Raw genomic sequence first — 69,883 nt, 5'->3', positions numbered from 1 at the left:
AGAAGTATTATTTTAAGTTAAATTATAAAATACCTATTTGGGGGGATTCCTGGACAAGCAATTCAAGGGGTTTCTAATGGGGTGAATTTTGATAATATTTCGTATAAAGAATTACTTATTTGGTCGGGGGGGCGGGCGGCGGGGGGAGCATGGGTTGAAGGTTAAATAGCTCAGATAAGTAGAAATAGTTTTATTGTATATAATATAGATGTTTTCATTTGGAGAGAGGAATTGCTCGGGCATTTCCCCTGGACTGCATCCAGAGTGAGAAGACAGGAGGAAGGGGAGAAGTAAGTAGGAAGGTTGAAGAGAAGGAGGAGAGGGGGAGAGTGAGGAAGAAGAGGGAAAGAGGGAAGTGAGAGAAGAGGTTAGAGAGTGGATGCGGTTTGGGGGGAAATGGATGAACAATATCGAAAGTTGTGTGTATAAATTTATTTTACTCTTTATCTGAAGTATTTTTTATGAATGTAATGTAAAATTGAAAATAAAAAAATTGTTGTGCAAAAAAAAAAAAACTTGGCTCTTTTATGACTTGTGGACTTCAACTCCCAGAATTCATGAACCAGCTAAGCTGGCTCAGGAATTCTGGGAATTGAAGTCCACGAGTCATAAAAGAGCCAAGGTTGACTACCCCTGCTATAGAGGGTCCCTTTGCTGACTGCGGAATTCTGGGAGTTGAAGTCCACACTTCTTAAAATTGTTAAGGACGCTAAGCAAGGCGATCTGGGGAATTCTGGGAGTTGAAATCCGCACATCTTAAAGTTGCCTAGGTTGAGAAACATGGCCCCAGACCATTGGCTATCCAACCTTTGCTTGAAAACTCCCAATGATGGATCTACCCAAACTCCAGGAGATAGGTTATCCAACTGCTTCATAACAGTCAGAAGAATCTACCTTACCAAGTTTGAATATCCCTCTACATAGCTTCAACCTGTGACTTCTTGTCTGATTTTTGAATGCTAGAGAGAAACAAAATCTACACCCTCTTCCCTGTGGCAGCCCTTCAAGAATTGGAAGACTGCTATATTTTATGATGAACCTAAAGATTCAATAAATGCTAGGCTGCATTAACAGAGGGATAGAATCAAGATCACGTGAAGTGTTAATACCACTTTACAATGCCTTGGTAAGGCCACACTTGGAATACTGCATCCAGTTTTGGTCACCACGATGTAAAAAAGATGTTGAGATTCTAGAAAGAGTACAGAGAAAAGCAACAAAGATGATTAGGGGACTGGAGGCTAAATCATATAAGGAACGGTTGCTGGGATTGGGTATGTCTAGTTTAATGAAGAGAAGGACAGGGGGAGGCATGATAGCAGTGTTCCAATATCTCAGGGGCTGCCACAAAGAAGAGGGAGTCAAGCAATTCTCCAAGGCACCTGAAGACAGGACAAGAAGTAACGGGTGGAAACTAAGCAAGGAGAGAAGCAACCTAGAACTAAGGAGAAATTTCCTGACAGTGAGAACAATTAACCAGTGGAACAACCTGCCTCCAGAAGCGGTGAATGCTCCAACACTGGAAGTTTTTAAGAAGAGACTGGACAGCCATTTGTCCGAAATGGTATCGGGTTGCCTGCCTGAGCAGGGGGTTGGACTAGATGACCTCCAAGGTCCCTTCCAACTTTACTACTATTACTACTACTACTACTACTACTACTACTACTACTACTACTATTATTATTATTATTATTATTATTATTATTATTATTATAAATGTTATATCACCATCAATAATATTGTGTATATCTTTCTTGTTGGTTTTTTTTTTTACCCACCTACCCACTTTCACCGTATAACTGCCATTTATCAATATTTTTTTCTATTGGTGTTGCAATTTTTAAAACCTTGCTATTAATAGTTTCAAACAAATTTTTAAAGACCCCAATAAGAGGCAAAACGGATTATGTTTAACTTCTTGCATCTTCCTTCAACTCCAGTTTAGAGTAGAGGTAGAGATAATAACCTTGCATTTTGTTATAAAAAAAACTATTTTGTGCCATTATGAATTATTCAAATAGTGTCACGTTTAGTTTTAATTCTTCTCTTTAAAGTCTGGACTTTTTTTTGCACAAACATGTATATATCAGGCCCAGTGCTGGTTTTTATTTTTTATTTTTCACATAAAGCAGCAGCTGATGATCTTTTAAACAATTAACAGGCTCAGTAAGACATGTTGTTTCAGGATATCTTTAACTAGAACAAACACTCTGTGCTTTAAATGTCCACAACATGCAAATGACAAACAATACATCACAGCTAGCAGGAAGCAATTAGAATGAGCGCTAAGGTAGTAGCTGTGCCTACAGGTTGAAAAAGAGTGATGACTTTGAGGATATTAGAGATAGCTCTTTTTTCCCTGTGCAGGTGTGCCTTTTTTCCCTATGTAAATTAAAGAAAGATATGAGAGCAACAGCTGCAAGTATTATACAACTTCATGTAACATCCCAGTAGCTTCCTTCCCAAAAATGCAGAAATCTCACAAAATGGAGAAACCTTATGAGATAAATACACGAAGGAGTAAGTAAACCTGCAAATGCTTATTTCATTGCAGGGGACAAATAAAACATGCCACCTTGGGTGAGTCCACAGCTTCTGCAATCCTTCCTCAAAGAAGTCCATGGGGAAGGATGGGAAGCCCCTACTAGAAGAAAGTCAAGCTCTCTAGATACCTTCAAAATTTCCATCGGTCCCTACCAGGGCATTATCAAGTTGCTAACCTTTCCTATTTCCTGGCATCATCCATAATGGTTCCAAGAGCCAAGAATACTCAGGCCAAGGTAACAAAGAACAGAAACTGTGTTTCTCTCACCTCCCAAGAAAATCACCAAACTGTGTCTACACAACAAAGAACAGCCAAATCAAATAATTTACCTTCATAAGCATAGCGCCAATCAAAAAAATCACAGGTACAAACGGAAAAGGTTTAACACCATACATATATACAGTATATATTCCACTCTTACCTATTTGCCTTTCTCTCTGGCTCCTTGAAGACTTTCGATACGATGCTTATAGGCAAAACAAGGGCACTGTGGTTCTGGTGCCTCTTTATATTTGGATGGGCGGAGCGGATATGAGATTAAAATAAACAAGGTAACATACTGGGCAAACAAGTGATTCATTTTGAGATGTATGTCTGTTTAGCAAGCTGGCCTGGGAAATTGTTTCTTAAAAGCCAGATATAGATGACCCCAAAGGCACAGACATTGGTGAACGCACTAGCTTTTTAAGTATTAGGTAAGGCAGTTAGACACCTTATGAGGTAGATCAGGGGTCTTCAAATTTGGCCCTTTTATGACTCACGACTCCAACTCCCAGAATTCCTCAGCCAGCATACTCCTGAGGTAGATGGATTAAGGCAGTGTTTCTCAACCTTGACAATTTTAAGGTATGTGGACTTCAACTCCCAGAATTCCACAGCCAGCATTGCTGGCTGTGGAATTCTGGGAGTTGAAGTCCACATGCCTTAAAATTGTCAAGGTTGAGAAACACTGGATTAAGGTGTCAGTAGGCAATTCATCAGCGCATTGGTAGACTTCTGTCTTTCCAGGAAAAGGAAAGAGTGGAGGCAAGCTTTGCCTAGATCCCATCTTGTGACAAATGCCCTGAAGATACTTTTTAACCTGGAGACTAGAGATTAAAACATATAAATAATGATGGCAGGAAGTGGGTATTGTTAAGTTCTCCATTTGTGTGCGAATGATGAAGACACATGGTGACAAGTAACAACGCTTTATTCTCCTACTCCTACTACCAAGCAAACAATAAAGGGCACGCAGGCCTTTTTATAGGGCTTTGAACCCAAACAAAGTTAATCAATAAATGCTGGCTGTTTTTGCGCCTTGCGCACGCGCACAAGGCTGGCGACAGCCAGTCTGGTCCCGGGCAGCTTTTGGTCTGCCTGGGACCAATTGCAACATTTCTGAGCCTGCTGAATGCTTCAGCAGGCTCAGGACACAACACCCCTCCCCCTAGATAAAACAATATTTATGACCTAGAGATTTCCAGGCCCATAGTTCCTTGCCCAAACTGGATCACCCACCTGAAGTTTCCTAGGTGCCCGCGGTTGTGATACCTGTGAAGCCACCCGGTCTGGGTGCAACCTGTCCAGTTTAGTAACGAGGTGGCAACCCCAGCGGAGTTCTGCAGGGCTCTTCCCTGTGGCTGTGCATGGTGTGGTGCAATGTGCAAGAAGGAAATCTGCTAAACTGTGATGCCAGTTACCATAAGTCAGTTTCTTGAGAGCATCTTTGGTAGTGCGCACCATTCTCTCTGCCAGTCCGTTGGAGGATGGATGGAAGGGAGCAGGAGTGGCATGCTGGATCAAGTTGGCCTGAAGAAAACCCTGAAACTCTGAAGAGGTAAATTGAGGGCCATTATCTGAAACCAGGACATCAGGAATCCCGTGCGATGCAAAAATACTTCTCAACACCTGGATGGTCCTGGCAGTAGTAGTGGAGGAAACAGAAACATCTTGAACCTCGGGCTCCAGTACAGATCTTACATCGATGGTATCAGTGCTGTCAGGAAGTGGAAAAATATGGCTCAGATGCTTCAGAAGGGCAGCCCCCCCTCCTGATTATAACAAAGTAAAACTTATTCCTCCTAAAGCATCTTTAATTGGATTTCCAGCTCCTTCTGAAGAGGCTAATTCTTTTGCTTCTTCCCAGACCTCATACACCCCCACAAGGAAAATATTAGAGGAACTATCTTGAAGTAGAAAAAATAATAAGGGGAATGTCAGAGTAATTTAAAGACATAAATTAACTCAAAATGTACTCCTCTGCAATGTGTTTTGAACAATTGGAATGTTTTGAAACTTCAATTGGCTGTTAAGTTTAACCCTGTCAGACAATGTCTGGTGGTGCTTTGTGTTGATGTGTAGTGTTTTTTTTTGTGTGTGTGTGTGTGTCCACCCAGAACATTATGCTTGGGCTTGGAATGGTGAGAAAAATAGGAGATGGTTAAAGGGCCCTATAAAAACCACATTTGGTTGGAATCACCTTATGATTTTTCTCGCCTCTTGCAAGACAAGCCATATGTTTAAATAAATGTTGGTTTAATAGCATTTGTGTATATATGTTTGTCTGTGTTGTTCTGTGTTATTTCCAAGACTTGGAAGAGGGTCAAAACCCTCTCTGATAACAACATACCAAAAGGTCTTATTAAAAATAAATGAAATATTTGTATGTGGAATTGTTTATGCAAGCAGTTAGAATGGAAGTGAATGAGTTCATTTGTTGATACCTAAGTGTGTGTTAGCCCTCAAACCCCCCCCCCACTCTCTCCCAGGTTGTAAAAGAAATAGTAAATTGCAGATTTTATTGTTGTAAAAGTAAATTGAAAAGTAATAGTAAGTGTTTGCATGAGAAGAGTTTCATGGAGGATGTGTGAGAGAATTAATGGAAAATACATATGAAGGAGAGAAAACTATTTTTTTGGTGGTGAGATTTTTTTTTCCTGTCTCTTTCGTCTCTCTGCTGGCTGTGTTGCTTTAAGAGCGAGAGAGACAGAAAGAAGGGGGAGCTGTTTGTTTTAAACTTTTTTTTTCTCTGCTTAGAATTTCAATTTGAGAAGGGTGGAGTGGATGCCCACTCTTGCAATTTCGGCTTGCAAATTTTTTACTCAAAAGAGGAAACAGTAATTTTTGGACAATATTTTTTTGGGGGGGAATTGTTGAGTTTAAATTGTTTAGTTTGACCTATATATCCATCAACCAAAAGAACTGATTCTGAATTGTTTTGCTTAGATTTGTAAATGTTTCACCTATTTACTGGAAATTTGTTTCCATCGGAATGGAATTTGATTAAATTGAACACCTCTGTTTTTGTCATAAAAAAGAAAAGTGATAAATGGTGTTTCCTTCATGACCTTAGAGCTGTTAATACCTGTATTCAACCTATGGGCCCTTTGCAATGTGGAATGCCTAACCCTAATTTGATTCCTCAAGATCATGAAGTAATGGTAATTGACTTAAAGGATTGTTATTTCTCCATTCCTCTATGCCCCCCTGATCAGGAAAAGTTTGCATTTACTGTGCCTGCAATGAATCATTCAGAACCTAATAAATGTTATCACTGGACAGTTTTGCCACAAGGAATGCTAAACAGTCCCACATTATGTCAGCTTTATGTTGCTGCAGCATTGGCTCCTTTTTGCAAACTTCATCCATTGGCTTTGATATATCATTATATGGATGATATTTTAATTGGAGCACCAAAGATACAATCTAATTCGGTTTCAGAAATACAAAATGATTTAGCTCTTTATGGATTGCAAACTGCCCCAGCTTTTCCTCGTTTGAGCCTACCCAAAATTATTTCATTGGTCATTCATTTACAGCAATTGTCAGGCACCCTTAATTGGGTTTACCCATATTTTTCTTTGCCTACAAATTTGCTCAGTCCATTATTTAATTTATTAACCAAAGGAAAACAACCTGGAGATCTCATTGTAGTTCCCCTGCAGCACTTACCATGGTTGAACAAATTAATGACATCTTGAATACTCAATTTGTGGACAGAATTCCATATAAAAATTGTCAGTTAACACTTTTGATATTTACTTACCCCACACCCCATCCCAAAATGTTTTATTTTTTATCCAGGTGGTTGCTGAAATAAAAACCTTAGGACGCTTGCCGTTGAAATGGAACTGATTTAATTAATATTGTTCTTCCTATCCCACAATCTTATTTTCAATTTTGTTTTCAGATAACTTATCTCTTCAGTGTGCTTTAACTAACTATATAGGCTGTATTTCATATCATCTGCCTAAAGATCCTTGATTTGCTTGTCTAATGACATTTTCCTTTTCTGTCCGCCCACTGCTTTCTCCTTCTCCCTTGCCACAAGCTCCTACTATTTTTTCTGATGGAGGGAGAACAAGAGGAGCAATTGCTTACAAAGATCCTCATGATGATACCTGGAAAGTGTCCTACACTGCAATACAGTCCTCACCACAATGCTCAGAATTATCTGCTGCTATTTTAGCTTTCCACACCTTTTCTCAACAGCCTTTTAACTTAATCTCTGACTCTCATTATGTGTGCCAACTTATTTTTAATCTTCCAGGTGCTTACATCACGTCCAGGATCGACCCCAATCTTATGACTTTGTTTTTCCCTTTACAGCAGCTGTGACAAGACTGAAAGCATTTATATTTTATTTCTCATATACGCAGTCACTCCTCCCTTCCTGGACCTAACTTTTTTTATGTCTTCCTAATCCCCGTGGTTTTGCCTCTAATCAACTATGGCAAATGGATGTTACCCATGTTCTCTTTTTGGCTTCCTGGAAATATATTCATTTATCTATTGATACCTATTCAGGAACAATTTGGGCCACGTTTCAATGAGGAGAAACAGCTGCACATGTTATTTTTCATCTTTTTTCGGCCATTACAGCCCTGAGTAAACCCTCTTTCTTAAAAACTGATAATGGGCCAGCCTATTCTTCAGTGGCCTTTTTGCAATTTTGTCCAATCTGGATTTTTGTTTTTACTCATGATCTTCCCTATAATTCCATGGGTCAAGCCATTGTGGAACGTGTAATCGGTCCTTTAAGGACTGCCTTCACAAACAAATAAAAAAAGACAGATCTAGGGTACCCAATTTGTCATGGGTAACACAACAGGTTAAAAAAGTATTATTTACATTACACCAATTGAATGTTTCCATTCAAAATTCCACCACTTATCAGAGACACTTTCCACAGAAAACAAGCTTGCCTCCGCTTCTGGTATATTATTGAGCATTACCAGACAAAGCATGGTTGGGACCGGTCCCTCTGATCACTTGGGGGCAAGGCTATGCTGATGTGCTTATTCCTATAGGACCTTTGTGGATTCCAGCACATTATGTTCACCCAGCCAAGGATGTCATGGCAAGGGTGAGTCTACAGATGGCACAGCAACCAATCCGATCCCAACATGCCAGTTGGCCAGTGATGTGGGGAGATGTAAAGAACTTGACTGCCAAAGCACAGGCAGTGCTGCAGCAGCAGCAAGTAGAGCAAACCACCGAGAACCTGTGCGCTGCCATTTTGCAGTTTTAATTGCAAATTCCTTAGCCATCATTTGTTTGTGTCTAATCATTAATATCTGCCCTTTGACAACAGCAGCTGTCATCCCACCCAAACAATCATTCGAGCAACGAATGAAGCAAGATCTATGGGTGCAGCTGGCTAACATCACACAAAATGATGTCTTTTCCTTATCTGAAACATATGACATGGAAAATTTGCTTTCTACATGTTTAGTCCCTGTTTGCACCCCTTCTGCAGTAATTCAAAACTTCACTGGCTTGAGCAAGTTTTATTCAATGGGAATTTTAACTATAAGGTTATATCTAGATGGGAGGTTACTGCTTATTATCCACCCCCTGACGCTATTGCTTTGCACATCCCTGTGGTAGCAATCCCTGCAAATATAGCATGTGCAAAAATAGTTAATTATACTTCTTCAAGTAAAAAACTTCACTGTCATCGCATTAGCTCACCTGTTTTAAACTGCACAGCTTTTGAAGAGACTTCCTTTCATTTTGGACATCTTTGGCTATCACAAATATGGTTTTTTACATGTGGTCAAGAAACTTTTAATTATATTCCTACTAATATTAGTGAAACGCAGTGTTGCCTCAGCCGGCTGATTCCTGTTTTGCTTTCCAAACAACAAGTTCACTCAAACCGTTCTTGACGTGGGGTCACACTAGACAGCACTTGTGACTCTGAGACAACCTTACTTAATAAGGCAGAATATGTAGCATTGGCTATGTCTCTAGTGGGTGTGCCAGGACTTGCTTTTCATGCTCACCTTAACATTAATGCTATTGCATGTAATTTAGCAAAAACAATTAATGCTACTTCTTCAGCTATCTCAGCAATCAATCATGAGCTGCAAGATTTGAGAAAAGCTATTTTGCAAAATCGCGCTGCTATCGATTATTTGCTTCTGCGTCAGCATTTGGGTTGTGAAAGTTTTGAGGAAATGTGTTGTTTCAATATTTCTGATAATTCACAAACCATCCAGCACCAGATTAATATTTTACACAATTTGGCCTCTGATTTGAAAATTGATACTTTAGGATCTTGCTGGGTACTGTTTTGCGCAAAGTATTCCTTCCTTTTGCAATATATGTATCAGAGCTTTTAACCCCAAATTCTCTCCCACATTGCCTCAGGGTCAAGTTTTTGCCCTGTATAAACAACTGCAAGGATGTTCCTCTCCTGATTATGATCCTTTTACTAGACCAGAGGTTCTCAACCTTTGTGTGACGGCGACCCCGTCACACGGATGCGCCACCGCCCCATGCGCGCTGCCGCCCCATGCGCGCCGCCACCCCATGCGTGCCGCCACCCCATGCGCGGTGCTGCCCCATGCACGGCACCCATGCGTGCCGCTGCACCCATGCGCACCACCCATGCGCGCCGCCGCCCATGTGCGGTGGCGTGCATGCAAGTCGGTGCCCCCATGCACGGTGCGCATGCGTGGCGGCGCCCCCTGAGGGAGAAAAATGGCGGATTGCATTGTTTGGCGACCCCCGTAAAATGGTCATTCGACCCCAAATGGGGTTGCGACCCATAGGTTGAGAACCGCTGTACTAGACGATGTTTCATCTAACAAAACAAAAAAGAGTGAGATGTAGAATAGGGGCCAGGTAGAAGTCGTGAGCAGCAAACTGCCCTTCCAATGCCTGCATGCCTCTTCTCTCTACATGATCTCATCCATTCACATCATTATGGCAATGTGGGAAACTACCCCAGACTGGTACATGATATCACCTGGTTCACATGATATCATCTAGGTTACATCAACAGGATGTGGTAGAAACTGGTTCCTGGCTGGGGCCTCTTAAGGATTGGCAAGGGGTTTCACCAATAGAACTGCTGTTGCTATGCTGCTGCCATCTTACTTTATGCTATTTGAATACTTGTATATAAGGCAATAAACACTGCAAAAGCAGTCAGCCATATTTGTATCCTGCAATAACTGAGCACAGATCCCTACAGGTGAATGCCTTGGGCATCAATCCTGAAACCTAAGAAGTCAGTGGAAGTGACTCCTATCTTGCATTTATCCAACTTTAATTTAAGGCCTGCTTTTCGAAAATGAAGCAAGACAGCCCTTAGCCTTTCTGCTAAATTTTGAGATGACTCCCCAGCAATGAGAACGTCATCGAAGTAGGGACAGACCCCAGGAATACCTCGAAGTGTGCTCTCCATGACACTTTGGAATATGCCAGGGGCTACATTTACCCCAAATTGCAGCCTTTTGACCTTGAAGGCCTCCCTGTGAGTTACAATAGTCTGAGCCTCTGCAGATGCCTCATCAACAGGTAGTTGTTGATAGGCCTGTGCCGGGTCAAGTTATGCAAAAATGCGCCCCCCCCTTGAGGGAGGCCAGAATGTGGCTTACAACAGGCACTGGATAAGCGTGCTGTTGCAATGCTTTATTCAGTGTGCACTTATAGTCTGCACATATACGGATTTCCCCATTAGCCTTTAAAGGCATTACTATGGGGGTTTCTCATGGATTAGAATCCACAGGTTCTAAAATGCCCTGCTGGAGCAATTTGTCCAGCTCAGCATCTATCTTTCCCTTGAGAGCAAAAGGTACCCTCCTAGGCTTGACCCAGATGGGCGTGATGGTTGGGTCTAACCATAGCGCAATGGGAGGCCCCTTGTAGGATCCTAGCTCTGAACTAAACACATCTGCAAACTCCTTGCAAACCTCTGCAAGGCCCAGCGTTTGCAAGTTGTGCAGCCCAGTTACTTGGATTCCCAGGGCCTCGAACCAATTGAGTCCAATAAGACTAGTACATTCACCCCCAACGACCACCACATCCAGGAAACCTTCAAAATCCTTACGCTGTATCTTGAGGGTGGCCTCCCCCTTCACACAGACCTTAGAATTTTGAAAATCAGTGAGTATTAAGTTCGATGGCCTGAGTTTAACTCGAAGGCCACTACTGCTGCAAATCCTTTTGAAGGTGTTAATTGAAATAATTGAAAGAGCGGACCCTGTGTCCAACTCCATCAATAAGGGAATCCCTTGCAACCTCACGTTAATGTGAAGTTTCTTCTTAAGGGGCTTGTGTGTCCCTGTTCTTAGAATACTCCTGCGCGATGCGCAGAAGCCCACCCTGTTTTGGCTGGGTACCCTGGTACCTTTCTGAAGCAATTCTTCCCGAGGTTGGACCTTCTGGCGACCCAAACAGATGGAGGCAATGTGGCCTTGCCTTCCACACGCCCTGCAAATGGTGGAGCAGAACCTGCAGTCAGCTCGCTTGTGGCATCCTCCACACCTGAAGCACTGAAGACCTGCTGGGGCCTTGTCTGGATGCTCCTTTGGCCTCCTCTCAGCTGACTGGTGAAGTCTGTCCACCTCCTCTTCAGGATCTGCTTCTGATTCTTCATGAGTGTCCTCTTGATGGATGGTAGCTGTGGCTGGAGGGTTCCTGGTGAGCCGCAAAGCCTTCACAGCCCCGCCTGCTGCTTCCTCAGCTGCCACCTCTTGTAACGTGTCTTGGAAGGAGACATCTTCTTTTGCAAAGATCTTCTGTTGTAAGTCTCTGCTTCTTAAGCCACATATGAAGCAATCTTGCAGCCTCTCTTCCAGATCCTTGAACTCACAAGGCCTGGCCACTTGCCTTAAGGCAGCAATAAAGTCCGCAGCAGATTCACCCGGCCTCTGGTCTCTCTGCTCGAACGCGTGCTCCAAGTAATGATGGATAACTTCAGCTGGAAGTGTTCTTTCAACATCTTTTTCAAGTCAGCATATGTTACTGACTCCAGAGGTGCAGGGGCCACCAGATTTTCTGTGATGTCAAAAGCTTCTTGTCCACAGGCACACAAAAGAGTTGCTGCATTCAGGCCGTCTTCTCTTATCTGATTTACTCTAAAGTAGTTCTCCACCTGTGCTACATAGGAATTCCATCTCTCTGGATGGGAGACATTAAAATTAGTCAAGCAGCCAATCTTCGACATTGTAAAGTTTACAATCTTCACCAATCACCTCTTCTGCAAGCTGATGTTTGGGAAAGGGTCCTTTAGCTGAGCTCACCCCCCAGCGATGCTGTACTGGCAGGCTGAGATGCTGATGCAGATGCCGTTTTCCCCCTCGTCAGGACTTCTTGAGTGAGTCCTTAAATCTTTTTCTTAAGCTTGCAGAAGATCCCACCTTCGTCACCAGTGTTAAGTTCTCCGTTCGCAGGCGAATGATGAAGACACATGGTGACAAGTAACGCTTTATTCTCCTACTCCTACTACCAAGCAAACAATAAAGGGCATGCAGGCCTTTTTATAGGGTTTTAACCCAACAAAGTTAACCAATAAATGCTGGCTGTTTTCGTGCCTTGCGCACGCGCACAAGGCTGGCGATAGCCGGTCTGGTCCCGGGCAGCTTTTGGTCTGCCCGGGACCAATTGCAACATTTCTGAGCCTGCTGAATGCTTCAGCAGGCTCAGGACACAACAGGTATGTCTAGTTTAATGAAAACTATTTGAGGGGTTACCACAAAGAAGAGGGGGTCCACCTATTCTCCAAAGCACCTGAAAGCTGGAGAAGAAACAATGGATGGAGACTAATCAAGGAGAGAAGCAACCTTGAACTAAGGAGAAACTTCCTGACAGTTAGAACAATTAACCAGTGGAACAACCTGCCTCCAGAAATTGAGGTTGCTCAAACACTGGAAGCTTTTAAGACGAGATTGGGCCACCTTTTGTCTGAAATGGTATAGGGTTTCCTGCTTGAGCAGGGGCTTGGACTAGATGACTTCCAAGGTCCCTTCCAAGTCCATTATTCTGATCAGGGTGTCAGTAGCCAATTCATCAGCCGCTTTGATGGCATGCTGGCTTTCCAGGAAAGGGGAAGCTGGGAGGCAAGCTTTGGTCAGATCGCCCATCTTGTGACAAATGCCCTGAAGATATTTGTTTCATCTCTGCATGTGTAGCAGGAGAGCTCTTTTAGTAAACTCCCTTAGACACGTACATGAGTTCATGGGTAAAATGCATCACCAGACAGGAAGAGACATGGCAAGAAAAAAAATCACCATCTTCCTTAACTTCTTTTCCTCCCCTCTTTAAGTATCAAAGCTTGCTAACTATTTCCTTATTTTATTTTCTAGCAGTAGTTAGGACTCCTTTTGTTATGCCCGCAGGCATAAGGAAGTAAAAAAATCCTTTTGCTCTCTAATGTCTCATGTTTTTTTTCCCACGATTAACTACCCCAGACATGAACTGAAGTGTCACACTAAAGCTCACAAAATCCTTCACTAAAATCTTCTCTGAAGAGTAGTATTGTGTATTGGGTGCCTTATACACACAGGACCCTGGTCCTCACCCAAGTGGGAAATGAGAAGAGGCATATGGTTGGTCCTTAATTTTAACCAGTTCCCAAATTTGGAAGGCAGCCTTGCCCACTGCTGAGGATTCTGGGAGCTGAGGTCCACACATCACAAGAGACCCAGAGGAGACAAAGCTATGTTGGATCGATTTAGAAGGAAAAGATCCTCAGCCATTTCTCGCTCTGTGGATACAAATCCAGGAAGCCACAGACCAGGGCGTGGTGGTGCCTTGTGGCAAGAGTTACGATTGCGTTTCTAGAAGATAGTGCCATATGTGATGATGGTTATGTGGGAAGTCAGCCCCCCAGAGAAGGAAATACTAAAAGGGCAGGAAAATATATTTTCTCAAAGGATCTTGAAGAGGCAGGAAAGCATGCCCAGTTTTCTTAATAGCCCCAGGTCTCCCTTCCCTAAGCAGAAACCAGCTCTATAGATGTAAATCCAGGGAGCTAGGAGATTAAGAAGACAAAGACCTAAAATCTACATACCCCATCCAAACTCTTAAGAATCATCAGCCCCAGGGAAGCAGGATATGACCTTTGTACATAATAAGATTGACCCATCACCATCAGAATACCAGAAAGGCACACTCAGACTCAGGTCAAAGTTCATGCCACAGGAACAACTCCAAACAAAAGGCTCCAGAGGGTATAAAAACCCACTCCCTACATGTGTTCACCCCTTTTTTCCTCTTTCCTGCCAGAACTATCTTTCTGTCTGGCAATCCTCTTCAATAAATTGCAACCTTCTTTCTAAAGCAGTCACCATGTTGTTTATCCCCAGCTTGGATTGAACCACGATGAAGACTTTTCTTCCAACAGTTACAAGGGAAAATTAAACATTGTTTCTCACCTGGATTATTTCAGCATTTGGACCCAGCCTGGGGTTGTTGCTCTTTTTGATATGGGCAACAACAGAACTTCTCAGAACTGCTATCAATAAGAAATTCTTCACCTGCTCTGCAGTTTCCTCCTTTCTTGTCTGCAGTCTATTCAATATTGGGTGAAGAGGATGGGTTTTTTTGCCCCTAGAGGGATATTTTTAAAGTTGTGGTAGAAACCCAAGATTAAGCATCATTTCCATCTTTCCACTACAGTTAGTGCTCGACTTATGACCACAACTGGACCCAAAGGTTCTGTTGTTAAGTGAGACAGTTGTTAAGTGAGTTTTGCCCCTTTTTATGACTTTTCTTGCCACAGCTGTTAAGCGAATCACTACAGTTGTTTAGCTAATAACATGGTTGTTAAGTGAATCTGGCTGGGTGAACGGTTATAAGCTGAGGACTATCTGTATGTGTGTTAAATGGTTGCATTGAGCCATTTTGGAGGGTTTGATAGCAGCTCCGTAGGATTTCAGAGCGGAACAATGTTCCTTTCACTTGGCTATGCTAGATGTTCTGAGTTGGGAGACTTTTCTATATGATTTGCTTTGTAATTACCTTATTTCTGGAGTCAGAGGTGCACTAACCGATCCTTCCCCACTGTGAGAGATCTGTTGGGTCTTTGCTATTCTCTGAGTTCAGTTGATTTCTTGCAGATGTTTTATTACTAAGCTTCGTAACATCAGCAGTGCATGGGAGAAAGAATTTCACTGGCCATTTATATATAAAATCACTTTCTCTGCCAGTCTTAGCCGACCAAGAACCAATAGCCATAGCAATAGCACTTAGACTTATATATCGCTTCACAGTACTTTAAAGCCCTCTCTAAGCGGTTTACAGAGTCAGCCTATTGCCCCTCAGCCAACAATCTGGGTCCTCATTTTACTGACCTCAGAAGGATGTAAGGCTGAATCCATCTTGAGCGGGTGAGAATCAAACTGCTGAATCGATGGCAGTCAGCAGTACTGCCTTCTAACTACTAGCCCACTAATAACTTAATTAAAGAGCCAGAAATGGAGGTAGTGACAGATTTTATTTTCCTGGGCTCCGAGATCACCACAGATGGGGACTGCAGCCAAGAAATTAAAAGACGCTTGCTCCTGGGAAGGAAAGCTATGGCAAATCTAGACAGCATACTGAAAAGCAGAGACATTACCCTGCCAACAAAAGTGCATATAGTCAAGGCCATGGTTTTCCCAGTTGCAATGTATGGCTGTGAAAGTTGGACCATAAGAAAGGCTGAGCGACAAAGAATGGAGGCCTTTGAACTATGGTGCTGGAGAAGACTCCTGCGAGTCCCTTGGACTGCAAGGCGTTCAAACTGGTCAGTCCTAGAAGAGATCAACCCCGACTGCTCTTTAGACGGCCAGATCCTGAAGTTGAAACTCAAGTACTTTGGCCACCTAATGAGAAGGAAGGACTCACTGGAGAAGAGCCTAATGCTGGGAAAGATTGAGGGCAAGAGAAGAAGGGGACGACAGAGAATGAGGTGGCTGGATGGAGTCCCTGAAGCAGTAGGCGTGAGCTTCAATGTACTCCAGAAGATGGTAGAGGACAGAAAGGCCTGGAGGAACATTGTCCATGGGGTTGCGATGGGTCGGACACAACTTCGCAATTAACAACAACAACAACAATAACAAGGAAGAACATAAGCCCCAACAAAGACTTCATATAGCTTTGGCCTTTCCCACTCTGAAGATGGGGCTACAAATCAAACTTCTCAATTTTTATTCTATCATTGGAAAAACAAGGCCGCTTCAGCAGAAAGCTTGAATTGCCCACTAGTCAAAGAGGCTATAAGGAACTGTAAAAACAAAAACAAAAAAACACTTTTCTCCTTGTCCATTATGATCAATTAGTTATCACTTGTAATTCCTCATTGTTTGGAGTCTGTGTTGTTTTTAGCCATCCAGTGTCTGATAGTAGGGATACACCCAATATCTTTTATTTTCGAACAATGAACTATGTACATTACAGCTTGAAGCATTGGTCATAGTCTCAGGGATTAAGAAGTTTCATAGCTAAGCATATAATTAATTGTTCTTTCAAAATCTGGGTAAACCAAGCCTCTCCTAGTAATTTTCATCACAAATAAACCAAGCTGGTTCTCTCTAAAGCAGGGGTGTCAAACTCAATTTCATTGAGGGCCGCATCAGCATTGCGGTTGCCCTCAGGGGGCTGGGTGGGTGTGGCCTACTGGGTGGGCGTGGATGGAGTGGGTGTGGCCTACTGGGTGTGGCCAGCTCTATATCGTTCGCGTCAAGGGTGCCTGTGGGGGCCTGGGCAGGAGTGGGACAGATCTGAGGGTCTCTGCAGAAGGGGGTGGAACCGGGGCAAGCGCCAACGCGTGGTCCATTTCTTCAGTCCTCACAAAGGGTGACCTCTCCCCAGCATGCACCCAGGAGGCAGGGATGACGTGGCAGGGGCTGGTTCCTCGCTGTTTCCAGATGGCCTTGTGGAGCTAAGACTGAATGCGTTTCAGCACAGATGGCCACTGTTGTGTCCTGAGCCTGCAAAGGCAGGCTCAGGACGTTACAATGGTCCCGGGCAGTTGCAAGCTGCCCGGGACCAGACTGGTTGGTGCCAGTGCTCGCGCGCATGCGCGAGGCATGCAGCGCGCCTAAATGTTTCTTTTTGGCCCGGGGATCGTCTTTAAGAGAGGCTGGGAGGTTTGTTCTGCTCAGAGGGGGCTACTGAAGACCAATAAAGAGTTCCTGAAACCACAGAATGTCTCGCGCCGTCATTGCCATTAACCGAGGACTCAACAGCCACCACAAAATTGTACATTGGCTCCCAGCCAGCCTGAGCTGGGGCCAAGGCAGCGGGGGCTGTTCCCTCACTGTTTCCAGGATGGCTTTGTGGGCCACATGAAACCACTTTGTGGGCCACATTCAGCTCCCGGGCCTTGTGTTTGACATGTCTGCTCTAAAGTCTAACAATCCTTTCTATAGCAATCAACCAGTGCAGACTGCTTTGCCTTCCCAAAACAGACTGCTTTTCCTTCCCAAAACAGTATCCTATTACATTAGGATACTTTAATATAATTTCCTTTTGGGATTCATTGGTACCGCCTTCAAAATGATCCATTCCACCCTTTAAAAATTGTCATCTGTGATTAGGATAATCTGTTTTTAAAAACAACCATGATGTTTTAAAGCAGGGGTCCCCCACCCCACGGGCTGTGGCCCATTCAGAAGTGGGGCACACAAGCAGCGGGGGAGTGGGTGCACATGCCCGCAGCTCCACTTGTACGAGCTGCGTGTGAGCATGTGTGAAGTTCCATTTGTGTGAGCAGCATGTGTGCATGCATGCCCCTTGCACAAATGGAGCTGTATGTGTGCTCACCCACCACTTGTATGGACCCATCTTGTCTCCCCCACGCCGCTGGTCCGCAAAGTCGGAAAGGTTGGGGACCACTGTTTTAAACCATAAACTTTGGTTTTTATGCATCTGACAGAGAGAAACAGAAGACCCGATGATGGGCATTTGCTGTAAAAATGCAAGGCTTTGGCATGAACTCAAAAGGAAGGAAGGAGTTGTGTATTTGCAAGGCCCACATAACCAAAAATAAAGGAAAAGGGAGTGTGGACAGGTGGGGCCCCTTTCAATGTAGAAAACAAGAGCTGACTTTCAGGCACACCATACAAGCCATATTGCTAAGATAAGGAATAGGGCTAAGACAGAGCCAATAGTATGGGTACCACCTGTGGTACATTGGCATCTGGCAGGTGGTATGCGACCATCCTAGAAAAGTGGTAGTGGGGAAGGGGAATGAGCTGAACCGGTGGCAGCACTGCACAAGCCTGAGTGAGAGATGGCTGGAGCTGCAGGGCTGTCAGGGCTCAGCGGAAGCGCCAGGATCAGTGCTTCTTCAGGGCTGTCGGGGCTCAGTGGAAGCACCAGGATCAGCGCCAGATTCCAGCTAGAGCTCAGCGCTGATCCTGGCGCTTCCGCTGAGCCCAGAAGGCTCAGCTGGAATGTTGCAGCCTCTCCAGGGTCTTGTGATTTACATTCAGATGCTTGGCAACTGATTCATATTTATGATGGTCACAGTGTCCCAGGATCATGTGAAGTGGCCAAAACCTGCTCCAACCACCCAGCAGATGGGGGGAATAAAAACCAAACACCCCCCCATCCCACCCCTGCTGTCAATCCTCAACAGAAATGCTCACAACAATGGAAACCTTGGACCGGAGGAAGAGCACCGCCAGGCAGGCAGGCAGGTGTCTTGCTTAGCTGTGGCTTGAAGAGCACTTTTTTCAGTGCCATTGTAACTTTGAACAGTCACTAAGCGAACTGTTGTAAGTCAAGGACTACCTGTACTTTATCACTTTTTTCCTTTTTTTTTTTTTTGGTCATCAAGTTTTTGACACTTTGCTAGGCGACTGGTGGTACTCGGATATTGCCATATCATAAAGGGGTACAATGGGTGAAAAGGTTGAAAAGCCCTGTTCTAGGATGCCTATCAGTTAACTTTTAGGAATAGGGTTGAAAGAGAGCCAATAGAATACTTGTTAGACAACTTTTGAAGTGTTTATTACTTAAGACTTAGAAATACGGATGGCGTGGAGCCAATAGAGGACCCTTTAGATCAGTGGTTCTCAACCTTTTTAATGCCGTGACCCCCAACCGGTCGTAAGTTGAGGACTACTCAACCGGTCGTAAGTCGAGGACTACTAAACTGGTGCAGCACCGTTTGCAGACTGGGACTTTTGGCGGGCTCAGCAGGGCAGAGACAGCCTGGACAATTCCTATTGGCTTTTGAAAGCCAATAGAATTAAACTCTATTCAAGAGAGTCTATTCTGTTGGCTTTCAAAAGCCAATAGAATAAAAGGGAGTAGCACAGCTAAGGAAAAGGGGGGGAAAATGGTAGACTGCGTTGTTTGGCAACCCCCGTGAAATCGTCGTTCGACCCCAAATGGGGTCCCGACCCACAGGTTGAGAACCACTGCTTTAGATAACTTTCAAAAAGCTTATTAGACCATTTTTCTTTATGCCACCTTGAAAAACTGTATAAAATCTTATTGAATCCTTTGTTCTGAGTCCTGGCATTTTGTTGGCTGGGACCCCAATAAAAATGAAAACAATCCTGCATCTAGTGTCTGGTGTTCTTCATTGGCTTCGGCACGAGGCTCAGACCCGAATTGGGGACGACACCGGTTTGGAGCGGTGTGTAAGGGACAAGTCCTGAAAATGGGACAGATGAGTTGTTCTCCCGTCTTAGGCATGAAGCCAGCTGGGTGATTTGAGCCAGTCACTTTTTCTTAGCCCTTAGAAAGACGGCAAGGGCAAACCATTTCTCAAATGTCTGAGGTGGAGTTCTTGTTTTGTCTCCCACAGTTGCGGCGCCTCATGCATTTGCGAGACCGCCTACTACCTCATAGTTCCCTACGTCCGGTTAGATCCCACAGGCTGGGCCTCTTTCAGGCCCCGTCGGCCAAGCAGTGCCATTTGGCGGGGCCGCGGAAGAGGGCCTTCTCTCTGATGGCACCCACGCTTTGGAATCAGCTCCCCCCCCCCGGAGATTAGGACCGCTCCCACCCTGTTGGTCGTCCGTAAGCTACTTAAGACCTGGCTTTTCCGGCAGGCCTGGGGTTTATAAAACCTTACTCCTGGATGATTGTTTTTGTATTGTTGTTTTGTTATGTTTTATGTGTTTTTTATTGTTAGCCACCCAGAGTCCTTCGGGAGTGGGGCGGCTTATAAATTTTAAAAATAAATAAATAAATAAATTAAGCAAGATGCAGGTGAATAATGCTGGAGGCACCCATGGGAAAGCTTCTGCAGCCGTTTCTCCAGGGAAGGAAGAGACAAGAAGGAACTTTGGCCCCATTTTACCACTGGGATAAGGAACTCTCAAAGAGGCATGAACTCAATTCTTTTTAACCCTGCCCACAACTCCAGATTGTGCTGCTGAAATGTGAACACAGCCTCCCAAAATCTCCACCCCACTCCAAAAGGACCAGATATATATGAGTCCTTCATTCCCGCCACATGGTTATATCATTGACCACGTTCATTCAGCTTTGGAAGGTGAAGAGTTAAAGAAAAAGGACTCGAAGTTTCAATAAAGGTTACCCTGACTTTCTCAAAGGAAGAAGCCAAAGGACCTGACGAGATGTTCTGTTTCCACTTTGAAATCCTAGGCCAGTGGTGGCGAACCTATGGCACGCGTGCCAGAGGCGGCACTCAGAGCCCTCTCTGTGGGCACTTCTCTGAACTGCTGGTGGTAGGCTGCGGAGCCCCAGAGTGCACCGGTCGAGGGGCCGGCAGGCTGTGGCTGCTGACGGACACTGTTGGCCCCCAGGCACTCGCAGGCCTGTGTGTGCGGGGGCCGATGGTGTCAGGCAGCAGCTGCCCCGGCCCCTGGCTTGCCTTGCCCTGACATAATGGCACCCCCACCCTGCCTCGCCTCACCCCGCAGGACGAGCCTCCTACCCACCATCCCACCTTCCAGAGACCCCCTGGATCTCCCCCAACCCTGCCCGGCCCCCACAGGCATCCCCATGAGCAACATCGAGGTGACCACACCCGCCTTGGCCACACCCACCCAGTCTGCCATGACCACCACAGCCACGCCCACCCAGTGGGCCACGCCTACCTGGCACCCAGCAATAAATAAGTGGGTTTGGGGTTGCAATTTGGGCACTCGGTCTCTAAAAGGTTCGCCATCACTGTCCTAGGCCTCTCATTTATTTTTTTCTTTCTAAGAGGCAGTGTTTCTCAACCTTGACAGCTTTAAGATGCATGGACTTCAACTCCCAGAATTCTGCTGGCTGGGGAATTCTGGGAGTTGAAATCCATGCATCTTAAAGCTGCCAAAGTTGAGAAACACTGCACTAGAGGATTTTGGGGAACAGTCATATCGTGCCCATGGCATGGAGGAAATCAAATCCGTGTTCCCTTGTATACACAGAATGTGTAAATATTTGCCCCTGTAATTCTTTTTTTCTACTTGGACTTTAGACCCGGCCAGTTTTTGTGGAAATCAAACACAAGGTGTTTACCCGTGTGCTGACCAAAATCATTTCCCTTGCCCACATTTGTTAACCGAAGCAAAGACGCACAATGATGCAGGGCTGTGTTAGCTGGAAATGCTGGCCTATCTCCCATGCTCTGAGCTGACCAATATGCATTTGATTGATGTCTTAAAGAGATTAGGATTGTGGTGGTTGACTTTTTAGATAGTTTTTCTTAAAAGCATTTGGCATGATGTGATTAAGCTTGACTGGGTAGCTTGTAACCATCCCTCCCTCCCTCCCTCCCTCCCTCCCTCCCTTCCTTCCTTCCTTCCTTCCCTCCCTCCTTCCCTCCCTCCCTCCCTCCCTCCCTCCCTTCCTTCCTTCCTTTCTTCCTTCCTTCCTTCCTTCCTTCCTTCTTGCCCACTCACTGGTCTCCCTTCCTCCCTCTAAAAGGATTTGCTATGGATGGTATCTGTCCAACACACTTAATTGGTCATCCATATCTGGATTCACAAAACACATTGAGTCAGGTATTGGTTCCCTTCTTGTGAAAAAGCCTAAAACTAATTAAAAACTAATTTTAAAACTAATTTTAACAAGAAATGGAAATGGAGCTGCTAGGATGAAGGCTTGCTACCACCGGTGTTCCATTTGCCCTGCTTTGAGGGTGCAGAGCAAGATGGCGGTCAGGAACATATGATCACACTCCTTTTTAAAATGTGATGAGCCTGTGACACATATAAAGAAAGAGTGGTTCTTTGACCATGCCATTGGAGCTACCTTCTTGCCTTTGATGCCTGTTGCCATGCCACACATCAGTGTGGGTAACCCTGCCCCGAATATATCTTGGGTGAAAATGCTTGGGTAAATTTTACTCAGATGATTTTTTTGGGCTATTGGTAAAAGATTTTAAGGATGCAAATGGAAGTAGGATATATCCATCTGGACCTCCAACTTTTTTCCGGAACAAAATGAAATTTGAGGTCATCTTTTGACCTATCGGATTGTCCACTCCTAGCCAACCTGAGACCCAATCCTCACGCATTCTCAATGAAGCTTCATTTGGTATGGGAAATCGGTGCAGGAAATTCCGTCTACTTTTACAAGGAAGAGAAAGAATTAAATGTGTATCTATAAAACAATGTACGTATCTCGTGCCTTAGGCAATGAATACGCCTATTTATTGTTCAGAACAAAAAGGTCATGCAAAGGTGCCAGCTTTGCGGTTGCAAAAAAGAATATTGTGTATTTTTTTCTAAAGCAACATAGTTGAGCAGGAAACTAAATTCTACAGTGACATTTTTCTATATCTGAGTCATTACTTGCATGACTCTTAATTTTAGACCATTGTTTCTTAACATTTGCTAACTTTTAAGACATATAATCTTCAACTTCCAGAATTCCCCAGCCAGCACACATCTTAGAGTTGCTAAGGTTGAGAAATTATATAATAGTATATATTATACCATAGATTAGCTAACAAGCATGCTAGCTGAGGAAATTTGGGAGCTGAAGTCCACATGTCTTAAATTTGCCAAGTCTGAGAAACATTGCGTTAGAAAAATGACAATAATTCTTCATTAAAATGTATGTCTTTGCAAGGTCCTGAAATTCTGAGGTCAACTTTGAGACAAGGTTTAATTCAGAGGTGTCCAACCTTGACAACTTTAAGACTGGAACTCTAGGAATTGAAGTCCACAAGGTCATAAAGTCACCAAGGCTGGATAACCCTGGTTTAATACTTTTGTACGTCTGTATTTTCTTGCACTTCATAACCTAATGCATGGAAATTGATGTCTGCACAACAGACGGTGCTCTTTCTATTGCTAAGAGATTAATCAAATCTTAAAAGGATATATTTATGTCCTCTTCAGCATGGAAGACCTGATTTTATTTTGAAATAGTTGCTTATACAGTAGATTAAACATGAATGACCTCAACAAAATGAAGAAATTACTTCTCTTTATTTAAAATGACTTTTCTTTCTTGGGGCTTTGAAGAAATGTTTTTGAGGTTTTAAAGAAAAGACTGGACAGTCATTTGTCTAGAATGATATAAGTATCTTTGTTTAGTGATCACAAATGGGCCGGCAATTCAATCTTAAGTAAAGCAGTGAAGTGCTAAGTGAATTGGGTTATGATCGTATTTCAGCTTTCCTTTGTTTTATAAACGTACCGTATGAAGATGTGAGGACCAGTCATAAAGTTAGTTTTTCATCACTGTTGTAACTATGAACAGTTGTTAAATGAGGGCAATCTCTAAATGAGGATAACCTTTATGAGGATAACCTTTATGAGAAAAGCACCAAGGTCCCTTCCAAGTATCGACTCTATGAAACTTTATATAGACATTATCTATTACGATAAACCATTTGTCTAGGCTTCTCGTATATATATATATATTTACATAAAAGGGAGGGAAAAAACAATAATTATATACTGTAAGCATGTTTGCGTGTGATGCATACATGTAGGGGTTTGTTTTTTTTTTTGTAGTTTGGCTCCCTTTTTATTTTATTTTTTTTCCCCTTCCTTCTGTTTCATTCTATAAATCAGTGGTTCTCAACCTGTGGGTCGGGACCCCATTTGGGGTCGAACGACCATTTCACGGGGGTCGCCAAACAACGCAGTCCGCCATTTTTTCCCCCCTTTTCCTTAGCTGTGCTACTCCCTTTTCTTCTATTGGCTTTTGAAAGCCAATAGAATAGACTCTCTTGAATAGAGTCTAATTCTATTGGCTTTCAAAAGCCAATAGGAATTGTCCAGGTGTCTCTGCCCTGCTGAGCCCGCCAAAAGCCCCATTCTGCAAACGGGGCTGCACCAGATGAGTAGTCCTCGACTTACAACCGCTTGAGTAGTCTTCGACTTATGACCGGTTGGGGGGTCATGGCATTAAAAAGGTTGAGAACCGTTGCTATAAATAAAGGCAAATAAATAAATATATAAATACTGTTTCCTGCCTGAGCAGGGGGTTGGACTAGATGACCTCCAAGGTCCCTCCCAACATCATCATCATCATCATCATCATTATTATTATATTCAGGGAAACAGGAATCCTTTTGTTAGGCAGAGAAAGGAGTATTAGTTACATTTGCTGCCATGAGTTTTTTTTTAGAAAAATAATAAAGGTGATTTTAAAAAAAAAATCTAACAAAAAACATACACATTTGTGCTTCTTTTTCATGCCGTTTATTCATTACATTCAGTAAGGGAGATAATATCAGGAGCACATTCGCAAGGTGCAAGACCGTGAGGGAAAAATCTTCTGAGGGGATTCTTCAGAGGCCTTTCATCACCAAGGCCCTCAGCATCCCCTTAGGTGCTGCTGGCTTTCAGGGCTGGGCTGCACCCAATTTTCTTGAGGTGAAAAGTGATTCCTGCAGAGTAAATGTTGGTCTCCAGGGGCAGAGCGCATGCTGAGGCAGAGCCGCAGCCTCTGGAAGCAAATGTCACAGGGATACCGTCTGAGGAAACAAAAATTCAGTCAGTTAAGGCAGGGGTCCCCAACTTTGGCCACTTTAAGACCTGTGGACCTCAACTCCCAGAATTCCCCAGCCAGCCATGCTGGCTGGGGAATTCTGGGAGTTGAGGTCCACAGGTCTTAAAAGTGGCCAAGGTTGGGGACCCCTGGATTAAGGGGTCCTTGTGGCATCCAAAAGGAGAGCTGCCACATGGCCTGTTCCGATTCTACCTCTGCTATCACTCCAAATGTTTCCGTTGCAGGAATTGGGTATGTCTAGTTTCATGACAAGAACAGGATAGCCGTGTTCCTATATCTAAGGGGCTGCCACAAAGAAGAGCGGGATCAAAGCTATTCTCCAAAGCACCTGAAGGCAAAACAAGAAGCAACGGATGGAAACTAATGAAGGGGAGAACCAACCTAGAACTAAGGAGAAATTTCCTGACAGTGAGAACAATTAATTAGCAGAACAACTTGCCTTCAGAAGTTGTGGGGGCTTCAACCCTGGGGGTTTTTAAGAAGAGATTGGACAGCTTTTTGTCTGAAATGGGATAGGGTTTCCTGCTTGAGCAGGGGGTTGGACTAGATGACCTCCGAAGTCCCTTCCAACTCTACTATTTTGTTATTCATGTTCTGAAGAACTGTCTCTCGGTTGTTCGGTGGAACCTACAGGGATAGTAGCATCTGGCATACTGGTCATAAACCTGTCTTTTGGCTGGGTTCACACAAGACACTATACTCTCTTGTTGACTTCTACATGAAAGCATTGTCTGAAGTCATCCAACCACTGGGGTCCAATATAATCAGATATGCAATTATAAGTTTTGAGCCCAGACTGACCATGTGAAGCTTTCAGTCTCATCTCAATGCCTGGAGGCTGCGCAAATCCAGGAGGGGAAAAACAAGAGTCCAGTCAGTCCTATAATGACTGAATGGCTGTCGCTATTGGGACTGCCCATGGGAATTTTCCATCTTTACTCCTAGATGGGGTTGCATTCAAGAGGAGTAAGAGGCAACTCAGCCCGGATATTACGTGTGAGAGAAAGAGGTTGAAGACAGTCCCTCCCTCATAGTTCCCAGAGTATATTGTAGGTGCAAAGTCCTCAGTCTGACAAAATTTTCCCCATAGGGGTGAAACAATAAAGATTTCCGCTTGGAAGAATCATCACCTATTTGCACAGCTCCATCTGGAGCACCGGACTTGACTACTGCAATGTGTTCTACATGGGGCTGCTCTTGAAGACTACTGCGAAGCCTTCAACGGGTCCAGAACGCAGCAGCCCGAGCCGGGATCGGCTTGCCTCAGCATGTTCATGTCATTTATTTATTTATATTTCATATTTCTTAACTGTCCGTTCTCCCTGAGAGACGGACTCTGGATGGTGTACAAATATCACCAGTAAAACATTAACATCAGAATAATTTAAAATTAAAAGTTTTACAATTCTAAAAATAGCATGATAAAATTTAGCAAATATCTCTAGGCCAGTGGTTCTCAACCTGTGGGTCAGGACCCCATTTGGGGTCGAACGACCATTTCACGGGGGTCGCCAAACAACGCAGTCCGCCATTTTTCCCCCTTTTCCTTAGCTGTGCTACTCCCTTTTATTCTATTGGCTTTTGAAAGCCAATAGAATAGACTCTCTTGAATAGAGTCTAATTCTATTGGCTTTCAAAAGCCAATAGAAATTGTCCAGGCTGTCTCCAGGCTGAGTTCCACTGGTTTAATCCTGGATGCCATCTGGGTGTTTGCATAAATGAGCTCTATTAGGCAAATGAAACTTACTAGCAGTCAAGGTTCCAGAGGCGGTTATACAATGATTGTCTTGTCCTACGCAGTTCAGAGAGTCGATCTCTTCGCAATGATCAAAGCCAAGGTTAAAGCAAGCTGGGCAGGTCAGGCCATTGAGGGTGGTATTCTCAGCAGGTACTACAAAGATGATGCCATACAGAAGCCTTAGTTCAGCAGCCCTCACTTATATGCCATAATATATAAATCAAAGTATTCGCAGACATGAATTTACTGCGCTGGGCATATTTATGATCAGACCTGCTTCAGCAGGGGTCTCCAACCCCCGGGCTGTGGACCAGTACTAGGTCGTGGCATGCCAGCAACTGGGCTGCACAAACAACCAAAGCCTCATCTGCGAGATGCAGGCAGCACCCGAAACCACACACCCTCCAGTCCATGGAAAAACCTCTCTCCATGGAACCGGTCCCTGGTGCCCAAAAGATTGGGGGCTCCTGTGCTGCAGGACACAAGTCTCATAGAATTGCAAGGAAAGCCCACTGTTCTACTGGAATTCTGAACGAGTCACTACTTCTAATCAGATTTGTCAATTACAATGGGGGACACAGTTTTACTCCAGACTGGTTCGAAAACAATAGTGGATTATTTCCATTTCAGCTGATGGTACGCTGTCAATTACCGTATATGCCGGCGTATTAGGCGACCCGGCGTATAAGATGACCCCCGTCTTTATAGCCGGGCCGCATTCCTAGAACGTTGTCTTATACGCCAGAAACTACCAGTATTTCCGGCGTATAAGACGACTCGGCGTATAAGACGACCCCCGTCTTTGGCGCCGATTTCAGCGCTCACGGAAGTCGTCTTATACACCGGCATTTACGGTACACTTTTATTGTTTGTGGGAAGCAGGCAAGGCAATCTCTCTTTGTCACAAAAAGGAGCTGAGATCGTTATTCCATTGAAGACTGCAGTGTTTTAATCACCTGTAGCCAAACAGCTATGAAAAGTGGTGTCCTAGATGTTCCAACAACCTTTGATCGGAAAAAATGAGAAGAGGCAGGAGAAAACTAGCTAAGAAGCCTTAACATAACCATCTGCAGGGGTCCTCAACCTTGGCAACTTTAAGGCTTGTGGACTTCAACTCAGCAAAGCTGGCTGAGGAATTCTGGGAGCTGAGGTCCACAAGGCTTTCAAGTTGCCAAGGTTGAGGACCTCTGATCTAGGGAGCCGCCAGGAACCTAATGGAACTGGGGAAGTAGATAAGAAAAGGTATTTCTCCTTATTTGCTTTTCATACAAGAAGAATCTATTGGAAAATCTTCCAAAGAGGTAATGGAACTTAGACTCTCTGGAGGGTGGTAGTGCAAGGAGAAGTAGAAGGAACACCAGAAAGAGGTGATAACCGTGTTTCTCAACTTTGGCAGCTTGAAAATGTGTGGATTTCAACTCTCAGAATTCCCCAGCCATCATGCCTATGAATTCTGGGATCTGAAGTCCGCACATCTTCAGGTTGTCAAGGTTGAGTAGCAGGTATGAGCCCCTCAGCTAGGTAAGATCAAGGAAATAGAACAACACAGATTTCAGTTGCCAGTGTTGGAGGAGAGGTGAATTAATCTAGGGTAGCAAAAGAGCTCATATCTTTTGTTAAAAGGCAGAAGCTTTTGTGAACTGCACAGTTCTTCCATACTTCTTCACAAAACATCCCGAATGCTACTCTAGAGAAAATACAGAATCTTGGAAACTGCAAGTGGAATTTCTCAGCCTCCTTTCTAGTGAATTCATCAAGAGGGAGGTCTTTTGAAATGCCTCGAAATGCTTCTCCGTGTGTTTCTTATCACCTTGCTGTTCATCAGTGAAGCTGATATTCAGTTTGAAAATGGGACGTCCCCCCCCTGGATATCCAAATGGGATCTTCCCTCTTAATTTTAAGAAAACTAAGGCTGGAAAGTTAGGAATGTGGAGGAAGGAAGTTTGAATTTTGGCCTATAGAATGTTGCATTCCTAGTTTCCTTCATACTTTTTCTGTACACTGCTAGCAGGAAATGATTTTATTTCTTATGCCTATGGCCTATTTTAATCTGGTATTTACAAAGACAAGTATGCCAGTCAGAGTCAGCTTTGACTGAAAGGATTTATAAACCATATAAAATTAATTTTTAAAAGTACATCCATTTTGAGCAGCGTTGGACCTGCTGGCCGCTCAAACTGGATGTGCCAAATTAGGTAGAAAGGAATACGTGGAAGTAAGCAACCCCAGTGAAAATTTGGGGGAGTAGGGGTATCAACTTCATGAACTTTGATTTGGGGGGGAAACAAATGGTTCCTTACAATCTAACTCTTTGTGGTTGCACGAGTCTTCTTGGCAACAGCTGGTGGTGCTCCAGAAATGGATCTCAGAGTTGATGGTGACACTGATAGAGCCAGGCTGGCAGCTGCTACAATCAGAGCAGACTTTGATGGTCTCGGTGATTTTGTCAGACCCTGGTGAAGAAGATGCAGACATCAGACATTTGGTTAAATTAGATACACCTGGTTGAAAATCTGTTTGATAAAACAACTGAAAGTAATAGTAATAGTAATAAAGTTGGAAGGGACCTTGGAGGTCATCTAGTCCAACCCCTTGCTCAGGCAGGAAACCCTACATCATTTCGGACAAATGGCTGTCCAATCTCTTCTTAAAAACCTCCAGTGTTGGAGCATTCACTATTTCTGGAGGCAGGTTGTTCCACTGATTAATTGTTCTCACTGTCAGGAAGTTTCTCCTTAGTTCTAGGTTGCTTCTCTCCTTGCTTAGTTTCCACCCGTTGCTTCTTGTCCTGCAGATCATATTCTGAAACTGGAAAGACTTTTCTCCTTTTTCTAGATTCAGAATAACGGGGTTCTAGGTATTCGAAAATGAAGTCTTGCTATAATCTATTTTGAAGGAAGATATATGGGTGATGTAGAATAATATAATAATATGCCTAATTTGAATATTTAGGCATATAAATACACTCCTTACATATGTATATATTGATTTCTATCCCACCTCACTCCCGTAATGCAGATATTGTATGCCACTATAATACTTCCTCTATCGATCATCACAAATTTCATGAAACACAAGGGGATGCACAAATCTATCCATTGGGGTGCAAGAAGAAATCACTAGAATATCTATTCACACTTATATATTTCATCTTTTTAAAAAATCTGTTTTGGAGAATGTTTACATATTTGACTGACATGTATCATCTCAGTCAGTCAATCAATCAATCCATCTTTATTCGGTCATAGACCAGCAGGTCTATCCATCTGAAGTTAATAACTCTGAGTGGCTAACAATGTTTAAAAATATAGCAAACAGAAAGGCCCCAGCCTGCAAAATAAATAACACCCACAAAAGAGCACAAAAAGTCAGATCCATCCCGAACAACTAACATGGCCAATGCAGAGGTCAACCCCATCTCCTGACCCATACATAAACACACACACACACACACACACACACACACCAACCTTGGTAACAGAACCAGGTTCTGTTGGAAGTCAACATCGTTGGGGCCAATTTGGCCTTCAAAGATATGATAGTCCAAAGGGAGGGCAGTATGTTTTATAAAGTTTAAAAAGTTTACAATGTTCTCTAAGGTTCATACTATATGAATAAGTAGACATGTATCAATAAATCAACATATTGGGAAGACCTGCTCCAATGTTTTAAGGATAAGGTCGCCCCGTTGAAAAAAGTTTGGTAATTCGCTTGTTCTAGGCACTCTCCTGGGAACTAAAGTCCCTTAACTCCCTCTGCTGGTTCAAAGCAAGTCCTGAAATCTCGTCTGTCTTTTACTCACACAAGGAATTTACTCCGATGAAGGTAAGACAGGTGTCTTCAGACGCTCCGCAAGTGTGGCTCAAGCCAGTGCAGTCTTTACCTGGACCTTGACAGGTCTCACAGATCAAACAGGAACCTGGAAAAAAAAAACAACACAGATGAGATGTGGCTTATTCAATAAGCTATGATGGAGAAACTGTGTTTCAGTTGAATATGTCTCATGGTGCAGAGTAGTGTTTCTTAAACCTTTTGTTCTTAGGACCCCTTCCCAGTTTTAAAAATTATGAAGCACCCTCAAAGAACTTTTGTTTGCATGGGTTATCTTTATTGATATTTACCATATGAAAAGTGGTGCTTTTTTTAAAGAATATTTATTTATGGAATCGTATAAAAGCACCACTATAAACCTAAGCCAGCTATGATAGAAAGGAATTCTAATCCATAAATAATTTCCAAGTTGAATTTAATTTTGAATCAGACTTGTTATTGAAAGATGAGATTATTTTTTGACATTGATGCATCATCCCACAGCTTAATTTGCCATTCTTCTAAAGAGGGAATTATATGTGATGTCCAATAAAGGACATAAAATGTCTTGGCAGCTATTACCATATACAAAGCCAACTTTGTATACTTTGTAGGAATAAAAGGGGTGTCTGTATTTAATTTTTTTCATTCTATAATAAATCATCTTCCAGAACTGCTGAATTTTACAACATCATCACCAGATATGAAGGGATGATCTCGCCTTATTGCATTTCCAATTTTTTTTTAGAAAATATGTTATCTATTTGAGCAATCAGCAGTGTAGTAATTTACCAAATCTAACATAGTTCTCTAAATAAAATATATTTTATTTCTCTAAATAAATGTAACTATTTATTCACAATAAAAAAAAGCACCACTATAAAACCCATGAAATTTTAAGTAAATGTTTTTTCAGGAAAAAAACCCTATATTTTTTAAACAACAACAACAAAGAGTGACGTTGTTTTAAATTTTTGCAAATATCTTTCCTATCTGGTAAATCATTTTGATTTTGGAGACCCCTGAGATGGGTTTGAGGGCACCTCAGGGATCATCGGACCATACTTTAAGAAACACACATGTGGAGAAACTGTAGCTCGGTGTTTCATCAGAATGAGAAGATGTAGGAAATCCATCTAGAGCAGCGGTTCTCAACCTGTGGGTCGGGATCCCATTTGGGGTCGAACGACCATTTCACGGCTGTCCGCCATTTCCCCCCCCTTTTCTTTGGCCACGCCCCTGGCACCCGGTGATGTATAAGTGGTTGGGGGGTCACCACAACATGGGGAACTGTATTATGGGGTCGCGGCATTAGAAAGGTTGAGAACCACTGATCTAGAGTTCCTTGTCTTTCATCAAATGAGGTTATCTGTTTTTGGTAGCCCATCTCGAGTCCATACTCAGAATAACAGAGTAATAAAGTTGGAAGAGACCTTGGAGGTCTTCTACTCCAGTTCCTTGCTCAAGGAATTCTGGGATTTGAAGTCCATGAGTCATAAAAGGGCCGGGTTTGAAGACCCCCTGTGCTAAAGAGTACGCTAAGAAGCACCAGCTCCTTATCAAGCTCCTGAGGGAGAAATAAATGCAGCAGTCCAAGGCATCCCATATAATTTTGTTTCCAAAATATAAACCTTGGTGTACAGCTGGGTACAAACAATCTTAACTCGTTCCCACTTCTTCTCAGCTGTAGCCTTCACCAGCTATAGCCTTCTTCTCAGCTGTAGCCTTCACCAGCAGGAGACCCTATACCAGGGGTCTTCAAACTCGGCCCTTTTATGACTCATGGACTTCAACTCCCAGAATTCCTCAGCCAGCCACGAGGAATTCTGGGAGTTGAAATCCATGAATCATAAAACAGCCAAGTTTGAAGACCCTTGCCCTATACCATTCCAGAGAAGTGACTGTCCAGTCTCTTCTTAAAAACCTCCAGTGATCTAGCACCTACAACTTCTGGAGGCAAGTCGTTCCACTGGTTAATTGTTCTCACTGTCAGGAAATTTCTTCTTAGTTCTAGATTGCTTCTCTCCTTGGTTAGTTTCTATCCATTGTGTCTTGTTTTCCCTTTGGGTGCTTTGGAAAATAGGTTGACTCCCCCCTCTTCTAACCCGTGGCCTCTAGAGCAAGGTAAAAACATTCAAGCGTACAAGCACATCTCTGAGACTGGACGCATCCACCTTGCCTTTACTCTAGCTGTAAAGCAGAAAGACTGCAGTGTCCATAACTGCGTCAAAGCAAACTTACCTTGAGTTAGGAGTGTGGCCAGAAGGACACTGAGGCTGGACAAAGAGGCCATGTTGGTGAGTCCCGTAATCTGCAGATCGGTAGAATCTGAAACGGAAGCATCCTGTGCGGGGGAATATATACTGGACCAATTACATAAGGGTGAGGGAGTGAGCAAACAAGAATGGCTTGAGAGGCACTTAAAACACATCCTATCTACTTTTTCTACTCCTGATTTCCTTGTCTGCTGATGGACTCAGGGGGCCCCTATGTGCGCCAGGTGGCTGTATTCCCCTCGCCAAAAAGACCATAACCAACTTCATTTTCTGAAGTGTCTCTTGTGTTTGGCAAGGGAGGGAGGCAAGGTGTTGCATTTCATTTCACAGAATATAAAAAGAAAGCCAGAGAAAAGAGGAATGCTTCCTTATCTAAAATCTAATGGCCACTTCACATTTTGTCCAGAACAAATGACCCCATTTGCAGTGGGACCGAGTCCCAGTCATCTAAACTTTCACTGCAGCTTGGCATGGAGGAACAGCCATCTGGAGATGCCAAGATTGCAATTATTCAGAACAACCTCTTCAGATTGCCTTTATTTCCAAGAGTAACACACTGTGTGTTTGTGTGTATGTGTAAGGGGGTGGAGGTTCATTGTGAATCTGGGGGCAAGCAGGCATCTTAGCAGCAATTCCAGGTGCTGAGAGCCTGCCTTGAAGGCTTTTGGTTTCAAAGATCTTGGCCACTATTTTACATCCTGATGACTGGACAATTCTAGTGGCTATAGTTATTCCCAGTTGGAAATGGCCAGTATAATCACAGCACAATTGCTTCTGTAACTGCCCTTAAGGCAGTTGGAACGTCACTTTTTCACTCTTCATAATGAAGGGTGAGGAGGTCCAGTCTACAAAGAATTTCTGGGTATATTAAACTTTACTGTGCTGTTAACCAAACCTGAAATGGCTCAACAGCTAACATAGGGATTCAAACAAACCCAGTTCTTAAACATGGTAGCTAAAGAAATTCCAAGAGAGTCTGAAACTGAAGAGACATAACACTGACTTCTGAAACAAGATGTGTGTTTCCGGACCAGTTTTGTGGAGGAAACAATATTAATAGTCACACCAAGCAATTAAATAGGATGCTCTTCTCAGACTTGAGCATTAACGAAAGGTCGTGAAGCCACAAAGATATTAACATTAACTAAAATTAAGAAACATTATGAATCCTACAGCGGGACATGTTGAGATTACAGCATCTGTCTTAAGTTATAAATTATGGTTTACTGATGGACAATTGGTTCACCCGATATGCTACACCCAAATGAAACAAACCACATTATGGATTGTTACACTGTAAACAATTTTAAAGGAACTCTTGGCTACATCAAGAATGCAAAATTTAGAACTTCCAAGCTATGATTTGGATTCTTTTAGGGGGCCCTGCCCCATAACTATAACTAAATCTATCTTGTCTGGCTATTTGGAATGGGCTGTGTGTGTGTGTGTGTGTGTCAGGTTTTGAAATACTGACACCAGCTGATGTAAAACTATGGTGTCCATCATCTTTTCCAATCAAGCAACCTTCAGATAAGTTGGGGTCCTACTTCTGTAACAACCAACACACTTTTTATTCCAACATTGCCAGAATCAGGCTGGTGAAGCATATATATTGATTTTCTGTCCCTGTTGCAGTGTCTCTTAACTTTTGTTGTTGGCTGGGTGAGTATGAAAGTTGACATCCATCCATCTTAAAGCTGGCGAGGTTGGGAAACATTGCCCTATGAAATTATTTTTTCAAAGAGATTTTTTTATTATTATTGAATAACAAACATGTCAGTACTAGATTAACAACCTGACTCATGGAAATAATGCATTGCTACTTTTGTTGATACTCATTCTTTTTTTTTTTTCTTTAAGAAATGTTACTTATTTGCCTTTTTAGAGATAAGGCTAGCTAGGCTATTTTACTTCCTCCATACTAGAGGTTTATCTCGCCAACTAATGGTAGAAATCCCTCCCAATGTTTTTCAAACTTAGTCACTTTTGTGGCCTCCAAATTCCCAGAATTCCTCAATAAGACCATGCTCGCTGAGGAATTTGGGGAGTCGAAGTCCACAGGACTCAAAGCGTCCAAGTTCGAAAAACTAACTCCCTCAAAAAGGCAGGGGGAAAAAAAATCGCATGCGCAGAAGCAAAAGGCCGCGCTTCGAGCGCCAAAGCATCGTGATCGGAAAGGCGCGAATCCGAGCATGCGCCAAGAGCTTCATTTCTTCCCCCCCCCCCACGCTCGGTCTGACTGCGCGGCGCTTTAGAAGACGTCATCGGTTTGAGTTTGCGCGCGGAGTGGAGGCCACTAGAGGAACCATAGAGATGAACGCCGCTGAGCGTAGAGCGCCCATTTCCGGCGCTTGGCGGAGTTTTGCTGCCGGGTGACGGCGGGTGACAGAAAGTGGCGGGGCAATGCCGGAGATCGAGATCCGACATGTGGTATCCGCGAGCAGCTCCGACACGGTAGCTCGGGGGGGGGTGTCGGGGGCGTCCGCGTGGGGAACAAGGCAGCGGGGTGATGGGGCTGTTAAGTTGGGGTACGGAGGCAGCCATTCTGAGGCGGGGGGGAAGTCGGATATGGGGGTGGTACACCGTGGAGGCTTCTGGGGTGGGTGGGAGAAACCGTACGGACAATACAGCCTCCACTCGACGAAGCCGCAGTTGCCTTCCCACGATACCTAGGCCAGACAAAGCTAGAATGGCTACTTTGGGCTCCAGCGTGTTGGGGAAGCCAGCAGTGGTCGCCAGGCTGGATGGGAAACCGACCATAAGAAAGGCTGAGCGCAAAAGAATGAAAGCCTTTGAACTATGGTGCTGGAGAAGACTCCTGCGAGTCCCCTGGACTGCAAGGCGATCTAACCGGTCAGTCCTAGAGGAGATCAACCCCGACTGCTCTTTAGAAGGAAGGCAAGATCCTGAAGCTGAAACTCAAGTACTTTGGCCACCTAATGAGAAGGAAGGACTCACTGGAGAAGAGCCTGATGCTGGGAAAGATGGAGGGCAATAGAAGAAGGGGACGACAGAGAAGGAGGTGGCTGGATGGAGTCACTGAAGCAGCAGTAAATGGACTCCAGAAGATGGTAGAGGACAGGAAGGCCTGGAGGAACGTTGTCCATGGGGGTCGCGATGGGTCGGACACGACTTCGCAACTAACAACAACAAGGCAACCTGGGCTCTTTTATGACTCATGGACTTCAACTCCCTGAATTCCTGAGCCATAGTCTTATCATTCAGCACATAGGTCAGGCAGCCGTCCGTGTGGCCAGGGGTGGCACGCGCTTCTAATGCCTGCAACCACAGTAGCATGTTACTAACATTCCTAGAGCCTGCCTCACCTTTTAGTATTCTGTTCTTATTTCCTCCCTAAAGTAATAGAACTACAACTCCCAGAATTCCAAGCAGCAAGGTTCTTTGGAAATGCTAGACAACATAGTCCAGGGGTAGGCAACCTTGTCTCTTTTATGACTCGTGGACTTCAACTCCCAGAATTCCTGAGCCAGCAATTGTAGGAGTTGAAGTCCACGAGTCATAAAAGAGCCCAGGTTGCCTACCCCTGCCTTAAGCCGTAACCTGGATGATTGGTTTCAGCATCTGGGATCCCAAAGGTGCCTTTTTTTTTTTCTCACGAGGCAACTGGACTTTAATTCTTCGGCTTCTTGGATGAGAAGCGAAAGGTCTTCAAGGGAAAACGAAGTCCCAGTTGTCTTTTGGAAAAGCATCTTTGGGACAACCCTGACCATGGAGGACTGAGAGTCTCCAGAGACCTTGAACATCTGGGATGTAATAGGAACCAATCATTGTCATCCCCCTCAACTGGTTTTAGGGCTTGGCATGTTGGGTGGAGCTAACCCAAAACAGACGGAGAAGGGGAAGAAGAAGAAAAACGAAGGTGTCATAAGGAAAAAAAGGGATGTCTGCGAGAGAGGGGCTTGGCTAACATAACATGTCTGACTAAACTGGGTTTGGGATGTTCTGTTTTGAATAAGAAGAAAAAGAAAAAGAAAGAAAGAAGTTGGAAAGGACCTTGTAAGTCTTCTAGTCCAGGTATGTCAAACTCGCAATGTCACATGATGTCACACGACGTCTCAGAGCTTTTTCGCCATTGCTGGCAATGGGGTGGGTGCAGCTCCGGTATGATGAAACCGGTCCGCGGGCCAGCAGTTTGACACCCCTGTTCTAGTCCTGCTCAGGCAGGAAACCTTATATCATTTCAGACAAATGGTTGTCCAGTCTCTACTTAAAAACTTCCAGTGTTGGAGTACCCACAAGTTCTGGAGGCAGGTTGTTCCACTGATTAATTGTTCTAACTGTCAGGAAATTTCTTCTTAGTTCTAGGTTGCTTCTCTCCTTGATGAGTTTCCATCCATTGCTTCTTGTCCTGCCTTCAGGTGCTTTGGAGAATAGCTCGACTCCCTCTTCTTTGTGGCAGCCCCTGAGATATTGGAACACTGCTATCATGTCCCCCCTCATCCTTCTCTTCATTAAACTAGACATACCCAATTCCAGCAACTGGTCTTAATATGTTTTAGCCCGTTACATGAAGTAGGCCATTGCATTACTGTAACCCAGAATAGAGCTCAGCTGGGTTTCTCAACCTCAACAACTTTTCAGATGTGTGGACTTTGGTTCCCTGAAGTTAGCTGAGGAATTCTGGGAATTAAAATCTATGCATCTTAAAGCTGTTGATGTTGAGAAATGCCAGAAGAGAGCAACAGATACTTTTTGATGGATATAAAGTTGAAGTGTGCTGTGTAAACCCATTCATGTCTAAGACTATTGGGGAGGAGGAGGAAAGGAAAGAAGAGTAAGAAGGAGTAAAGAAGGGATGAAGAAGCTGATGTATGGATAGTAGGATTGTTTTCTTGCCATTGATTTAGCCTCTTCTCCTGTCCCCAGACTCATTGTGCTGAGAACCTGCTCAAGGCTGACACCTATCGCAAGTGGAAAGCTGCCCAGGCTGGGGAAAAGCAAATCTCTGTCATATTACAAGTGAGTTTCTGCTAATCCCTGTGTGAAATCAGTCCCAAACACTGTCTGCAGTTATAATACTTGCAGTATGACAACTTGCTGTAAGCACATTTATGCAGTTAGAAACGTGTGTGCATATAAATTATAGTTCTTCAAGCCCAATGCTTTTACTTTCTTTCTCCCTCTCTCTTTTTTTCTATATGTATGTATGTATGTATAACACAAATGCTTTTCAGGTGGTATTTGGAATTTCTTCGTAATTCTCTTATTATTGCAGTTCATCATTCTTCTGCAGAACAATACTGTATGCTCAGCCCTCCACCAGTCTCCTCAAAATTAGCTACGGTTAAGATGTCAGAAAAAGCAGCAGCTGCAAAAGGAAAACTTGGCTGTCTTAAATAAATTGCTGTCAGTCAAATTGGATAATCATGAGCTTGTTCCTGATTTAGTATAGGGTCGTTTTATTTGCTGTTAGCATGGCTCATATACATGGTTGGGGTATATTTGGTTAAATCAATATCCAGTTGTTAAGACCTGGACCTATAGGATTCCTTTCCTGTATTTTCCACAATTCCTTACTGTACTCTCCCCTCCCCTCCCACAGTTTGAAAAAGAGGAGCAGATTCACAGCATTGATATTGGCAATGAAGGCTCTGCCTTTGTGGAAGTGCTGGCTGGCAGCTCTGCCTCCACCAGTGAGCAGAATTACGAGGTGAGTGGATTCAGTACTGCCTGAGTTGCCCTCACACCATGGAAGTGGTATTCTTTCTGCCTTCAATGAAGGGGATTTGGTGCTATTTCCTTTGTTCCATTTGAATACGTACAGTCAGAAATAGTAGGATTCCAGCAATGTAAACCAAACATCCTTTGAATACAGGTGTGTGTGGCTCCATGCAGGATGACTGCTTAGCAGTTTGGGCAAAACACTAGAGCAGGGGTAGGCAACCTTGGCTCTTTTATGACTGGTGGACTTCAACTCCCAGAATTCCTGAGCCAGCCATGCTGAGGGGAAAGGGAGAGGTTGCCATGCTGGCTCAGGAATTCTGGGAGTTGAAGTCCACGAGTCATAAAAGAGCCAAGGTTGCCTACCCCTGCACTAGAGGGACCCTGCTTTCTCCCTATGCTTAATCTCCGTGTTGTGATTTTTTTTTCCTGTGTGTGGCAGTTTCTCTCAAGAGCCGAACTTCTGATTTGATGTTCTGTTGCTTGTTCTCAGGGTGTCTGGGGAGGACTCTTTTGGATTAAGACTGGGGTTTAGTAAGAGAGAGATTTTCAAAAAGATGCGTTTCTTGATTTCCATTGTAGCGCTTTCCATTCTACCTCAGGTGCTGTTGGTGACATCCTCCTTCATGTCTCCCTCAGAGAGCAAGACTAGCACCAACTTGAACAGAGTCCGTATGTTTGGGTCAGATAAACTGGTGAAGGCTACAGCTGAGAAGAAGTGGGACCGAGTTAAGATTGTTTGTACCCAGCCGTACACCAAGGTTTATATTTTGGAAACCAAATTATATGGGATGCCTTGGACTGCTGCATTTATTTCTCCCTCAGGAGCTTGACAAGGAGCGGGTACTTCTTAGCGTACTCTTTAGCACAGGGGGTCTTCAAACCAGCCCTTTTATGACTCATGGACTTCAAATCCCAGAATTCCTCAGCCAGGCACGCGTGCTTGGCTGAGGAATTCTGGGAGTTGAAGTCCATGAGTCATAAAAGGGCCGAGTTTGAAGACCCCTGCTTTAGCAATTCTTGTGTTTGATATCTGTCAATTGGGTTCCACGCCTCTTATAACTGCATTTTAAGGGTGAGATGGTCATCATTTCCTATATGAGAAAAGTAGATCTCACGCAGTTTTGATGCTCATCTGGCAAACAGAAGTGAATAATTAATTTCTTAAAGATGGAACCCCAAATTTTTGGGTATTCAGCCTTTCTGGAGGGGAGGTGAAGTTCATCTTCAGAAGTTCACACTTTTGCCTTTTCTAGATGAAGGTCTGTAGATGGTTAAAAGAGTTAAAATCTAGTTGATCCTTTTTTTTATATAGCCTTACCTTGTGAACGTTTACTGAGAAAAAAAGCCTTCTGACTTCAGTGAGACTGATTCCCAAGTATATAAACATTGAATTGCAATTTTACTCGTGGGCTAACTTCTCTCAAAAGAGCACTTAAACCAGTGGTTCTCAACCTTTATAATGCCGCGACCCCCCAACTGGTCATAAGTCGAGGACTACTCAACCGGTCGTAAGTTGAGGACTACTCAACTGGTGCAGCACCGTTTGCAGAATGGGACTTTTGGCGGGCTCAGCAGGGCAGAGACAGCCTGGACAATTCCTATTGGCTTTTGAAAGCCAATAGAATTAGACTCTATTCAAGAGAGTCTATTCTATTGGCTTTCAAAAGCCAATAGAATAAAAGGGAGTAGCACCGCTAAGGAAAAGGGAAAAATGGTGGACTGCGTTGTTTGGCGACCCCCGTGAAATGGTCGTTCGACCCCAAATGGGGTCCCGACCCACAGGTTGAGAACCACTGACTTAAACTCTAGGACCAAAAAAAAAAGGTAACAGTTATTAGCCATTTATGTTAAGCAAGACTGTCCCTAAGGGATGCTATGAAGAGGAAATTGCAAGCTCTCAATAGGTCAGCCTTCCTGTTGATTTATTAAACCTACCAGGGAACCTTCCAGGTTTCTTTGGAGTTGGGAATTGTAGAAGTTGAAATCCCCATAGTAGGGCAGTGCCCCAAGAAGGCTATAGTAATGCTAGTCTTTTTTTTTCCCTAACATTTATTAGCCACTCCTAAATTTATCTACCTTCTGTTATAGAGCTGGTTTCTGTCCTAGCTTTGGACGGAATGTGGTCTGTAATTAGAGAAGACAGTTTCACGCATGGAATGACAATTGCTTATGGCTGCCTAATTTGCCTAAATCTGAATCCTCTTGCATCTCTCTTCAGTCTCTGGCTTATGGCCTTTCCTTCGTGAGGTTCCATTCTCCTCCAGACAGCACTGAGACACATTCCAAAATGGCTTCACCGGTGAGCATTCCTTAAGTTACCCGATAACTATGAGCTTGTATTTTACCACTCTTCTTTGCCCAAAAATCTGGATATCTCATTCTCTTTTTGTTCCACCTGCATCAGAAAGTCACCAAATTGGGCCAGTTTATGGTGAAGGAAGATGACAGCAATTCCAGCTCTTTGAAACCCGGTGCTCTCTTCTTCAGCCGTGCCAGTAAACCCCTGGTCTCCCCTCCTAAAGGTAATTATCACACATTTTATCCTACCTAAAGATTGTTGGAAGATCATAGTTACTATTAATCATCCAGGCAAGAAGAGGCAATAGTCTTTCTCTGTTGCTCCTTAGAAGCTGATAATATGTGAGATTCTGCCTTTGCAGAATTGCTATTATCAAATGAGATCTGATAAAGTGAGATCTGTTACCTTCTTCCTTGGCCATTCTTGAAATAAAAATTGTTTTGGCTGAAAGTGTCAGTTTTAATGCTTTATCTGCTCTTTAATTGTGGAGGAATTTGCACGTGCAGCAAACTGCCATGCATTGCCCCCCACAAACCTCATAACCTTTTGATACACTTTGTCCCAAGGAAGCAGCCAAAAGATCACCCCCTTTTGACTTAATATCTTACCTTCCTAAATAATAAGTTCCCCCTTATCTCTTCCTTTCTTTATCTCTTCTTGTCTTTATCAGTTCTTTCTCCTTTTCTAATTTACCTGTATTTGTTTTTACCTGCTCTCAACAGGTAATGTGTTACTAGAAAATAATTGATTATATGAAGGAATTTTTCAATTACTTTATGTCAACAGCTAAAGATTAAACTTCTAAATGTAAAATGTCAGCAGTTAATGGTAAAGCCTATGTATGTAAAAAGTATATAAGAAACAATAAACTCAGAGTTTGTCGAGCTGTGTGAAGATGTGTCATGCAGCTTCAAACCTCTGCCCAAGACATGCCTGAGTCTTTTTCTTAGCATCATTACATTTAATGTTTGAAGTGTTTTCTGTGTGTGTAGATATCCACGCTGAGACTGGTAACTGATGATGGTGATAATTATTATTCTTGCAGCATCTCAGAATGACCAGCCTTCACCCAGTTACGCCGCTGCCTCATTGCAGACCAACAAATCTCTTTCTCCTGACTCTTCACCATCAGCAGTGGAAAAGCCCACCATCAAAACCCCACCCAAGGTAAAGGAGAGAAAACAGAAGCCACGTCTGAGTGGGCAAATGCTCACATTCCAACTTTTTTTTTTCTCTTAATTTGCCATCCAAGCTGAAAAACAAAAAAAAAATTTCTCATTTAATGACCACCACCATTCAGTGACGGTTTGAAGCTTCAGTGGCACAGAACAAGTGGTACATATGACTGAGCATCATAGTTGCAGCTGTTAACGACACACAAACCTACACACCACGTTCATGTCATTGTGATCTAGCCATTCAGTGACTGGCTTGCAGTTACGTCATGGCTGCATCCTGTGCTCGTGTGATATCTATTTGCAACTTTCACCGTTGGCTTGTGACAAGCTGAGTCAAATCAAATCAAATCAACCTTTATTGGCAAAGTACAACATGTGTACAATGAGATTGGCTAAGCCTCCCTCGTGTCCCCTCCCCCCCATACAACTCACAGTGACAACAAACACACAATCTTATTACACCACATGAACTTATTGCACAACGTGCCGGCCCCGCAAGTCTTATCGTATATGGAGTTATTTCCCATTCAGGAGTCTGACAGCCCACGGGTAGAAACTGTTCTTCAGCCTGTTGCTGTGGCTGGCTATGCTTCTATATCTCCTGCCCGATGATAGGAGAGTAAAGAGGTGCTGACCAGGGTGTGAGTCGTCCCTGAGGATTTTCCTCGCTCTTCTAAGGCAGTGTTTCCCAAACTTGACAATTTTAAGGCATGAGGACTTCAACTCCCAGAATTCCACAGCCAGCAATGCTGGCTGTGGAATTCTGGGAGTTGAAGTCCACATGCCTTAAAATTGTCAAGTTTGGGAAACACTGTTCTAAGGCAGTGGGCCCTAGCGATGTTGTCTAGTGGTGTCAGGGAACAGCCCATGATGTTTTGTGCTGTGCTCACCACCCTCTGCAATGTCTTTCCGTGGCTGTCAAGCCAGCATACCACAACATAATGCAATGTGAGAGGGCGCTTTCTATGGTGGACCGGTAAAAGAAGGTCATCAGTCGTCGTTCCACTTTGTTCTTTCGCAAGACCCTAAGGAAGTGGAGTCTCTATTGGGCCTTTCTGGCCACCTGGGTTGTGTTAATTTTCCAGGTGAGATCTTCGCTGAGGTAGACTCCCAGGAATTGAAAGGAGGAAACTCTCTCCACATAGCCCCCTCCCCCCCCCCCGATGTAAAGTCAACGAAGAAGCTGGAGGAGGTTGCAAATGGTCACCCTATGATGTTGCACGAGTTGCTTAATGATGGCAACTAGAAGTGCTGGAACTGCCCTCATAAGTTTGTATGGTCATAGGACGATGTGTTTTAGGACCTTGTCACTTAGCAACAGGAATTCTGTTCCCAATTACTGTTGTTAAGCAAGGACTACTGTACTTCCATTCCACAATCTACTACGTTGCCTCTCTAGGCACATGAGCAAGGTTCATTCATGGATCAGAGCAGCAGGATAGGTCCTAGAATTATTTACAGCCAATCTAAAGGATCCTTAAGCTAATATCTGTCTTAGAAGTAAATCCAATGAAGTTGGGAGAGGCTTCTCTCCAAGTGTTTTAGGATGAGTTGCAGCCTTAAAGTTTTCTTGTCTTTGCAGGAACCCACCCCAGTCAAAAGGAAGTTTGAGTTCAGCAAAGAAAATGCTGCTCTCTCCTCAGCAACCAAGAAAGCTAATCCCGATAAGTCCCGCGTTACACACCCGCCTTCCAAAAAACACAAAGGTATGTGAAGAAAGGGGGAAACTTGCAAGTTGAAATTTCATGCAGTTCATAATGTTTTTTTGATTCATCTGTTGCTCAAGCAGGGGGTTGGACTAGAACAGGGGTTCTCAACCTTGGCAACTTTAAGATTTGTGGACTGAGGAATTCTGGGAGTTGAAGTCCACAAGTCTTAAAGTTGCCAAGGTTGAGAACCCCTGGACTAGAACAAGGCTTTTCAACCAGTAGTACGGGTACCACCTATGGTACATTGGCACCTGGCAGGTGATACGTGACCATCCTAGAAAAGTGGTAGTGGGGGAGGGGAATGAGCTGAACCGGTGGCAGCACTGCACAAGCCTGAGCAAGAGATGGCTGGAGCTTCAGGGCTGTCAGGGCTCAGTGGAAGTGCCAGGATCAGCGCTTCTTTGGGGCTGTCAGGGCTCAGTGGATGTGCCAGGATCAGCGCCAGGCTCCAGCTGGAGCTCGGCGCTGATCCTGGGGCTTCTGCTGAGCCCCGAAGAAGTGCCGATCAGCTGGAATGTTGCAGCCTCTCCAGGGTCTCATGATTTACATTCAGATGCTTGGCAACTGATTCATATTTATGATGGTCACGGTGTCCCAGGGTCATGTGAAGTGACCAAAACCTGCTGCAACCACCCAGCAGACGGAGGGAATAAAAACCAAACACCACCCACCCCACCCCCCACTGCCAATCCTCAACAGAAATGCTCACAACAATGGAAACCTCAGACAGGAGGAAGAGCGCCACCGGGTGGGCAGGCAGATGTCTTGCTCGGCTGTGGCTTGGGGGGGCACTTTTTTCAGTGCCATTGTAACTTCGAACAGTCACTAAGCGAACTATTGTAAGTCGAGGACTACCTGTACTTCATCACTTTTTTCCTTTTTTGGGGGGGTGTCATCAAGTTTTTGACACCTTACTAGGTGACTGGTGGTACTCAGATATTGCCATATCCTAAAAGTGGTACAATGGGTGAAAAGATTGAAAAGCCCTGGATAGAAGATCCCTTCTAACTGTGTTGTTCTGTTATTCTAGTTTGTGTGGCCGCCCATCTCAGAAAGCATCTCTGCCTGGTGAACAGTATTAAAATGAAATGAAAGCAGTTGTGTTTTCAGCACATTGCTTTCTCTCTTTTTTTTTTAATTATCTTTATTAAATTCCAGGCTCAAACATTACAACACAAACAAAAAAGGAAAAGGAAGTAAGAGGACAAATTAAAATGACAAAAAAATGCATCGAAATTTGTAAATATTTTTAGTACATTACTTTCTTGAAGTTGGATTTTAACCACAGACTGTGGGTAGAAAGGGGATTTCTTCTGTTTGCATCTGATCTTGACTAATTTACATCAAAGAACGAGCAATGATTTGGGCCTCTCTTTTCCTTACCTGACCTTTGCATTTTGTTTTTGTTGATTTGCAGTTTCTCTTTCCACGTCTCCTCCCCAGAAGACGCTACCTTTCAAAAAAGCTCTTCCAACGCAGTCTTTGGAGGAGACGGCAAACGGGTCTTTCCAGCAACTCCTACAGGGTACCGTCTTCGTGCTGAGCGGTTTCCAGAACCCCTTTCGCTCTGAATTAAGGGACAAGGCCTTGGAAATGGGGGCCAAGTACCGTCCAGACTGGACCCCTGACAGCACTCACCTCATGTACGTGACGGTGGATCTACCCTCCTAAAACATGCATTTTTATTTCCTTCATTCCCTGAAAGTTAAGCCATTGCAATCTCAAATGCTCTACTCCAGGGGTAGGCAACCTCAGTTCTTTTATGACTCATGGACTTCAACTCCCAGAATTCTGGGAATTGAAGTCCATGAGTCATAAAAGAGCCAAGGTTGCCTACCCCTGCTCTACTCAGTGAGACTAAGACCTCAGCTTTGTTTTGATAAAAGAAGAACTTAAAAGAGACCCCCAGTTTTGCTAGGGTCTGCCACAATTTGCTGCAGCCAATTCGCTATGGGACAAGAGTTACACTAATATCAAAGAAATAGCGGAATAGAATCATTAAAGAATGCCAAAGAGGAACAAAATGAAAATGTGAATGAAAACAAAATAATTTTAAAATTATTGTAAGTAATTAAATAGAATTGTTAAATTGTCCCGCAAAAAGTTGTCCTGTGATGAGTTGGCCATGACGGCTTGTTCTGCAGCAGAATTGGCCGTGGTGAGTTATCCTATTTTGATTTTGCTAATAACATTACAAAGAAGAAATTATTTTCTCTGCTGTGCTTTACCAAAATGACCAGAGTTGTGGGCAGGACCTGTGGCAATTTCCAATTTCAAAACTGCCATAGCAAACAGACCTGGATGTCTCTGGGGCCGAGAGCTGTTATATAGCATAAACGGGTAGGCAACCTTGGCTCTTTTATGACTCGTGGACTTCAACTCCCAGAATTCCTGAGTCAGTGTGGCTGGTTCAGGAATTCTGGGAGTTGAAGTCCACGAGTCATAAAAGAGCCAAGATTGTCTACCCCTGGCATAACATAAATGACATGACTCTTGTGTCTGATACTCACGATGCAAATGCTAAGTTGTGTCCTTTGGGCAGTTAGCGCCTACACAAATACGATGTTGCTTTGACAATAATTAGTGTAATTTGTGAGGGAAGACCTTGAACTAAGAGCTGATGGAAGATTTCAGTTACTCAATGGGCAGTACCCATTCACGGTTGCCCCAAAATGTGCCTTAGATGAGTTTGTTGGAACTTAAGTCCCCATCAAGTTTCTGCCTTTAAAAACAGCCTTCCTTTTGCATTGCTGTCCAATGGTCAAGATCTCCCCCAGTGCTACTGCTCTCTTTATTTATTATATCCCACCTTTATGATTTTTATAAATATAGTCAGTCTCCGACTTACAGCTATTCATTCATGACTGTTCCAAGTTGCAACGGCACTGAAAAACAGTGACTTATGACCATGTTAAACATCTGTTGCAATACCCCAATGCTCATGGGATCAAATTTCGGACATTTGGCAACAGGCATGTATTCATGACGGTTGCAGTGTCCCGGGATCATGTGATCCCCTTTTGTCATCTTTGGACAAGCGAAGTCAGTGAGGAAGCCAGATCCACTGAACAACTATGTTAGTAACTTAACAAGTGTAGGAAATTCACTTAACAACTGGGGCAAGAAAGAAATGGAGCAAAATTCACTTACCGTATATTCCGGCGTATAGGGCAACCCGGCGTATAAGATGACCCCCGAGTTCAACGCCGGGTCGCAAGACGATCAACGCCAAGTCCACGATGATCGACGCTGAGTCGCATATAAGACGACTTTCTAGGCATGCGACTTGGCATCGATTGTCTTATACGCCGGAAACTACGTTATTTCCGGCGTATAAGATGATCGACGCCGAGTCGCATGCCTAGAAAGTCGTCTTATACGCCAGAAACTACCTTATTTCCGGCGTATAAGACGACTCGGCGTATAAGACGACCCCTGAGTTCGGAGGCTGTTTCATTGCTCTCAAAAGTCGTCTTATACGCCGGAATATACGGTAACAAATCTCTTGTTTAGCAATAGAAATTTTGGGCTCAATTGTCGTAAGTCGAGGACTATCTGTGACACAATGTGCCGCACATACACAATACACCTTCCTCCTCCTATTGTCACTCCAACAAGTCTTGTGCTGAGGAAGAGCGACTTGCCCAAACCAACCCAGCCGGCTTTCATTCCTAAGGCAGGACTAGAAGTCTCAGTCACCTGGTGATTTGCCCAAAGTCACCCAGTGTGCTTTCGTGCCTCACCTGGGGCTCGAACTCATTGTCTCTTGCTGATTGGCCCAAAGTCAGCCAGCCAACTTCCATGCCTAAAGTAGGACTAAAACTCCCAGTCTCCTGGTTTTTTTGCCTGCTGCTTTGCCACTAGACCGAACTGGCTGGTTTCATCCTGGGGCCTTATAGATTGCAATGCACTCCTCCGTGTTAAGTGACTCTGTTTCTCCTTCTAGCTGTGCCTTTGCCAACACCCCCAAATACAGCCAGGTGAAAGGGCTTGGGGGCACCATTGTACGGAAGGAGTGGATCCTGGACTGTTACCGTAGCCGTCGGTGCTTACCCTGCAAACAGTGAGTTGTCCAGGGGAACGGGAACCTAGGTAGATTCTACTCAGTCTTCATTTCAAACTATAACTCGCAGGTTCCCTTTCCCAGGTACCTGATGGGCAGCCCCGATTCGTCCAGCAGCGAACAGGAAGAGGAGAGCGAGGAGGAGACCACAGCTGCACACCGCAGAGTTGTGACTCCTCAACAGGTAGGCTAGATGTGTTTGTTTTGGGCAGGGGTCTTCGAACTTGGCCCTTTTATGACTTGTGGACTTCAACTCCCAGAATTCCTCAGCCAGGCATGCCAAGTTTGAAGAGCCCTGGTTTGGGGGATGTTTCCGTTGCTGTGCTATATAGTGAGTTCCGTTATAGGTTTTTCTTATCCAATTTGACCGTTATTTTGCAAATTTAGTGTAAGTCATGAGACTGTAATCCTTTAAGAGTGTTTTGCCTTTGTGGGGAAGATACCAGGAATTTTTGAGAGGACAGCCAGTTTGGTCTGGTGGTTAAGGCACCAGCCTAGAAAGCAAGGACCTGTGAGTTCAAGTCCTGCCTTAGCCGTGAAAGACTGCTGGGTGACTTTGGGCCAGTCACCAGGAGACTGTGAGTTCAAGTCCTGCCTTAGACATGAAAGACTGCTGGGTGACTTTGAGCCAGTCACCAGGAGACTGTGAGTTCAAGTCCTACCTTAGCCATGAAAGACTGCTGGGTGACTTTGGGCCAGTCACCAGGAAACTCTTGAGTTCAAGTCCTGCCTTAGCCATGAAAGACTGCTGGGTGACTTTGGGCCAGTCACCAGGAGACTCTGAGTTCAAGTCTTGCCTTAGACATGAAAGACTTTGGGCCAGTCACTTCCTCTCAGCCTATTCCAGGGAAAATAGGCGGAATGTGTGCTGGATTTAAATGACAAAGAAATGTTGTCATTCAATCCTGCCTAAGCCTCCCCCCCCCCCCAAAAAAGAAACCCTTGCTGCAGTGAGTTTGCCTTCCTCTGTGCCTCTGTAACTGACTCCTGTCCTCCTGTGCCAGAGAACCAGCGTGCCCAGCCCCAACCACAAGATTAAGCCTGCCACCAGCCCCAAAGTAATGCAGGTGGTGCCACCCAGAGTGTCTTCCGAGGAGGAAGAAGAGGAGCCAACCACCTCTCAGAACAGCAACATCCACAACAATTCAAGGGCTTCCAGCGGGGATGAGAAATTTGCAGGTAGAGTGGACCCTAATTTTGGGATGCAGGGAAATTACTGCTTCCCTAGAATCTGGTGGTGGTGGTGAGTGGGGCATGGGGTGGTTGAAACCAAGGTTCAGAGGCCTCTCTGCCCACCTTGTGGAGATTGTTGGAGAGGTGTCATGGCTTCAGACATTTCTTTTTCTTCCATGGCGAGATCTTCCCCAAATCTTTGTCAAACTATCCCCGTTAGTTTAGGGATAGTGACTGGGGTAAGGGACCCCTAAATGGATTTAAAAGTTTGTGGGTTTTGGCTTGATGTCATGGTTCCGAAAAGAAGCAGCTTTTCAAAGAACGTTGAGGCTTATTTACCTTAAAGAATCCTTTTATTTTTGCATAGCTTCGGCACATAACAAAAATAAGCCCAAAACTGAATCCTCCCTCCCTCAATCACCCGTAACAAAGCATAACTCCCTCCTTCATGTCACAGTCATCAATCACATTCTCCAATTAGTGTGAAGCATGAATTGTCCCTCCCCTAAGCCTCCTGTTACAGCTGACCTTGGCAATGCTGTGCTGAGATATTGTTATGGTTAACTAGCATATTTTCCCATCCACTAGGCCAGTGGTTCTTAACCTGGGCGATATTGCCCCCCAGGGGGCGATTTTGTTTTTCATGGGGGCAATGGAACGAAAAGGGGCGACGTGGGGGCGAAGGAATGAAAAGGGGGCGATATGGGAGCGAGAAGTTTTGGGGACACTTTTGAGCCTTTTTTGTACAGTGAATCACTGTATATCTGTCGTACAAAAACATCAGATCGCTCGCTATTAGTGGATTGAATTGTGTTTTTCTTTTCGGGCATTTCACTTTCTTGCAGTTGAATTTTGTTTTCAGTGGTGATTACATTTCAAGTGTCTTGAATAAATAAGATAATAATGAAATACATGTATCACGAAGTTTGGGAATAAAGTGCCGGGTGGCACCAAAATTTTTCACACTCAGTTGAGATATGGGAAAAAAGACTGGAAATAAACTATTTGCATCGATATGTCCTGATAACAATTTTAAAGAAAACAAAAAAAAAAAGTGTTTGCATAAATGGAAGAATTATTTCCTATGTTGTGACTGAGAGGTGATGTTGGGGGAGGGGGGCGATGACAACTTCCTCATTGGCTCAAGGGGACGATTTGTTCAAAAAGGTTAAGAACCACTGCACTAGGCTAGTATTGTCTGCTTTAACTCTAGAAGTGATATGCAGGCTAAATGAAACGTGTTTGCTTCTTCATACGGCAAGCAAGAACATCCGATGTTAGCAGTCTTGACAAGAGGCTAATCAAGGACCCTGCCTTCTCTGATTGGCCATCTTCTTCCCACCAATGATCAGAACAGCTTACCCAACAACGGCGACATAGAAGGGATTGCTGATGTTTCCTTTCTGTCCTTCTGTTGTCTCCTAGGTCTTCAAGACAACGGAGATGAAGGGTCTGGTGACACAGATGACGAGTTAAGGAGGTTGGTCAAGTGATAGCTGTTGCAGTTGACCCTTCCTGCGTGGACTGCATCACTTAATAACTGAGACAGAACTTGCCATCTTAGATTCTGTTGGGTGGAAGCCTGGAAGCCTTTTGTGGTTGTGGCGGATCCTTTCCCAAAAGCTGATCCCTTGTCTCCTCTGGCTTAGAGTTGAAGAGGAACACCGCAAAAAGCAGCAAGGCGGACGGAGGCTAGTTCCAGAACCAGACAGTGACCCCTACGCGGGTTCCACTGATGAGAACACAGACGTGGAGGAACAGGCAGAGCCGGATCAGCCTATCCCAGAACTTCCAGGTTTGTCCAAACCGATCTAAAGTTTGGCGTTTCTTTTATCTTATTTTTTTCTTAATCTCAATTCCAATATGTGGGGTTTTAGTCCATTACTCTTTAGCTAAATAATCAGTATCTAGTACAGCTAGCCCCCAACTTACGATCACAGTTGGGACTGTAACTTCCATTGCTGAGCGGTGCATTTTTTTAAGTCAGGTGCCGAGAGAGAGTGACTGGCCCAAAGTCACCCAGCTGGCTTTCATGCCTAAGGCAGGACTAAAACTCGCCTTCTCCTGATCTCTAGCCTAGCTGCCTTAAGCCACTAGATCAAATTGGCTGTGATGATGAGAGAACTAATGGGCATGTTTGGATTGTCCTGTCTTCATTCCACTTCTCTAGGAACTTTGCTTTTCCTTTCCAGATCTGTTTGTTGGCAAATGCTTCTTCCTTTATGGTGAATTCCCTTCTCAAGAACGACGTCTCCTGAATCGCTACATCATAGCTTTTAATGGGTGAGTTTTTACAAGGTCATTGCTGTAGGACTCTCCCATTGCCTAAATGCGTTGCTGCATTATAAGTATAAAAGATGCCATATATATTTATATCTATCTATATCTATCTATCTATCCATCCATCCATCCATCTATCCATCTATATCTAATCTATCTATCTCTGTATCTCTGTATCTATATCTATATCTAATCTATATCTAATCTATCTATCTATCTCTGTATCTATATCTAATCTATCTATATCTAATCTAATCTAATCTTATCTATCTATCTATCTATCTATCTATCTATCTATCTATATCCTTGATAGCTGCAAAAAATGCGAATCCTGGGCTTTCTTATCTCTAAGAGAAAAAGAGGACTCTCTCTAAAAAGCATACTTCTTGACTTTTTGCAGGGAAGTGGAGGACTACATGAACGAGCGTGTAAACTATGTGATCACGGCTCAAGAATGGGATGACACATTTGACGAGGTGAGCTGGCCTCTTCAAATTTCAGGGAACTAGCCCCAAAGGGCAGGTCTTTAAACCATTTAATCAGACTGATTGGACCATGTGTGTCATAATTCTGAAGACTTTTGAGGAATTGTCAAATTTACATTGAGCAGAGTACCCAGTCTTTTTGGTGGCTAGGAACTGTGCTAACGTCAGGAGCAAAAAAAAATCAAGACTATATGTTAACCTGCGATTCAGAAGATTTATTGCTCTTTACCCCAAAACCTAGTCAATGCTAAACTGGCGCCAGGTAAGGATCAATGAAATTGTTGAAAGGAGAAAAGAGGGCGAGATGGTGATAGGGGAGATTTGGCAGGACTCCTCTTTCATGGAACAAATTGGAGGGGGCATACAATGTCATGCCTTTGCACTGTACCACAGTGTTTCTCAACCATGGGAACTTTAAGATGGGTGGACTTCAACCCTGGCTGAGGAATTCTGGGAGTTGAAGTCCATCCATCTGAAAGTTCCGAGGAGGAGAAACACTGCTGTACTAATAACTCTTAAGTTGGTGCACGGGATGAAGTTTCCAAAAAGAGATTCCCTAGAACAGTGTTTCTCAACCTTGACAATTTTAAGGCATGTGGACTTCAACTCCCAGAATTCCACAGCTGTGGAATTCTGGGAGTTGAAGTCCACATGCCTTAAAATTGTCAAGGTTGAGAAACACTGCCCTAGAAGGAGGAGAAAAATAATGAATGTGAATGCCAATATTAGCCAGCTTCAGCTGCCTCTGTCTACAGATAGGCTGGGTTCAACTACTTTGAGTAGAGCTGAGACTATTCATGGTCTCCTTCCTAATTTTGGCTTCAGGCTCTGAACGAGAACCCCAACCTTTCCTTCGTGCGTCCCCGTTGGATCTACAACTGCAATGACCGGCAGAAGCTGATTCCCCACCAGCCGTACGTTGTGGTGCCACGAGTGTAGGAGGATCCCTGCTGGAGTTTGTATATAATGTATATTCGCCTCTTGGGGGGAAAAGTCCTTAGCCTCCTGGATAGTTGAAGTAGGGCACTCCTGTTGGAGAAATTGCCTTCCTTTTAAGCCCTCCCAACACTGGGGTGGTTTGGATGGTCTTTGTTTACGTTTTTTTCCCCCACCCAGTTCCACCAGATCATGTCGGAAGCTAGTCTGCTTTTGGAAAGCAATGCTTGCTGTGGGCTTTTCTGGAACAGGGCTAGAGTCCCTTAAAATTAGAGCCTGGAGTTCAACAAAGGCAAAAGTTAAATGCACAGAGAGAAATTCACAAATCTCTTCCATGCCTTTGTATTTCTTGCCTTTCTCACTTAGTATTGGTGGTCCTCTTTCTCTTCATTGTCTTCCCAGGGTATTGTGGGGATGTGTTCTGGCTGAGCATCTTTGCCTCTCCTTATGGAAATGTCTTTCTTCATACACTGAACCCTTTACAGCAGCAAACCTATTTTCCTAGTAGGTAGTTTGGGGCTTTCACAGAAGAAAAAAACCTGTCCATTTTTTACCCAGGGTGGTTCCGGTTTCATGATAGTACAGATGGGGCGTGTCCCATCATTGGTGTAGGTAAACTTTTGTTTGTTGAGTGTACAGTCTGCAGACAAAGCCCAGCTCATTTTTAAAAGGCAGAGATTGACTAATAGTATTCCTGCCTTCCACATGTACGTTTTTAGAAAAACATCACCACCACCACCACCCAGGAAACACGGTATCTCATGACCCCCCCCACCCAATCCTGATTTGTGTTGACAAATGCCCTTTTCTGATTAAAAGTGTTGTGTACGGGCTCAGTCAGCTAAGTCAACACTTTCTCTGACCAATTATTCTGAAAGGAGGGTGTTTGGCCTAGATAAAAGATGGTAGCAAAGTTGAGAACGGAAGTATTAGAAGAAACCATGATTGCTTAAGCTGTATCACATTTCTGGGGTAGGCTCCTGTGGCTGAAGCCTTCCTTTCATTTTCAATGAATTTTTCCAAGTTCCTCTGCAGGCAAATAAGAAACTGCTTTATTAATTTCATAATGCAGTTGTTCATCTCTGCAGAGCATTGTTAGTTTCACAATGAATTGTTTTGCCCACTGGTCTACTATCTTTTTTGGAGGGAAAAAATATTAGACCATTTGTACATGTTCTTTTCAGAGCAGTGTTTCTTAACCTTGGCAACGTTAAGATAAGTGGACTTCAACTCTCAGAATTCTGGGAGTTGAAGTCCACACATCTTAACATTTTTAAGGTTAAGACTGTTCCAGAATGATCTCCCATTCCCCAAAGTTCACGCTCCTTCTCACTTTTCAGTTGCTGTAAACTGGACTGGGGGGGGGAGGGGGTGTTCTTGAATAATCTACCTCGTTTTTACAACTGATTTCTTTATTTCCCAGTCCTATATTTGCAATCAAGCCAGCCATTCTACTCTTGGTTCTTTCTTCCTTGCTTTAACCACAGGGAAAAATGTTAATCAGTGGTGGGACTGTTTTACTTGTGGTGGGCACTGCAGAATTGGAGGCCCATCTCTTGTTGAGACATCCGTCAGTTGAAGTGTAGTAATTAATTCTCAAGCAGATTTTTATAAAGATTCCAAGATGGAAGCCAGAGATTTTCCTTGGAGCCTGAATTTTGTTTTTTTGTGCTGGAACTCAACCGTATAAATAGGAGTGAGATACTTGAGGAGGAAGTTCTCCTTCTTACCACTTCTTTTTCTTTTCTTTTCTTTTTTAAATCAAGAGGTAGAATAATTTTGGCTGTACATTCATCCCTTCTCATCTGTTATCCTGACCATTCAGAACTTGTCCAGATAAGGAGTGGCTAAAACTATTAACTAACGCTCCATTTCGGATGGAGTGTGCTCAGTTCTTTTCATCTTGCAAGTGGATTTTCCTTGGTACAGATGAGGCAGACCTGTCTTCCCCAAAAAGGACGCTGCAGTTGGTGGACTTCAATTCCCAGAACTCGCTAGCCATTCTAGTAGTTACAGAGAATTCTGGGAATGACAATTGGCATGTCTGGAAGGGGCTGGGATTGGAGAAAGCTGTTACAGAGCATATATTCCTGGTCTCAGAGGATGGGCTATTGCAAGGGAGGCTTGTGTCAAGAAATTAGCTTTAAGAGCACATTAAAAAGAGCGCAAAAGGAATTTGCATGTGTCTCTTTTAAGAGCTGCTACACGCAGATGCTAAATTGTAAGGAGACAGGAGTAGCCGTGGCAGCTAAACTAGCTCGGTGTTTTACTACCGTACAGTCTGTGTTCCACAAGGACTCTAAGGGCTTGTTTTCTATAAATTTACACCTTGATTTAGCAGTTGTTCTGAGGTTCTGGCAAACGGCGACAAAACTTCACGGGATGTATTCTTGTTCTCCTTTCCTATACCATGTTAAACGTTTTTAATAAAACAAGATGCAAATCTCCAAGAGGTATCTTTTAAGAACTTACCGATACTGCCAGGGAAAGATCATATTCCTCTGTGACCTCAAAGTAGGACTCCTATTCCCTTGGTGAGGAGATAATGCCTTTAAATATTTTACAAGATTCTAAGGTTTCAAATGACAAGAGGCAGTTCTGAAACAGCTTCCAATTCTTCCAGGTGAGGCAACGAAGCAAAACCGGGGCAGAAAAGGTTGAAAGTAAAATACTGCACAGTAAAATCTTCCAACCTGTGCACTCTGTTTTCTCTCTGCCCTGGCTTTGTCTTGTTCATATAGTCCCAGATGGATGTTTAAGCCACTTTCAGAAGCTGTACTAACAACAACAGCGTTCAGAAGTAAGCAGAACATACCCTTGATACGTCTTAGGGTTAGGATCAGGTTTTTTTTTTTTTTTGAGTATATACTGCTTTTTTTTAAATAAAAAACAAGTATAAGTTGAAACTGCTAAGTAAGAGGTCTAAGCTGGAGTGCTCTGGGTTTTTATTATAAGTCAAGGACTGATGCCGTTAGTATTAAGTGTTAAGCATCAGCTAGCAAAGCTGAGAATTTGTTAGATCAGATTGTTGTCCACTTAATTAAGCCTAGTATTTCTAGCAAAATGACTCGTTCTTTGTAAGCTTCCAAGAAGAGATGGTGCCCTCCATCTGCCTCTGTCTTTGCTGTCTGATATGCAGAAATGGGGCTTGGGGAAACACAGATTTATAACCAGTTGCTTAGTGACCATTCAAAGTTACGGCAGACCCACCCAAAGGAACTTCTGAAGTTCCGATGGCCACTTCTCCCTCCCACCAGGGTCATAGGACCTCATTGTTGGATGTTCGACAGGTGACCCACCTTTATGACCATTTGCAGCATCTCATGATCATGTGACCACATTTTACTACTTTTTTTTTTTTTTTGCCCCAAACCAGCAATTTGCTTCTGGCTTTTCTGCAAAAACACCTCATAGCAAACAACGGATTCGCTTTACAACCGCTACCAAAAAAAAAACGGGAATGAATGAGTCTGGTCCTCTGATGACCTGGTTTTACGATCCAGACAATTTGTGAACATGGGCAGGTTCCATTGTGGACGTTAAGTTGAGGAGTACCTATATCAGCGGTTCTCAACCTGTGGGTCGGGACCCCATTTGGGGTCGAACGACCATTTCACGGGGGTCGCCAAACAAGGCTGTCCGCCATTTTTTTCCCCTTTTCTTTGGCCACGCCCCTGGCACCCGGTGATGTATAAGTGGTTGGGGGTCACCACAACATGGGGAACTGTATTATGGGGTCGCGGCATTAGAAAGGTTGAGAACCACTGCCCTATATAGACCTAGATTCTTTCTAGGACTCAGGGGTAGGCAACCTTGGCTCTTTTATGACTCATGGACTTCAACTCCCAGAATTCCTGAGCCAGCCATGCTGAGGGGGAAAGGGAGAGGTTGCCATGCTAAGCCATGTTGGCTCAGGAATTCTGGGAGTTGCAGTCCACGAATCCTAAAAGAGCCAAGGTTGCCTACCCCTGTTCTAAGCATGCTGGACCTGCCCTCTGTGACTTAGCTTAAAACCCCAACCTTTCTCACACGGGCCAAGCCTACCTTAATTTCTAAACCAGTGTTTCTCAACCTTGACAATTTTAAGGCATGTGGACTTCAACTCCCAGAATTCCACAGCCAGCATTGCTGGCTGTGGAATTCTGGGAGTTGAAGTCCACATGCCTTAAAATTGTCAAGGTTGAGAAACACTGTTCTAAACTGTGTTTGCTTTTATATTTTATTTTCCCCAAGAAAAATGAGACAAAAACTCCAGCATCTAATGGAGCTTTACTTTTTTTTTTTTTTAATATTGTCTACAAACAAACTATGAATCAATCGCACATACTTCCACCTGCCTTTCACCAAAATCTGAGCTGAAATACCTTCCCTTAATTGCGCGGAATCCGTCCGTGCTAGTTTGTGGGGAAGTGGAAAGATACATTGCAGGTAGTCCTCGACTTACGACAGTTTGTTTAGCGACTGTTCCAAGTTAACAGCAGCACTGAAGCAAATGACGTGGTTTTTTTTCCACACAACTGTGCAGCATCCCCGTGGTCAGGTGATCAAAATTCAAATGCTTAGCAAATGACTCATACTTATGACAGTTGCAATGTCTGGGGTCACATCTTTGGAGACCTCTCACCAAGAAAGTCAGTGGGGAAGGCAGATTCACTTCACAATCCTGTTACTGACATAAGAACTGTGGCAAAAAAGGTCGTAAAATGGGACAAAAACCTACTTAACAAATGTCTCGCTTAGCAACAGAAATTGGGGGCTCAATTGTCGTAAGTTGAGGACTACATGTATTGGGTTTTAATAGCGATTGTGTATTAATTGTGGATAGTAGTGAAAGACGGACTTGGGTCTAGAAGAGCATGGGAGAAAAACAGGTGGAGAGAAGAATCCAAGAGGGAACTTAATATTCAACAATGAGGGCAAAATAGAAATGTTCAGAGTCTTTAGGTATGTGGAACAGTAAACCAAACACACAGGAGTAACAAGGAAGCAGGCTATAAAATTGTGTGTACTACATAGTGAAAATAAAATGATAACAGTCCCTTTTAGCCCAAGAAATTCATGTGTAAAGTCGGCTTTCTCTGCGTGCTTCTGATGCACTTGCCCACCCTTAACACACTACCCACGCCAATCCTGAAGTGACCTGAGGCATCTTTTGATGCAACGTGTAAACTACAAACCTGGACAGCGTGTGAATTTGCAAAATTAAGTTTTCTGTTTCTACAACCCTTTCAACATAAACTGTTGCCTACTCCTTCCTGGAATTTGTGTATTAAGCGATCCCACTGGCAGATTTCACCAATTGCCACATTGTCCAACTCGGCTTCGGTTTTGTAAAAATCAGAGACTTCTTAAAAGTAGACACTACTCCTGTCCAATGGGATATGATGTGCTCAGGCATATTAAACCTCCAATTTCCACGGCCAAAGGTCGACTGGTCAAGGCACAGCCCGTCTAATGCACAATGCAGATAACGCAAGTTTATAGACCCTTGGATGACAGGTGGGCTGAGATCCACATTCTGGCACAAGCATGCACCGGTTGAGCATAAACAGAACTATACACAGCCACAGACAGAGGTTTCTCCTTTTGTGCAAAGAACGTTAACAGATTCCGTTCTCCTGACAGTGAGATTCGGTGCAGGCATTCACTTCTCTAAATGTGATTAGTGTGAGAATCTCAACGGTGGTTTTGTTTCGCTGGCACAAAGCTGATGGGGACTATGGAGTGGAAGGATTGTGTTTTGTAAGAACCAGAAGATTAAAATGATGCAAAACAAACCACAAGTCTGCATTAACTTAAAACAAGGTTGTAGGAGAGGCCACGGGGCACTGCAGAAACAAGGTTCCTAGGGCAGTTTTCAGCACGGTGTGCCCAACTTGGCCTCTGGAGGGGAGCCTGTCATTTGGCATTTTGCCATCAAAGCCGAAAACAGAGAACTTATGGGTGGCTGGAGGTTACACTGCTATCCCTGACCTCCATCGTAACCTTCCAATATTTACAAAGATCCCACCGCTACCAAGTTTGCACATTATCCACGTTTCCCCCCGTGCCCTCACAGAGGCCAGTGTTCTTCCTTAGGACCTGTCTCCACTGCTGTGGCTCTTGTCCTGGGCTAAGTCATCGCCCACTTCTCCCTCCTCATGCACCCGTTGGTGGAGAGTGAGGTTGCGCAGTTGCCGGAAACTCTTGCTGCAGCGCATGCACGGATAAGGCCGTCCTGCCGCGGTGGCCGCGTGGATCTGCTGGTGAGCAGCCAGTTTCGAGGGGTAGCAGAAACTCTTCCCACAGCGGCTGCAAGGGTACGGCCGCTGCCCCGTGTGCGTGCGGCGGTGGGCAGCCAGCTTGGAAGGATAGCAGAAGCTCTTGGGGCAATCGGCACATTTGTACGGGCGCTCCGGCGTGTGGATCCACTGGTGGGCGGCCAGCTTGGAGCGGTGTCCGAAGCGCTTGGGGCACAGAGAGCAGGGGAAGGGGCGCTCCCCAGTGTGCGTACGTCGGTGGGCGGCCAACTTGGACGGGTAACTAAAACTCTTGGGACAATCAGGGCATTTGTAAGGGCGCTCAGCGCAGTGAGTCCACTGGTGGGTGGCCAGTTTGGAGCGATACACAAAACGCTTGCCACAATCTTTGCACTGATAGGGACGGTCCGAGGGCAGGACAGCTGGAGGGCGCCGGCGGCGTGGACGGGGTGGCTTGGGAGACTCCGTGGCGGGCGGGGAAGGGAGAGCCGAGGGCGAAGGTGACTTGGCGTTCTCTTTCAAGGCTTGGGAATCTGGAAGGAAGGGAGAAAAAAAATCAAAAAAAATATAGAGGATTCCTCACCAAGCGTCCCATTTGCCTGCCTCAAGTTCCTTCTGTTGTCTGCCAGCTATTCTGTAGGTGGAATATAGGCAGTCCTTGTTTAACAACCACTTATCCAGCAACTTAATCAAAGTTGGCACTGAATGAGAGGGTTTTATGATGGATTCTCACAGTTGTGGCTGTCGATGACAATTCGGTCATCAGCTTGGCAATCGCCTTGCAACCGCAACATCCAAACGATTGGAATTTGGATGCTTTGCAACTGGCAGTGTTTATGACAGTTGTGGCATCTCATAATTGCCATTTGTGACCTTGGCTGCCAGCCCCAGACGAGCAGAGTCAATAGGGAAGCTGGGAGAAGGTCACAAACGGCGACTCGGCAACCGTGGGACGCTGCGACTTGTGTAGGATTCACCTAACGACAGCAATGGGCGACAGATGGAGGTTCCACCATTAAGTTGATGCAGTCACACAGTGTTGCGCTCTTTATGACTGTCGCTTAGTGACCAGAGTTCCTAGTCCCAATTACAGTCGGTAAGTGAGGATTACCTATATTTGACATTAGGCAGAAGTTAAATGGAGGGATTTTTTTTTTTAAAGTATTTATTTACTGTTTTATCCAAAGAATGCACACAGGGTTGGATTGTGATTTTGGATCTGCACCGTTTGGAGAAACGCAATTTGCGTCGTTTTGGCAAACAATAAATGACTCACATTCTTCGCCCTTCCTTACCTGCAACGCTGCCATTCAGCAGGCTGCTCCCCACTCCGTTCTTGCTGTTGCTCACACAGGGCTCTTCTCCCCTTTCCAGCATGAGGACAAGAGTTGGCCTAGTGAGAATATAACCTGCAGGCACGGGGAGGGGGTGAGGAGGGAAGAGAATAAAGCGGGGAGGGGGGAGTTAGAGGGGAGTCAGGCTCAGTTTAAACAGCTTTATCCATCCTTTCAAAAAGCAAATCAGTCCTAAGCAAAACAGGTCTTTTACTTCTCCTGTTTCCGCTAATCAGAGAACAAGGCATGCCTGAAAAGTATCTCACTAACTACCAGAAATCCAGCAGAGATGCAGGTCCTTGCTTAGCAACTGCCTCTTTTAGTGACTCTTTGTACTTTCAACACTGATGAAAAATTTTGGGAACAGTCTTCATATTGGCCACCTACTCAGCTTCGTAAAGGTAGTCCTCGACTCAGAACTGGTTGCTTAACAACCGGGCAAAGTTACGACTGACCCAGTGGTGGGATTCAACTATGGGAATACCCGGTTCTCTGCGTGGATGCTGCTTCCGGAAGTCCATTCTGGGCTTGGGCAACAAAAAAATTAGCTACCGGTTCTGCCGAAGTGGTACGAATTGCCTGAATCCTATCGGAGGGAGGGAGGGAGGGAGGGAGGGAGGGAGGGAGGAAGGAAGGAAGGAAGGAAGGAAGGAAGGAAGGAAGGAAGGAAGGAAGGAAGGAGTGGTGGGATTCAAATATGGGAACAACCAGTTCTCTGTGTGGATGCCGCTTCCGGAAGTCCATTCTGGGCCTGGGCAACAAAAAATTACCTACCGGTTCTGCCGAAGCGGTGCGAACCGGCTGAATCCCACCACTGGATGGACCCTGAAAATGGGTCGTGTGACACGGATTTGAAGATCTGACATCTGCCCCCTCATCCATGTGAGCATATTTTGGGCACTCGGGAGAAACAGCCTGCATTTTTGACTGTTTGCAGCATTCACGTCACCTGACTGGGTCTTACAATGTTTTTGTTAGAAACTGGTGTTTACTTCTGGTTTCCAGACAAAACAGCCCAAGTGCAAACAATGGGTTCGCTTAATGACTGCCATATTCGCTTAATGACCCCTGCAAAACAAGGGCTCGTAAAATCAGGTGTAGTCCTGTAGTTATTCACTTTACAACCATTGTGACTTTCAGCTGAGACGGGCTCAATTGAGGTCGTAAATTGAGGATTACTTGTAAAACAAAACTAAGCATAGCTGTAGTTTTACTTAACGACTATTTTGCTAAGAGCCACGTTGCTGGTCCCAATGGTGGTCGCTAAACAAGGACTATCCCTAGAGAATAAAATACCCTTTGTACACTTTGGATCCCTTGTATTTAACAGACAGAAGTTGATTTTTAAATTTTAACTTTACTCACTGCATAAATAACTCCAGATTTACAGTTTAGGCTATACTGAAAGATTGGATCATGGAAGAAAAGCACAATAAAACACACATAGTGGGGGGAAATATAAGATTCATAGTATCAGGTAAAAAATTGTTTATATAGAAATAATGAAATACGATCTATTCCATCATTTGCTTATGGGCACAGCTGAGCCCAGAATTGATGTTGCTAAGTGAGAAATTTGTTAAGTGAATTTTGCTGAATTTTGCCCCATTTACGGCCTGTCTTGACATAGTTCTTGTGAATCACTGCAGTTGTTCAATTAGTAACACGGTTGTTAACTGAATTTGCTTGTCAGAAGGTCACAAAAAGCGATCACATGACCCTGTACACTGCAACCGTCACAAATACAAGCCAGTTGCCAAGTGTCTGGATTTTGATCACGTGACCAGGGAGAAGCTGCAAAATGCGTAACTGAAAAATGGTCCTAAGTCACTTTTTTTCCCAGTGCCATTGTAACTATGAACGGTCACTAAAGGAACTGTTATTAAGTCGAGGACTACCTAGAATGCAATTTGGCCCCCTTGCAAACTTATCAATCTCCCCTTTTTCGATCGCCAACGGTGAATAAAACTGAGCTCGGGGTAACTCAGTGGTTCTCAACCTGTGGGTCGGGACCCCATTTGGGGTCGAACGACCATTTCACGGGGGTCACCAAACAACGCAGTCTGCCAATTTTTTCCCCCTTTTCCTTAGCTGTGCTACTCCCTTTTATTCTATTGGCTTTTGAAAGCCAATAGAATAGACTCTCTTGAATAGAGTCTAATTCTATTGGCTTTCAAAAGCCAATAGGAATTGTCCAGGCTGTCTCTGCCCTGCTGAGCCCGCCAAAAGTCCCATTCTGCAAATGGTGCTGCACCAGTTGAGTAGTCCTCGACTTACGACCAGTTGAGTAGTCATTGACTTACGACTGGTTGGGGTCGCGGCATTAAAAAGGTTGAGAACCACTGGGGTAACTAATCAACTGGGTTCCTTCTTCCCCTCCTACTCCCCCCAACCACGCCATAACTAACCGTCATGATTACGCATCAGCAGGCAAATTCGTTTGTAAACCTAGCTTAGGTTTGGTATGGAGTAGTTTGGTGCTGTCCAGATTAAACCTCCATTAACCAGCCGCGTTTCAATAGCTTGGTTCTCCCAGGGGCTGCCCCTGTATCACAAGGCCCTGGGATCCAATTATGGCCGTGATTCTGCTATTGCTCAACTTGGCATCAGTGTGGTGTTGCCATGGTAACCTGTTCAGAATACAGGCCGGAGAGGAGAAACTAGTATATTGACAGAGAAATGAGTTCAGCTACGGGATTATGGGCTGCTCTGAGGGGGGAGGAGGAAGGGAGGGGGTCAACAAGAAAAATTGGGGCTTAAACAAGCAGAGATGAAAGTATTCTCTGGAACTGGAGGGACCCCGTTTTCTAAGTCGAAATTGTTCAGTTGGAGATCTGGGTGCATTTCTAACCTGGTGCCCACATATACAGAAGCCATGAAATGTGGATTACGACCCCCCAAATGCCTTGCCAGCGGCCGAGCTGGTGGAGGATGGCCAGAGGATGCTGGAATCCAAACATCCGGAAGCCCGCTCTTGGACTAGATTATTTTGAGGTGTCCAGAGAAAACTGCAGATATTGGAATTGCAGTTTCTAGGCAGTAGCTGCAACCTGTCTGGAAATGCGAGGCAGGCTTTTAAGGTGCCAAACATCAAATAGAGAGTAGTTCACGGCGTATCTTCAATGCCACAAAAGTTTGCCGAAATAAGTAATTTCTGAATCTCTCTATGGCTGTCTCCACATAATACTGTCTCTAGGCACAATGTGCAGAATACACTGATCCATAAGCTAAGGGCCTGGTTTGTATAACTTGCCAAGGAAGCATTTGGCAACTTGACAAGTGGACTTCAACTCCCAGAATTGGAGAATCGCATACAAGCTGCCATGGTTGAGAAACACCGTTGAAGTCCACATGGGCTCAGTTTTAGCATTCAGGTGGATTTTAACAGTGTCAAATGGAGCTACCGGGTCTTTAAATCTGAGCACTTGCCATCTGGCATGTATTTTAAACAGTTATAGAGTCCTAGGATTATGTGAGCACCATTAGTGGCTTCCACCAGACAGTCAATGAGGAAAGTTAAATTCGCTTAATGGAGTGCATGATGTTCACTTAACAATGGCAGTGACTTGCTTAACAACGGTGGCAAAAAAAGGTGGTAAAATTGGGAACGACTCCCCAATGGAAATTCTGTTCCTAATTGTCATAAATCGAGAACTGCCTTTACTGTACAGTATAATACTCAAGGCAGCCCATCATAGCCATAGTTGGCTCACATCTGAAGAGTCTGCCCCCTTCAAATATTGTTCAGGGGCTTCCTTGTGGGAATCCAGCATGCAGTGCAGAATTTTTCAGCAAATCTGCAAGGAATTGGGATACAGTGGTGGAAGATGGCGGGGCTGAATTCAGAAAAAGGGTGTCTGTAAATAGGGTTGACCAGAGATACTGCACCCCAGCTCGTTCGAGCATTAATCCCCTATAGCATGCCTGGAAAGGTTGTGCATTCAAATTCTGGTGCATTCTGGTCAGCGGCTGCTGTGGCAAACCCCCAATGACGCCAAAATAAGGACACAAGTATTGTATGCAGCCACCCAGAGTGGTTTTGGAGAATGAGATGGCAGGCATATAAATTTAATAAATAACATAATACAATAAAAGCAAGCGGTGCTTTGGTGTGATTGACATCGCTGGAGTTTCATCTTCTGCCCCAAGATGTCCCCAATTCCGGTCCTTCCCACAGCATCATTTCCTAATTCACATACCATTAAATCAGGCCTAAGCCCTATAAAACAAGAGCAGCCCCACCTCAGCAACCAGGTTCACACTACGTATACTTCACTCGACCCCTTAAGATGGTGACAGTCACCAAGAGGAATCTTGGTTAGTTTTAAACCCCTGGATTTGGTGGCCAAAGCGCCTCTTCCTTTCCAACCTTCCTTACTACAAACCCAGTAAAATGGGTGGATTTCACTTCCTCGGGTTTTGTGTATTGTATGAACAGCGTCCCCTCTGGATCTGTCAGGCTGGCAGATCCAGGCCGCCTTTCTCGCCTTCCACCCTCTCCTCCAACCCCCGCATCAATATGGCCTGAAATTTGGGCGGGTGTGATACAGATTTGCCCCCCGACCGAAAGCAGATTTTGCTGCAATGCACCCGAGTTAGATAGAGAAGCTTGCAAACATCGGGGTGGGAGAAGGGCGGACCTCCCCATCTTCGCTTTCGCCGGACTGGAGCCCCGCGAAGCCCAGCTGGAGGGGAGGGGGCTTCCAACCCCCGTCTCGCCTGCAGCGGGCATCCTCCTCCCCGCCCGCCGCGCATCCCTCCTGCGCTCCGCCTCGGCCACTCACCCGCCCGGGAGTCGGCGCCGGCCTCAGGCTGCCTCTGAGGTCTTCCCTTCATGAGCCGATCGCGCCGGGTCATGCTGTCCCCGCGGGGAGCCGGGCGCAGCGCCCCGCCGCATCCCTTCCCGAGCCCGGAGCCCGGCGAGGCGAGGCGCGGCGCAACCCGGCAGCCGCGGGGAGGCTCCGGCGCGCTCGGCCAATCGGCACCTTTCCGTTATTTTCTCTCGGCGGAGGGAGGCAGGCGGGCGATGAGGTAGCCGTGACGGAAGCAGCCTCCGGGGCTGCGTTCACACAACCCGCTGGAAGCGGATCAGCCACAGCCGTGGCTTCTGCTTCTGCATGCCTGGATAAGATGCTCTCTCTTCTTAGGTTTGTTTCTAGTCTGAGATTTTTTGCCACCCCTTCCTTCCTTCCCTCTTCCTTCCTTCCTTCCTGTCTGTCTCTTCCTTCCCCTTTCCCCTTCCTTCCTGTCTGTCTGTCTGTCTGTCTAATAACTCAAGGCAGCGAATACAAGTAGTCCTCAACTTACAACAGTTTTTTTTAGTGAACGTTCGAAGTTACACCGGCACTGTAAAAAAGTGATTTGCCACCATTTTCCCACCATTGCGGCATCCCCACACGGTCTTGTGCTTTGCAGTCAGACACTGGATAACTGCTTCATAAATGGCCAACTGGTTCGTGTTTATGACGGTCGCAGTGTCTGGGGGGGGGGAGGTCGGGTGAGTTCCCCTTTTGCAACCTTCTGACAAGCAGTCAATGGAGAAACCAGATCCACTTAACAACCGTGTTATTCACTTCACAACTGCCATGATTCACTTAACAACTGTGGCAAGAAAGGTCATAAAATGGGGGCAAACTCACTTAACAAATGTCTCAGCCACATAAATGTTGGGCTCCACTGTGGTTGTAAGTCGTGGACCCTCTGTATACATAATATTCCTTCCTTCTCTGTGAGGTGGGGGTTGGGCAGAGAAAGAGGAAGGGTTCCCCAGAGCTGGTTTTCATGCCTAAAGTAGTTTTTAGCCTGGTGCCTCAGTGTACTGTGGTGGTCAGCAAGACATGGCTCAGAAGCGACATTAAACTGTTGTGTAAACACAGCAAGAGGCAGCAAGGTAACCATCCCTGCACAAGTCTTTCTCCTGGCCTCCCCCACCAGTTGTTTGTGCTCCAAGTCTGTGGCAGAGCTTATACATCTGCTAAACCTTGGTTTGCTCAATTAGATAGGTAAAGCTTGCCTATCCTGCTTACCCTTGGTTTGTTCAGTTAAAAATAAATAAAGGTCATGTAGCTAGCTAAACCTGGGTTTGTTCAATTACAGCCAGGTAAATCTGTTTGCTGGCTCTGCAGAAACCATCATGTTGAATAAACCCTGATGGCTAAATCAACAAGCCACATTATGGGCTTAGAGTCACTGCAGCCACGGTCTCCTTTCTCCAGTTCTCGTTTCAGGCAACTCTTAATTCCTATGTTATTTTTCTTCCAACAAAGCCAAAGCCAGCTAATTCTAATTTTCTTCCATGTTCTGTTTTTCATCCCCCTCAATTCAACCAAAGTTCCTTGGATGATTGCAAAATTATATCAAACATGCATTGTTACCAATAATGTATGTTTTGGGGTCACAGCTCTGAACTCGCTAGTTGGGAATTTTTGTCCCCCATGCAGGAAACAAGAACGGAGGCGATTATAGGATACTGAGTTAAGTTGCAGAATAAGAGGAGCGTAGGATTTCATCAGCATTTCTTGGAATTAGTCCTCTAATCACAAAGTTGTGCATCTTCTCCTGACCCCGACCTTTAGCAATTATGATCACGCTGCTCGGGCCCCAGTTCACACAAGACGCTCACTCAACCCCCCTTTCTGGGGGTTTGTGCAATAATCCAAGACCATTAAAAAAAAAACTAACTAAACTGGCTGGATTGCATTCACGCCCAGCAGACTAAGTCGCCCTGGAACTAACCAAGGTTTGCAGCTGGTGCGAATGCAACCCCCGGGTTTGCTCTCTCTCTCCAGGTTGTGTGAATGCAAGCCGATCCGGCGCTTCTGGCCCTCAATGCTCGCCTGCAATTGTCCACGTGAGCTTTCTTAGGATAGCAAGCAAGCGGAAGGGGGGGGGAACTCATTCAAGTTATGCATTTTTTAAAAAAAAAACAATGCATGCCAGTTTTTAAAAATCGAGGACAGAAATGATACGCGGAGGGAAACGTTCAGCAAGCACGCGAAAGCAGCGGCAGCCGCGCAAAAGCCACGCAAGCGAAACAAACGCAGCGATTCTACCTGCGGAGGAATCAACTGAGCAAACCTTGCGGAGAAAATGTTCGCCTGGACGCAACCATGTTCCGGGATTATTTCACCCCCCCCACTTCCTTGGCCCTGTGGTTTCACCCAATGAAGAGGGCAAAGAAATGACGTCGAACGGCGGCCGGTAAGGGACAAAATTAATCTCATTTATTTAAGCGTAGGCGCTCAGCGCGCGTCTAGAAGTTTTTCCAACGTGTTCCGATCTCGCGGGGTGTCTTCACCCCCCCCCCAACTGACCCTGAGTTTTAATTGTAATCGGGCAGTTGGAAAAACTGAAGTTTTTACCGGGCTTAGCGTGGTTCAAAATCCTTTCAGCAATAAACAGTTTGCTAAATAAAAAGAGGGATGACGGCACTGGAATATATGCAAGAGCGTTTGATGAAGATCTTTTTCCCTTTTCTTTTGTAGGAGTGTAGCAAAACTTTTCAGTTTTGTACTCTAAACGTGGCTGGGTTCCCTTTTGTCATGCTCGTATTATGTTTCCCCGCAAAACAGAGCTTTTTTATGGAAAAAGTACCTCTTTACACTATGTGTCAAAACCAACAAAATCTGATTATACTTGCAGTGTTTCTCAACCTTGACAATTTTAAGGCATGTGGACTTCAACTCCCAGAATTCCACAGCCAGCAATGCTGGCTGTGGAATTCTGGGAGTTGAAGTCCACATGCCTTAAAATTGTCAAGGTTGAGAAACACTTTTAGGATTGCATCATGTACTGCTTTGGTACACGTACAGTCTTTCCCCATTTTCCCTCTGGGTGAATCACAGAAATGATGCAAATTAGGCTTGTGGGGTTTTCTGAATATTCGCTGTAAAAAAAAAGTTTAGATTTTTTTTTTTTGACGTTAAAATGACCCAACATTAAAATGGCGCAATTGCCAGAGTTAGGGACTCTTGCATCACCCGTCTCATGACTGCAAAATATGAATTGCACATTGTAGTTGCTACAGCGCTCTGCCCACCTTAACAGGCAGCTCACTAGAATTCCCAATAGCATCCCTGAGAAAAAGGCAAACTGTTGTAATACCACATAACTGAAATTGGCACTTCTTTGCCCTATGAAAGAACGGGGTTTGTACAAAGAAGCTGCATGTAGTAGCTTGTAAAAGCCAGTTTGGTCTAATGGCAAAGGAACCAGCCTACAAACCAGGAGATGGTGAGTTCTAGGCATGAAAACCAACCGTGTGGCTTTGGGTCAGTCACTCAGGCCAGCCCATCTCACAAGGTTGTTGTTATGGAGGAAAAATAGGAAGAAGAAGGAATATTGTGTGTGTTTGCTACCTTGAGTTACTGACAAAGAAAGAAATAAAGGTGAGATAAAAATCTAATAAATAAAATTATCCTTAAGGTTAGTGGAGGCTTGTCACAGTTAAGTGCTAATGGCTGCCATTTCAGCATCCTCTCCTCACCCCAAGGACAAAATGGGATCTGCAACCATATGATCAAAGCCCCAATCATATAATCAAAGCCCCAAACCCTTTTAATTCTCTAAGTATTAGAGGGCAATTGAGATTGGTTTTGTTCTCGGCTTTCTTGCCATTGTACATTTTAGCTTTTGTGCTGTATTTTTAGCCATTGTTTTTAAAACTTCTTGTATTAATATGCATTTTATGTTGTACAGTCCCCAGAGTCACATGGCCTGAGTTGAATGACCTTGTAACTCTTGAATAAATAAATGTGTCAGCATGACAGGGTAGGACTTCAACTCTGCAGTTGTAACTGGCATGTTGACTTTTTCAGTGTCCTTGCCACCCACTACTATGCATTGCCCAGATGCCAAGACTTATTATCGATGACCCTTACTCCCCTGGCTTAGCTAACATCAATATTGTAATGTGAGGAAGTGGGGAAAGCACAATGGTAGTCACTACGTTTCAGTATTCAGAGAAATGCAAGATGTGAAGGACAGTTACGCTCCATTTTGTGCGTTCTTTATATCAGTTTATAGATCTTTCCTACCGAAAGATCCCTGTCATCAAAAATCTCTAGGGAGAACAGAAAATTCCATAGTCTTACAGAATAACCCGTGAATTGAAGAAGTGTGGTTAAATAAAAGTGGGCCATATAGAATAGATTTCTATTTTTTATGCTTTGCTTTGCTTTTCAAACTTATTTTGTTTTTTTTTATTGAAAAGTTTTATACAAATACATTATTACAATAAACCTCCCTCCCTCCCTTCCCCCCACCCCAACCCTCCTCCCTCATTTCCCAGAGCTGATTACAGGGTTAAAAAAGATAAAAAATAAACAAACAAATTCTAACTAAGCTTATCCAACTGTACCAATAACCAAATCCCTAAAATACTTTAACTCAAATACAAACAACTCCCAGTTTAAACTATAAGTTAATCAAAAACTAAATAATACTTTCTAATCCCATATTTATTCTGTACAAAGTTTATCCATCTTCTCCACACCGAGATCTATCTTTCTTGTGAATGATCCTTCAAATAAGCAGAAATTTTAGCCATTTCTACTAAATTAGAAACTTTAAGCAACCATTCTTCTACAGCAGGCAAAGAATCTTTCTTCCAATATTGCCCAACCAATAGCCTTGCCGCCGTAATAAGATTCAATATTAAAATAGTTTCTTTAACATCACAACCTTCAATAATACCTAAGCTTTTCAAACTTATTTTGGAGCCCAAGGCCATTGATAAAACATTTGTAGAGAGACGAAGTATATGGCTGAATAAATAACTTAATTCATGAACTCATAAAAGTCATACCTATGTTTATTATCCAAGGTTTCACTCCAGCAACTTGAATTTTTGGGCTTCACGTGATTCCTGAGGTCAATAGAACAACAGTTCTTATCACATATGCTATCTTGGGTCCATACAATATGCTCAGTTCAACCCAGTTGCCTAGTTTCTAATTCAGAATATCGTATGAGTCAACCAGTGGACTAAGGAGA

The 69,883-nt window shown here is 44.2% G+C and overlaps 4 protein-coding genes across 8 annotated transcripts in view; 1 reads left to right on the top strand and 3 right to left on the bottom strand.

Moving 5' to 3' along the window:
* The window catches only part of LOC120317627 (phospholipase A2 inhibitor and Ly6/PLAUR domain-containing protein-like), an 11,831-nt gene extending 8,742 nt beyond the window's left edge, over positions 1-3,089 (bottom strand). The window contains exon 1 of the mRNA XM_039364357.1: positions 2,967-3,089. The gene's annotated coding sequence lies outside the window, so the exon portion shown is untranslated. The remainder of the gene's footprint in view (positions 1-2,966) is intronic.
* A 21,270-nt stretch (positions 3,090-24,359) lies between these two features.
* On the bottom strand, positions 24,360-32,733 carry LOC120317623 (phospholipase A2 inhibitor and Ly6/PLAUR domain-containing protein-like). Its single transcript, XM_039364351.1, has 5 exons — positions 32,475-32,733; positions 30,226-30,342; positions 28,724-28,876; positions 26,433-26,576; positions 24,360-24,650 (listed from the first exon to the last, which is right to left on the bottom strand). Exons 1-5 carry the CDS (start codon positions 32,662-32,664, stop codon positions 24,502-24,504), a joined length of 753 nt encoding a protein of 250 aa, XP_039220285.1. The 5' UTR covers positions 32,665-32,733; the 3' UTR covers positions 24,360-24,501.
* Positions 32,734-34,817: 2,084 nt separating this feature from the next.
* XRCC1 (X-ray repair cross complementing 1) lies at positions 34,818-54,767 on the top strand. 2 transcript variants are annotated; one of them, XM_039364334.1, is made up of 18 exons: positions 34,818-34,963; positions 37,397-37,489; positions 38,073-38,180; positions 38,794-38,952; positions 40,413-40,493; positions 40,599-40,716; positions 41,539-41,660; positions 43,254-43,377; positions 44,798-45,023; positions 47,327-47,443; positions 47,528-47,627; positions 48,448-48,622; positions 50,042-50,096; positions 50,266-50,411; positions 50,809-50,899; positions 51,297-51,372; positions 52,207-52,336; positions 54,084-54,767. In XM_039364334.1, the coding sequence occupies exons 1-17, from the start codon at positions 34,913-34,915 to the stop codon at positions 52,318-52,320; spliced, it is 1,956 nt and encodes a 651-aa protein (XP_039220268.1). In that variant the 5' UTR covers positions 34,818-34,912; the 3' UTR covers positions 52,321-52,336; positions 54,084-54,767. The 2 variants fall into 2 exon arrangements, with proteins under 2 accessions (XP_039220268.1, XP_039220267.1); XM_039364333.1 differs by having other exon boundaries at positions 52,207-54,767.
* Positions 54,768-56,576: 1,809 nt separating this feature from the next.
* ZNF575 (zinc finger protein 575) lies at positions 56,577-67,024 on the bottom strand. Of its 4 annotated transcripts, none has more exons than XM_039364338.1 (3): positions 66,943-67,024; positions 59,852-59,965; positions 56,577-59,089 (listed from the first exon to the last, which is right to left on the bottom strand). In XM_039364338.1, exons 2-3 carry the CDS (start codon positions 59,931-59,933, stop codon positions 58,392-58,394), a joined length of 780 nt encoding a protein of 259 aa, XP_039220272.1. In that variant the 5' UTR covers positions 59,934-59,965; positions 66,943-67,024; the 3' UTR covers positions 56,577-58,391. The 4 variants fall into 4 exon arrangements, with proteins under 4 accessions (XP_039220272.1, XP_039220271.1, XP_039220269.1 ...); XM_039364337.1 differs by having other exon boundaries at positions 66,968-67,016; XM_039364335.1 differs by lacking the exon at positions 66,943-67,024 and adding an exon at positions 66,626-66,819.
* Between the last annotated feature and the right edge of the window lie 2,859 nt (positions 67,025-69,883).

This window comes from Crotalus tigris, unplaced genomic scaffold (assembly GCF_016545835.1).
Source record: "Crotalus tigris isolate CLP2741 ecotype Arizona unplaced genomic scaffold, ASM1654583v1 scf7180000019753.2282721675:598951, whole genome shotgun sequence".
Classification (NCBI taxonomy): Eukaryota; Metazoa; Chordata; class Lepidosauria; order Squamata; family Viperidae; genus Crotalus; species Crotalus tigris.
The sequence above is the reverse complement of the archived record's forward strand: the minus strand, read 5'-3'. Positions and strand labels throughout refer to the sequence as shown.

Bases quoted from the DNA above. Each gene is read 5' to 3' on its own strand.
- LOC120317623 (XM_039364351.1), bottom strand. From the start codon at position 32,664: ATGTGTTTTAAGTGCCTCTCAAGCCATTCTTGTTTGCTCACTCCCTCA. The intron at 30,343-32,474 runs GTAAGTTTGCTT...TTTTTTTTCCAG, and splicing joins GGCCACACTCCTAACTCAAG to GTTCCTGTTTGATCTGTGAG. The intron at 24,651-26,432 runs GTAAGTTTCATT...TTGTTTCCTCAG, and splicing joins CTCTGGAACCTTGACTGCTA to ACGGTATCCCTGTGACATTT.
- XRCC1 (XM_039364334.1), top strand. From the start codon at position 34,913: ATGCCGGAGATCGAGATCCGACATGTGGTATCCGCGAGCAGCTCCGAC. The intron at 40,717-41,538 runs GTAATTATCACA...TTATTCTTGCAG, and splicing joins CCTGGTCTCCCCTCCTAAAG to CATCTCAGAATGACCAGCCT. The intron at 43,378-44,797 runs GTATGTGAAGAA...GTTGATTTGCAG, and splicing joins GCCTTCCAAAAAACACAAAG to TTTCTCTTTCCACGTCTCCT.
- ZNF575 (XM_039364335.1), bottom strand. From the start codon at position 66,788: ATGAGTTCCCCCCCCCTTCCGCTTGCTTGCTATCCTAAGAAAGCTCAC. The intron at 59,966-66,625 runs GTTAGTTCCAGG...CCGTGCCTGCAG, and splicing joins CGCACCAGCTGCAAACCTTG to GTTATATTCTCACTAGGCCA. The intron at 59,090-59,851 runs GTAAGGAAGGGC...CCTTCCTTCCAG, and splicing joins GCTGAATGGCAGCGTTGCAG to ATTCCCAAGCCTTGAAAGAG.